The sequence below is a fragment of the Schistocerca gregaria genome, chromosome 8 (genome assembly GCF_023897955.1).
Source record: "Schistocerca gregaria isolate iqSchGreg1 chromosome 8, iqSchGreg1.2, whole genome shotgun sequence".
NCBI classification, from domain to species: domain Eukaryota; kingdom Metazoa; phylum Arthropoda; class Insecta; order Orthoptera; family Acrididae; genus Schistocerca; species Schistocerca gregaria.
In genome coordinates this window covers 90,838,461-90,910,549 of record NC_064927.1, presented here as the reverse complement: position 1 = coordinate 90,910,549, position 72,089 = coordinate 90,838,461, and positions in this window count along the sequence as shown.

The following is a 72,089-nucleotide window of genomic DNA, read 5'->3' as shown; positions in this document are numbered from 1 at the left end:
CCCTCTCTCCTCAGCAACTCTTAGATTCTCACTTTGTCTCGATTTTTTCTTCTTTTTTTCGTATTCCGCATTACAGAAGCCCTCAGTTTCTTTCTATCAACCTCCGCCACATTACAAGTGAACGCTTCACACAAAACGCTGTCAACCTTCCCTTTTACTCTATTTTCGCACCACTGCTTAAAATTTTCCTCATCTTACAGAATGCCAATTGTGGCGCTGATGTTCTCGATTAAGTGTTTGTAAAGCGTCTCTGACTGCTGTCTATTGTACTTCCTAAGACCTTAAAATCTTGACATTCGAAATTCTCTTCAACTCACATTAATGTTTTTCTCTACTTTTATTTTCATCCTACAATCTTCCCCAGTTTTTTCGATATTCTCTACTATTTATTGGAGCCGGTCTTTGTGGCCGAGCGGTTCAAGTCACTACAGTCTGGAACCACGCGACCGCTACGGTCGCAGGTTCGAATCCTGCCTCTGGCATATATGTGTGTGATGTCTTTAGGTTAGTTAGGTTGAAGTAGTTCTAATTTCTAGGGGACTGATGACCTCAGAAGTTAAGTCCCATAGTGCTCAGAGACAGATGAACCATTTATCATGGCAACTAAGTCATTTAGTAGAGATTCACATGCTTTAAAAGTAGTTGTCTACAGTTCTTATTTTCGAAAATTTGTGTAAAAAAGACAGAGTAAAAAATAATGTAGAATTTTAGTTTTTTGGCTGTAAAATTTATTGGTATACACAAGTTTTTGTGGAAACACAATTTCCAAGAGTAATTTTGCAAAAGAATGTTTTCTGATAATGTGGTTTTGCAATTGTAATCATGAACGTTTATATTAGTGTGGATAGGTCAAAGGACCTCTTCATTGTATCATAACTTCACAAATAGGCAACATTTGGAAAGAGATTCAGTTTTGATTTTCGATGGGAGAGCTGATCAGAATGAAAACCATAATCCCTCCATACGGCCCCGACTTGGCATCATCCGATTTTCATCTGTTTCTAAAACTACAAGAATACGTTCGAGACTCCACTTTGATAGTGAAGAAGTGATGGAAGCAGATGTGAGGTTGTGGCTCTGTCTGCTAAGTCAAACATTCTACGATAACAGTGTGAACAAACCTGACACTTGTTGGGAGAAATGTGGTCGCCAGGGTGATTACGTTGTGAAATAAATATGTAGACATGAAAACTAAAGATGTGTAAAGTTAATAAAGTTTGTTTTATTTAGAAATCGGAGGCACTACTTTTCAGCACGCTCTTGTACAGGGTGAGGCAGAAAGGACAGACGTTTTTAGAACAGGTAGTATTCAGGGTCAGGTAGTAGGAAAGGGGGGTCCGAAGTGGTTACGTGTTTCACAGCTCCTGCCATTTTGTTCAGTTGAGGCCATGGAGCTGTGGGCTGTGCAACGTCTTGTGTCTGCTTACGATAGTTTTGTGCATACTAACGAGTTTATCATTGGAGTTAAGCGTGAGTTCCGTCACCATTTCACTCTTGAGGGACTTGACAGCTTTCCCTTTCGTAACACCATTTTACACTGGGCTGAATCATTTCATTTACGAGGAACGGTGACGAATAGAAAACCACCAGGTGCTCCTCGCTCAGTACACACTGAAGGAAATGTTGAGAGTTCGGCAACCCATGCTGCCACAGTCCTTGTCGATCTGCTAGGAGACATTCTGCTGAACTGCGCCTCAGTAATCGTTCAGAAAGGCTTAGTTTGCATACTGATCTAGGATGTCATCCTTAAAAAAATGTTCAGATGTGTGTGAAATTTTATGGGACTTAACTACTAATGACATCAGTCCCTAAGTTTACACACTACTTAACCTAAATTATGCTAAGGATAAACACACACCCGTGCCCGAGGGAGGACTCGAACCTCCGCCGGGACCAGCCCATCCTTAAAATATGGCCATGCTGCAACGATTGAACCCAGAGATTATGTACAGTGACTAAATTTTGCTCAAGGAATGGAGGCCATACTAGAGCAAAACGACAATTTTGTTGTGTTTATGAGTGATAAAAGCGCATTTTTATTTGAACGTCATGGTAAATCAACAGAACTGTCCTTATTGGGCTAGTGAAAATACAAAACTAATGCACGAGAGACCATTACATAGTGCGAAGGTGACTGATGTGCTGTAATCTATACAGATGTAATTGGTCCATACTTTTCCTAAGACAATAACGGGAACACTGTAACTTTAACCTTGAAACATTATAGGCAGATGATCACTGAATTCTTCCTGCCTGAACTAGGAAACAAGACGTATTCCTATCCGGCGAGTTTGGTTTCAGCAGCACGGCGCCATGTCTCACACAGCAAGAATGTCAACGGAAGCTATGCGCACTGTTTTCCGAGATCGCGATGTTTCCCGGTTTGGTGACATTAGTAAGCCTCCCCAGACCTGTCCACGTGAGAATACTTCTTCTGGGGTTACCTCAAGTCTCGTGTATACGAACGTAAATCAAGTAGACTTGACGTGATGGCTGGGTGTTGTGTGATGTCCTTAGGTTAGTTAGGTTTAATTAGTTCTAAGTTCTAGGGGACTGATGACCATAGATGTTGGGTCCCATAGTGCTCAGAGCCACGTACACTTGAAGAGCTGGTGGATGCAATTCATGTGGATGTCGTTCAAATTGACAGAGCTATGTTGGAGACAGTGGAAGACAACTTCCGAAAGCAGCTTGAGAAGTGCATCGCTGAAAACAGCCGTCACCTGGCAGATGTTGAGTATCATTATGTAAATAAAATTTTCTTTAAGCACAAGAAACGATATATTGTTTTCTTTTAAACGTTGATCCTTTATGCACCTGGTATAATGTCATAGAAATGCTTTAGTTATGCCTCTGAAGTAACGTAAAGTTATAACAGACAAGAAAATGATTTCCATTTTACCGCACCCTTTTAAAATATAAATTTTTGTCAAGGGCTGTTTTTAATTCTTACGCATTCTAGGAGAGAGATTTACTGCCTGCATAGTTGTTGTTGTTATGGTCTTCGGTCCTGAGACTGGTTTGATGCAGCTCTCCATGCTACTCTATCCTGTGCAAGCTTCTTCATCTCCCAGCACCGTCTGCAACCTACATCCTTCTGAATGTGCTTAGTGTATTCATCTCTTGGTCTCCCTCTACGATTTGTACCCTCCACACTGCCCTCCAATACTAAATTGGTGATCCCTTGATGCCTCAGAACATGCCCTACCAACCGATCCCTTCTTCTTGTCAAGTTGTGTCACAAACTTCTCTTCTCCCCAACCCTATTCAACACTTCCTCATTAGTTATGTGATCTACAGCTTCTTTTCTCTTCTTGTCCAAACTAGTTATCGTCCACGTTTCACTTCCATACATGGATACACTCCATACAAATACTTCCTGACACTTAAATGTATACTCGATGCTAACAAATTTGTCTTCTTCCGAAACGCTTTCCTTGCCATTGCCAGTCTACATTTTATATCTTCTCTACTTCGACCATCATCAGTTAGTTTGCTTCCCAAAAGCACAACTCATTTACAACTTTAAGCGTCTCATTTCCTAATCTAATTCCCTCAGCATCACCTGACTTAAATCGACTACATTTCATTATCCTCGTTTTGCTTTTGTTGATGTTCATCTTATATCCTCCTTTCGAAACACTGTCCATTCCGTTTAATAGCTCTTCCAAGTCCTTTGCTGTCTGCGATAGAATTACAATGTCATCGGCGAACGTCAAAGTTTTTATTTCTTCTCCATGGATTTTAATTCCCACTCCGATTTTTCTTTTGTTTCCTTTACTGCAGAGTATGTGAGTTGTGTTTCAGTTACATGGTACCCTCGATTTGCAGTTTTCTTAATTCATTTTATAGTGTTGTACGTTCTACAATTATGTTTTGAGGATTCTGCCTTGGGCAAAAACACAGCTCGAAAGGTAATTCTCAAAATGTGAGGCACTTTTATTGAAGCGAAAGCAGACGCAAATAAGCGAGCATCCTGCAGAACATCACTTAATGAAAAGTGGCCGTTCTCAGGGAATGCGGGCCAGAGTGGCCGAGCGGTTCTAGGCGCTGCAGTTTGGAACCGTGCGACCGCTACGGTCGCAGGTTCGAATCCCGCCGCGGGCGTGGATGTGTATGATGTCCTTAGGTTAGTTAGGTTTAAGTAGTTCTAAGTTATAGTGGACTGATGACCTCACATGTTAAGTCCCATAGTGCTCAGAGCCATTTGAACCATTTGGACCTTAGGGAATGTTGGGTGAAGGCAGGGATCATTATCCGGGAACATACAACTCTCACAATTTAGGGGCACGAGGGTGGTTTAGGAAACGGCAGGAGTTGTCGCACAATCGCACCCGTGTTGGGAGAAGTGGTGCCACGCGCCGGCCAGCGACGAGGGACTCGTGCTGTGGAGAGCACGGCCGCGATGGCTGGCTGACCCGTCACCTACGGCAGTCGAACAGGATCTCAGATAGCGCCGCGCGCCCGTTGCGTCACACTGCGTTTATCTGTGTCCGGGGCTCCGCCGCCGCGTCTTCACGTTTCTTCTGCTTGCAAGCGCTCTGGCTGCTCTGCGCTCTCCAAGACGCACATCTGTTGGCGTAGCGTACGCAAACGCTGACGACAGAAAAAGAGTTAATTTCTGTGTCTGACTAATGCTTCCTTTCACACACGCACAAGTAAGAAGCAGCTGGTAAAGGAATGCACTACCAAAGTCTCTCTAGTCGAGTTTAGAACTTTCACTGTCATTATGAAGCCAGAACACGTGAGCAGATAAAGTGAATTACTTACGTATTTAGCTTTCACAGTTACTGAAGACCTGGAAAGTGTAGGGATGGACAAATTAATATGCGTACTAACCTTGTACGTATTTCGACCGTCCCTGGCATTAAAACAATCTGTACATTATTGGTGATCACTGAATAGGTATAGATCGTAACTTACTCAATTTCTTCGGGAATAAACTTCTCTAATTACGAACCGTGTTTTTTTAAGTAAGTGTAAGTAGGATGTTTAGGTTTTTTTATTGGTAACTACACGTAGCGCTCTGTATGAAAATCACTGGTTGTGCTGTGTGCAGTCTGTGGCTGGTTGGCATTGTTGGAATATCCGCTATTGCAGTGTTGGGCAGTTGGCGTAGCGTTGCGCAGTTGGAGGTGAGCCGCCAGCAGTGGTGGATAAGGGGAGATAAATGGCGGAGTTTTGATAGCGGATGATCTGGACGTGTGTCCATCAGAAACAGTACATTTGTAAGAATGGGTGTCATGAACTGGCTTTTGAACATTATTAAGGTAAAAAAATTTGCTTGTTCTCTATCAAAATCTTTCATTTGCTAACTATGCCTATCACTAGTTAGTGCCTTCAGTAGTTTGATACTTTTATTTAGCTGGCAGTAGTGCCGCTCGCTGTGTTGCAGTAGTTCGAGTAACCAAGATTTTTGTGAGGTAAGTGATTGATTAAAGGTATAGGTTATTGTTAGTCAGGGCCATTCTTTTGTAGGGATTTTTGAAAGTCAGATTGCGTTGCCCTAAAAGTATTGTGTGTCAGTTTAGTGTTGATCAGAATAGAGCGAAATGTCTGAGTACGTTCAGTTCTGCTCAGCTGTTTGAAAATCAAATAATGTAAGAGGTTTATCAGCACAGTAATTCATTAATTTTTCTAAGGGGACGTTTCATAAGTACCGTTTTGAAATTTAAACAAGTCGTTCTAAGATATCTCAATAATTTTATTTTTACATGAAAGCCTGTACCTTATTCTACTTTTCCACATAATTTCCGTCATTATTGAGGCACTTGTCATAACGTTATACCAGTTTTTGAGTATCCTCCTCACAGAAGTCTGTCGCCTGATTTCTTAACCACTGCATCACCTCTGTTTTGACTTCGTCATCGTCTTGAAGACGCTGACCGCCCAGGTGTTTCTTCAAGTGTAGGAACAGAGGGTAGTCGCTGGGCGCAAGATCGGGGCTGTACGGAGAATGATCTCGAGTTTCCCATCGAATAGATGTGATGAGATCTTTGGTCTGGTTCGTCACATGCCGATGGGCATTCTCTTGCAGCAAAACGATGCCCTTGCTCAACATGCCACGTCTTTTGACCTGAATTGAACGGCGCAGATTGTCGTGACTACCATCTGTTGCTACACTGAAGGAACACATGGGCAGTCAGCGTCTTCAAGACGATGACGAAGTCAAAACAGTTGGCATGCAGTGGCTAACAAGTCAGGCGACAGACTTCTATGCGGAGGGTATTCAAAAACTGGTATAACGTTATGACAAGTGCCTCAATAATGACGGAAATTATGTGGAAAAGTAGATTAAGGTACAGGCTTTCATTTAAAAGTAAAATTATTGAGATATCTTAGAACGACTTTTTTAAATTTCGAAACGGTACTTACTTAAAAACACCCCTCTTACTTGAAAATTACTGTAATATGGATGTGGGACCTCAGGTTACTTCTTCATATTCTTCTGGGAAGTAGTAGACCATCCATCTCTTTCGATCAAAGAGGAATGTGTTGCCAAAATTCACTCGGTCACACAATATAGCTTCTACCACTCGATATATGTGACAAAGCATATGTTACGGTAGTCTTCTTTCCTGCATTTTGCCCAGGTGAGCCGGCCTTTGTGACCGAGCGGTTCTAGGCGTTTCAGTATGGAACCGGGCGACCGCTACGGTCGCAGGTTCTAATCCTGCCTCGGACATGGATGTGAGTGATGTCCTTAGGTTAGTTAGTAGTTCTGAGTTCTAGGGGACTGATGACCACAGATGTTAAGTCCCATAGTGCTCAGAACCATTTTTTTGCCCAGGTGTAAGAACCATCTTCCATTATTTTTGTCGATTCTGTCTTCTGTTTTAAAAATATTCCCTTCTGTCCACAGATCATCATTTTTAACATGATCTAGTCTCGTGCAGTGTTCCACAGATCTTCGCAACCTCATTTTCTGGTCCCTGTACTCACTGAGTTGTTTAACACTAGCCCGCCACGTCTTTCTGTTATCCAACAAAACTGGCGCAGACATGTCTCTATAAAACTTCCTTCTTTTTTCTCATCCCGTTTTCCTTCGAGTTCTCCCGCATTTGACTGCTACTGATTCAAATTCTGATTCATAGCAAGCCGAACAGTTAGGTGGCAGCAAACGTACTTCTGGCGAGACACGTGCTCAGTAGGTGTATTATCTAGGAACGGAATAAAAATATTATTATCGACCCTCGATATACCGAAAAAATTATCGATATATCGCCGGAAAATATATCGACATGCCGGATAAAAAAAAGAAAGGAAAAAAAACACAATCCGCTGCACATTGTAAATATATTCCGTGCACCAACAAATTAGCTGCCCGCTTAGCAAGAACTGAAAGGAAAACGATGCGCGTTCACGCTTGGCGGTAATCACTTTGATAACATTGGTAACTGCATGTAAGTGGCACAATAGACGGTATTCGATGGGTCTATCGTTCGGTTTCGTCGCACATCGGTTTTGTCCGGAACACTTCATGTTGACTTCCCTGTTTTATTTTTTTCTCCATTTCTGCAAACGACAGCGACCTAGCGCCCGTAGTGTCAAAATTACGTGATGGAGTCAAACGTTGCAGTTTCTATTAATAGCCCCGAGCACCGATTACGTTACCACTTTTGTTCATCATTTTCAGCAACTGCTTTTGAAGAATGCCGATGTGAAGAAATAGCACAGTAATTGCGTCAAAAATTGTTTTTTAACACCACTGGTCAGCTATTTCCTCACATTGGCTATATTGTTATTCCATTCACCCCCCCTCCTCCCCATCCAACGGACTACTACTTCGTGCCATCTATATGTGCTTCATACAGTGAAAGAGAAGGACTGGACGTGATAAAAGCTCAAAAAGTAGTAAGACTCCTTCACACACTGAAAGAAAAATTATGATCTACTACAATAAAAGTACCGGCACTCGATATTGATATATCGGTGTGTGGTAAAATATATGTTGGACATGTACAGGGTGTTACAAACGGTACGGCCAAACTTTCAGGAAATATTCCTCACACACAAATAAAGAAAAGATGTTATGTGGACATGTGTCCGGAAACGCTTAATTTCCAAATTAGAGCTCATTTTAGTTACGTCATTCCAATGTGATCAAACTGTAAATTTTCGCAGTCAACATGTGTGGGCTGACGAGAATCCGCAACCAATTGTGCAATCACGTCTTCAACACAGATTTTCTGTGTACGTTTGGGCAGGCATTGTTCGTGATGTCTTGATTGGGCCCCATGTTCTTCCACCTACGCTCAATGGAGCACGTTATTATGATTTCATACTGGATACTCTACCTGTGCTGTTAGAACATGTGTCTTTACAAGTACGACACAACATGTGGTTCATGCACGATGGAGCTCCTGCACATTTCACTCGAAGTGTTCGTACGCTTCTCAACAACAGATTCGGTGACCGATGGATTGGTAGAGGCGGACCAATTCCATGGCCTCCACGCCCTCCTGACCTCAACCCTCTTGACTTTCATTTATGGGGACATTTGAAAGATCTTGTCTACACAACCCCGGTACCAAATGTAGAGACTCTTCGTGCTCGTATTGTGGACGGCTGTGATACAATACGCCGTTCTCCAGGGCTGCATCAGCGTATCAGGGATTCCATGTCTCCTCGCTAACGGAGGACATTTTGAACATTTCCTGTCACAGTGTTTGAAGTCACGCTGGCACGTTCTGCTGCTGTGTGTTTCCATTCCATGATTAATGTGATTTGAAGAGAAGTAATAAAATGAGCTCTAACATGGAAAGTAAGCGTTTCCGGACACGTGTCCACATAACATATATTATTTCCTTGTGTGTGAGGAATGTTTCCTGAAAGTTTGGCCTTACCTTTTTGTAACACCCTGTATATCGATCATTTTCGGAAAAACGTTGATATATGGTATTTTATCAACAGCCCTAGTCCTAGAAGTTACTGTTTTGCTCTTTTTTGCAGAGATTTTCATTAGTACCCGAAATAGATCTGTTGAAGATGACACACAGTTTTCTTAAGGTCATACTCAATTTTTGAATAAAACCCGATAATCAGCAAACAGTTCATACTTAAGCATGCTTGTTATCGTTTGTTTTATTTCCTGGTACTGCGATCTATTACAGTCCCTAGTAGTTACATAATATTCAAACACGCTGAATATGGAGACTGGCGAGCAGTGGTACGCTCGCCAGACATTGGTAGCCATGCCAGGTAGGGGAATTCTTATCTTGGAAGATGCTGTCCACTGAGCGCCACTTTTTCTGCGCTGTTGAATGAACGTGACCTCCAAATTTGGTTTCGTAGAAGATTAAAATACTTTTCTTTCAGGGCACCCAGTCACAACTACAATACTACCGCTCAAATCGCGAAAGAATCGCCATGATACTTCATCGTTTAAGAAGACCGTCTGGACCATGTGTGTTCCATAATGTTCTGTATACGGTACACATCTGTGGCTCTAAAGAATGTGAAAGTAGACTTAGGGCATCATACCATAAGCTATAGCCCGATCTTTACCTTTGCATATTTACAAGCAATTTAGCAATCCCATTTTGTATGTCTTGTGCAGTTGCTTAGTCACTAAAATCAATCGAGCCTATTCCTGGAGTGGTTTTGTGTTCCATCCTTGCTAAACCCAGTATGTGGCCGTTATTTTGACCCTCTTCTATCAAGGAATCTTAGAGGTATTCCTGCTTTTCCTTTCTGCGGCACCAGTGAGAATGTGAAACTGTAATTCCACCAACAACCTCGGGAATTTGATTAGCGGAGAGCAGGCGTCTTCTAGGACCATTTCTTTCTTCAAGAAACATTAACCACAATACTGAACGACAAGATAAAAATGATTAAGCACCGCCGTTCTTTTGAGTACCACCGTGGTTTCCACAAGTGGGATACGAATCGGTGTTTTATTCTGTCGGTTTCCGTCTGCGCGAAAGAACTGCAATGAAATACGAAACTCAAACAATATCATCTGCCTAGAGAATAAATATCAAAAAGCCTTGGATGGCTGAAGTAGTGAAATATCAAACTTTGCTTCACTGAAGCCGCAGATGAATGCTGGCTTGCCGTATTTTCCATACAAACACCATTGCACACAGAAGTATGTTATGATTACGGTTTAAAGCAACGTATAAAAGGGGAAAAAGAGCGTCAATGGAAAGAGGGGGGGCGGGGGTTGGAGTATTAACTTTTACGCAACATAACGAAAACCTGTCTAACACTTATTACACGTTGTGCAGTGTTGGGTGTAAGCATTTGATTAGCATGAGACTGTGCTTGCTTCCCCGTCTCCCCTTGCAGTCCCCTTTCAGTCCATTGTTGCACCTAATTCAGGCGCCTCTCGGCTCCTTTTCATTAAACCTTCACAACCCCCCCCCCCCTCCCCTTCATACGTCGGAGCGACCGATACAAAGAGCTCCACAAAATCTGTACACCAGGAATAGAGCAGCTGCGGCGCTATGGGCCACCCCTGCTGCTACACAACCGCAACCTATTTACAGTTACAGATTCCTTATCAAACAGAAGCTCATATTCTCATTTACGTACAGTGAAGTACAGAAGTAGAGAAAATTCAGTGCCCATGGTCCCGCCGTGGTGCCTCCGTCGGAACCAACACTTTCGTGTACGTTTTATTAGTAGCCCTCCACTTTTTTGTGTGAATTCGCCTTCAGTGCAGACGAGCGAATCGTTTAAAGGCCGCGTATAGGGCGGGCTGGAGCCCTCAGTGTGTTGCCATAGTTACATCGGTTCGCAGGAGAAAAGCGTTTGGGTAAACCCATTATGCCGGCCGATGTGGCCGAGCGGTTCTGGGCGCTTCAGTCCGGAACCGCACTGCTGCTACGGTCGCAGGTTCTAATCCTACCTCGGTCATGGACGTGTGTGGTGCCCTTAGGTTAGCTAGGTTTAAGTACTTCTAGGGAACCGATGACCTCAGCTGTTAAGTCCCATAGAGCTGTTCGAACCATTTTTAAACCCATTATTTCATAGAAGTCGCGCGGGACTAGTTTTGAGCTCTGTGATTCGACCAGTATCGTGCTTGTTAATCAGTTTGTACTGTTGCTATTTCAAAGTTACATTTTCCATTTTCGACTGAATAACGTTAATATTTGAAAAAAATAATGAACACTACTTCGTATAAGAAACATGGCTCTGAGCACTATGGGACTTAACATCTATGGTCATCAGTCCCCTAGAACTTAAAACTACTGAAACCTAACTAACCTAAGGACAGCACACAACACCCAGCCATCACGAGGCAGAGAAAATCCCTGACCCCGTATAAGGAACATGGTCAAGATTGTTTCGTAACGGAGCTTGTTCACCTAGTAAAGGCACCATACTCGAGTCCAAAAGCCGGAAAAAGTACGTTCACGGACTAATAGGAAAGGAACAGACTTATTACACTTGTCTCTGCGACAGGACACAATTTATATTTTTTCACCACAACCTGTCACTATATTTTACTTGGCTTATTATTAAAGAACATCTGCTCTTTACTGAGGAATTGTAACTGTATTTCTTTACACCATCAGCACAGAATGCTACGCCCAATAAAAGTCTTGTCTAAAAAGGACATATATTGCGTACAGTACCATACCCGTTATTGAACCAAAGTTTACAATTACGAACAAGTTACACTGGAACGATGACATAGATAATTTTGCGAGAAAGAGAACAAAAGAGTGTGATTTATTGGCAGAACACTTATAAAGTGGAACATTTCTACAAAACAGACTGCTTACATCAGACATGTCCGCCCTGATCTGGAGTACTGTGGTGTGGGATCTACATCAGATGGGGCTGACGGAGGTTCAAAAGGGTTCAGATGGCTCTGAGCACTGTGGGACTTAACATCGGAGGTCATAAGTCCCCTAGACTTGGAACTACTTAAACCTAACTAACCTAAGGACATCACACACATCCACGCCCGAGGCAGGATTCGAACCTGCGGCCGTAGCAAATTCCCAGTTCCGGACTGAAGTGCCTAGCACCACTCGGCCACAGCGGCCGGCACTGATGGAGGACATCCAAAAATTTCAAAGAACGGCAGCTCATTTTGTGTTATCACGAAATAAGTGAGAGAGTGCTACGGACATGATACCTGAAGCCGGGTGGCAATCATTTTAAAAAAGAAGTTTTTCTTTGCGGTAGGGTGTTCTTGTGAAATCTAAATAACCAACTTTCTCCTTCGACTGCGGAAATATTCTGTTGGCGTCCAACTACATGTTCATCGTGATACAGAAAAATCAGCCGTGGCGGAACACACCTTAGAAAATGGACACCGAATTATATTCGACGAAACATCTGTCTTTATGAGGAAGAAGCGATATGGGATAGCGTCATAAAAAAAGGTATTGAAATAAAAACGTCTGAAAACACCATCAACAAGGACGGTGGTTTGCAGCTCAGCACAGCCTGGGACCCGGTCATCGCGACGTTAAAACGGACGCGACGGACGTGGGTTGAAAACATAACCATACATGGCGTGGAAGAGAGCACTAGTGACGTCACAGCCAGCAGAGTGGGTATATGAAGGCCTTGCTTCAATAGTGGTACAAGTCTATTTTTGTTCATTGTGAGATACAGAGTCCTAAAGTTAAAAGAGCGCTGAAAACCCTGCAGTTGAGATACCAGTATAAATATTTGAATATTTCTGACATCTCAACTGGAGATTTTTCAGCGCTCTTTTAACTTTAGGACTCTGTATCTCAGAATGAACAAAGATGGACTTGTACCACTATTGAAACAAGGCCTTCATATAACGACGCGGACACGGAGACTGCCGTCATTCTTAGCACTTGACAATGACTGAGGAGAGCTCGTGGGATTTTAACCAACTGACGCAGCTGGAAGCCCGCCGCGAAACCATGCATCCATACATGAGGAATGAGATTTCGCATAGCATCAGATCTCGTTTCTGCAGCGAGCCGTTCGAATGCGGGACGCTAGAGTAATAGTTCCAAGGTGGTTAGATGAACTCTGTGCCGGGCGCATAATTGTGAATTGCAGAGGAACCATGTAGTTGTGATGAAAGTCATCGCGTATGTAATTTGAGAACAACTGCAGATGCCGGGACTGTGAAACATACATCACACTGTAAGTGCCAGGAACAGTATAGAGTACAGTTGTACAGCATGAATTGCTGGGAGGGACCGAAGGGCAGTTTTAGCCGCCTGACTGGAAAGATTTTCCGTAGCCTTTGCGCCTGCTCGCATGTTTCTCTCGCGCAGTATCATAACTGTTGGCGTAAGTGTATCTGCTAGGTGTGGGTGATGTAATGCGTGTGTGAGTAGTGTAGTGTAACGTCAAGTTTGTACAGCAGATGATGAGGGAAGGGGTAGGATAAAACTGTGTTGGCACGTAGGCTGCTCAGCTCACAGAGCACCAAGGAGCACGCCAAGCTTAACGTCCCCAAACGACGGTCGCATCACCATCACTTGCCAAGAGGTTCGAAACTAAATCCCGGACATCAGCGCATGGACTGGTCGTCAGAGGCTGTACGCCACCACCACTCCTGTACTGCTGTCCCCTCTGCCGTAAAGGCAAAGGGAAAAATGTCAACAGCGCGCCGTGTTCTCGGACGGTCACCCATCCACGAACTGGCCACGCCCGACATTGACTGAACTGCAACGGTATGACGGGAAACGGTGTATCCACGTAGCCACAGCCGTGTGTAAGGACAGTACCAAGAGGTAGCTTCGGGAGAGCGCAATGGAGCATACACGTGGTTAGTAACGATACAGACTGGTATACACTGGTCCAGTCGGCAGACTGAGAACACGTAAATTTCTGTCACTGATTGACAGTGACTTAAGAGATGTCCACTCAGAGGTCACGAAACTGACGTGAAGTGTGGGCTGCAGGTTTCAGCGTATGGAGCTGGTGCCCAATAGCATCTCAGATGTGTCCCATCAGGATCAGATCAGGCGAATTTACTGGCCAAGACATCAGCATCACGGTCTTCAAACCAATTTGGCATGATTCTGGGCTTCTGGGCTTCTGGCAAGGAGTCATCCTACTGGAAAATACACTCCTGGAAATGGAAAAAAGAACACAATGACACCGGTGTGTCAGATCCACCATACTTGCTCTGGACACTGCGAGAGGGCTGTACAAGCAATGATCACACGCACGGCACAGCGGACACACCAGGAACCGCGGTGTTGGCCGTCGAATGGCGCTAGCTGCGCAGCATTTGTGCACCGCCGCCGTCAGTGTCAGCCAGTTTGCCGTGGCATACGGAGCTCCATCGCAGTCTTTAACACTGGTAGCATGCCGCGACAGCGTGGTCGTGAACCGTATGTGCAGTTGACGGACTTTGAGCGAAGGCGTATAGTGGGCATGCGGGAGGCCGGGTGGACGTACCGCCGAATTGCTCAACACGTGGGGCGTGAGGTCTCCACAGTACATCGATGTTGTCGCCAGTGGTCGGCGGAAGGTGCACGTGCCCGTCGACCTGGGACCGGACCGCAGCGACGCACGGATGCACGCCAAGACGGTAGGATCCTACGTAGTGCCGTAGGGGACCGCACCGCCACTTCCCAGCAAATTAGGGACACTGTTGCACCTGGGGTATCGGCGAGGACCAATACTGCAATATTAATTGACGACGTTGTATTAGCGGCGGAGCATCTTGTTCAACGACGGGTCCTGAACGTTGCGTTCCGAAACTTGTGCCTGCACCATCATTGTACGCTAATGACAGGTCTGCCACAGATCGTGCCTTACAGAGCGAGCAAGCTCCCAACCTAAACGATCTATGGTGAGGTGTCCTCGTCCAGGACCCTTATTTCCTATTCGTGGTTTGAGCATCCTTCAATCACTTCTCGTATATTATGACCACCGTAGCGCATGAACAGCCGACCAGATTCGTCGTTTCCGTTAAGTTCGTTCGCAGCCCATAATAACCTGTCCTTTATACAACTCGCTTTTGTCAATCGATTTCCCGATTTGGCCTCCGCATCAGTCTCTGCTCCACTTTCCTACGACAGGCATTCAGTAAGTAATGCAACACGTTTTTCTTGGACAGTTGCAGTTGGAAAAATGCAGGATTTGTTGTGGAAAATCGTGGAATATTCCCATTTCAGCCGCTATAGTTTGATGAATTTCCGACATACGTAATCCCAAAATGGCGTCTGTAACGAAGGTGCGTTCCAAGCAGATAGCTGTTATTAGCTTTCTTTTGGCGAAGAGCCGGCCGGAGTGGCCGAGCGGTTCTAGGCGCTATAGTCCGCAACCGCGCTGCTGCTACGGTCGCAGGTTCGAATCCTGCCTCGGGCATGGACGTGAGTGATGTCCTTAGGTTAGTTAGGTTTAAGTAGTTCTAAGTTCTAGGGGACTGATGAACTCGGAAGTTAAGTCCCACAGTGCTCAGAGCCATTTAAACCTTTTTTCTTTTTCTTTTGGCGGAGAACCAGAGCATAGCAGATATTCATAGGCGCTTGCAGAAAATCTGCGGAGACCTGACAGTGAACAAAATTACTGTGAGTCGTTGGACGAACAGTCTGTCATCATAATAACATTGTTGCGCAAACGTATCTGGTCTCTCGCGTGCCGGCCGGTCGCACACAGTTGAGATTCCTGCAGTGCTGGAACGTTCAGAAACTGTCATTCGAGCTGATCGACGGTGCAAACGAACTTCTTTTTCTCCATAAAAACGCAGGGCTTCACACAAGTCTGCGCACCGAGATGACCTCACAATTACCTGGACTTTGGTGCAGCCCGGATCCCGCACCCCCCGACTTCCATCAGTTTCACCTAATGAAGGATGCACTGCGCGGGAAGCAGTACGCGAGTGATAGGGAAGTTACTGATGCAGCAAGTTGTTGGCTTTGGCGTCGACCAGTGGAATGGTAAAATACGGACATACAGACCCTCCCAGTAAGGTGGCGTAAGGCCGTCCGCTTTGAACGGAGATTACGTTGAAAAATAGGATCCTGTACCTAGAAGAATGAGGAAATAATGGTGTAGTGGAATCCTGAATAAATCTAACTCGGTTTCACAAAAAAAAAGTGTGTTGCGTTACTTACTGAACGCACAACGCACTTTCTTTGCCGCATGCTGCCCGCAACGCCACAAGATAGCATTCAGTTTCACTGTGCACGGTGATCTTTATATTTCACTTCGTTATGCAGTACTCACAGAACATAAAGTATAATATAAAATCAGCCAAATAAGGCTTCAAATGCAATAGATACGGTACAGTAAGGCGTCTCCAAAACCCTTACTTGCGCCACAGAAAGATATGTATGTCCTCCCTCGGACATGGGCGTGTGTGCTAGTTTAAGTTAGTTACAGTTAGCTTAAGTAGTGTGTAAGCTCAGAGGCCGATGACCTCAGCAGCTTGGTCCCTTAAGAGTTTACCACAAATTTTCGATGACAGGTCTTCGAATCACTACCAAAATTATGCACTGAATTTCTGTTGCACGATAAATCACACTGTTCTGCTTGTTTCGTCATTAGTTTTGCTTCACGTTTAGCTGCGTGAACTTCATCAAACACAAGGGAATGAGATGCCAGGAATAATTCATTGTAAACCTTTTCCAAAGGTGTTATTGAATTACGGTAACTAAATCATACCATGGGATTCGAATGAAACTTCATGTTCAGTGAGTGCTTCAATATTGGATGACAGATCGTACTTGTAAATTACTATCCAATGTTCTTCCGCAACGGATGTATTTTAAAAATGTACAGACTTCCCCTTTCAATTGATCTACAGTTTATTCAGTTCAGAAGACTACAGCTACTTCTAAAGCACTTTTGAAATACATCCTGCTTGCGCGCGACCCACTGTGGCGCTATTAAACCTGCTATCAAACGTTGTCCTCATGAATCTACATGCTCATCATGTACATTTTTGTGATATGAGAGCAAAATACTGTTACAAAATAAGTGTTGCAGGTAACCGTGATAGTTCGATGCATTTCGTTCACTCGATTGTCGTGTGTTTCATGTTTATTTACTCTTTTGTAATCGTGGAAATTTTTGTAGTGAACTCTGTTCATTGAAGTATCTGTTTTCTTGGAAGGATTATCATGGATAAAGTGACTAGAAATCCTCTGAAGGTTTTTAAGAAAAGGAGAAATGTTGGTAAGCCAAAGGTATGCGTAAACAATGAAGACGATAACCAAGCGTGTGAACCTATCCTCGCCGGTATACCTACCCACTGCAATGCAAATCAGAAAGAAACTACTTCGCATAGGAAGCTTGGTTTAGTTATTGAAAAGTGTGAATGTTTTATGGGCGAAGGTGATGTGAATGAAATATAAGATACTTCAGTTCTCAACAGAATTCTTGATAACTGTGAAAGATGTATGCAACGTAGCGAAGTTGGTCTGGAAAAAACTACGTAGGACTTGGCGGTGAAGTGGAACTGAAATGTAGTATGTGTTCATACATGACCACCTTTTGGAACAGTTTTGCCGTAAGTCCAAATGAAGAGAATGGTAACAACACCAATGAACACAGCATTAGATTTGTTCATGCCTTGCGTACCATTGGTAAGGGATCTACCACAGGTGCACTTTCCTGTGGCATGATGAATATTCCAAATCTTCCAACAAAGTTTACAAACTATAATAGATTTGTAGGCTCTAAAGTAGAATATGTTTGTATGGAATCTATGAAGAAAGCTGTGGAAGAAGCAGTGATAGAAAACAGTGGTAATAGGGACTTCACTATAGCATTCGATGGTACCTGGCATAAACAGGGATGATGATGATGATGTTGATGATGTCTGGTTTGTGGGGCGCTCAACTGCGCGTCACCAGCGCCCCTACAAAGTCCCAACCTTTACGCATCAAATTTTTTCACAATCCAATCTAGCCACTGTCACGGATGATGATGATGATGATGATGATGATGATGATGATGATGATGATGATGATGATGATGAAACGATGAGGACAACAGAAAAACTCAGTCCCCGGGCAGATAAAATCCCCATCCCGGCCGGGAATCCAATCCAGGTCCCCAAGATCCGGAAGCAGCAACGATAGACACTAGACCACGAGCTGCGGACATAAACGGGGACACACACCTGTTCATGGTGTAGAATCTGCCATCAGTACGTATACAGGGAGAGCTTTAGATGTAGCAGTAATGTGTAAATATTATAGACGTCCACAAAAATATAAAGTTACACATGAAAAAAATTCCACAGCTAACCATAATGGCAGTAGTGGAGGAATGGAAGTGGCTGGTGTTGCTAGTATATTTCAACGTTCTGTTGCGTGTGATGAAGTACAATATGTGAATTACTTTGGTGACGGTGGTTCTGAAAGTTTCAAACATATTCATGAATTGAAGCTCTATGCTGGCGATGTCGTAGTGCAGAAATTTGAGTGTATTGGACACGCACAGAAACAAATGGGATCAGTAATTCGGCGACTGAAAGCTATGTGCAAAAAAACAAAAACTCAGTGATGATGAAGGATTGGATGGGAAGCGAAGATTAACTAATAGTGTAACTGACAAAATATAGGACTATTATGGAATGGCTATTAGGCAAAACGTAGACAGTGTCGATGAAATGAAGAACGCCGTTTGGCTCTTTTTTTCTTTCATACTTCTCCAGCCAATGGGAGTCCCTATCATTACTTGTGGCCCAAAGATGAAAAGAATTACTGTATGTACAACAAAGGATTGCTAACTGGTGAAGTGTACACTCATAAACATAGACTGGAGGTGATAAAACCTTTTTTTGAGAGACTTAGCAGGACCCGAACTGTTGAAAAAAGTGTGCTCATGGATAAACTCAAAACATCTACATCTACATGACTACTCTGCAATTCACTTTTATGTGCTTGGCAGAGGGTTCATCGAACCACAATCATACTATCTCTCTACCATTCCACTCCCTAACAGCGCGCGGGAAAGACGAACACCTAAACCTTTCTGTTCGAGATCTGATTTATCTTATTTTATTTTGATGATCATTCCTACCTATGTAGGTTGAGCCCAACAAAATATTTTCGCATTCGGAAGAGAAAGTTGGTGAATGAAATTTCGTAAAAAGATCTCGCCGCGACGAAAAACGTCTTTGCTGTAATGACTTCCATCCCATTTCGCGTATCATATCTGCCACACTCTCTCCCCTATTACGTGATAATACAAAACGAGCTGCCCTTTTTTTGCACCCTCTCGATGTCCTCCGTCAATCCCACCTGGTGAGGATCCCACACCGCGCAACAATATTCTAAGAGAGGACGAACGAGTGTAGTGTAAGCTGTCTCTTTAGTGGACTTGTTGCATCTTCTAAGTGTCCTGCCAATGAAATGCAACCTTTGGCTCGCCTTCCCCACAATATTTTCTATGTGGTCTTTCAAACTGAATATTGTTCGTAATTTTTTCACCCAGGTAGTTAGTTGAATTGACAGCCTTGAGAATTGTACTATTTATCGAGTAATCGAATTCCAACGGATTTCTTTTGGAACTCATGTGGATCACCTCACACTTTTCGTTATTTAGCGTCAACTGCCACCTGCCATACCATACAGCAATCTTTTCTAAATCGCTTTACAACTGATACTGGTCTTCGGATGACCTTACTAGACCGTAAATTACAGCATCATCTGCGAACAACCTAAGAGAACTGCTCAGATTGTCACCCAGGTCATTTATATAGATCAGGAACAGCAGAGGTCCCAGGACGCTTTCCTGGGGAACACCTGATAACACTTCAGTTTTACTCGATGATTTCCCGTCTGTTACTACGAACTGAGACCTTCCTGACAGGAAATCACGAATTCAGTCGCACAACTGAGACGATACCCCATAGGCCCGCAGCTTGATTAGAAGTCGTTTGTGAGGAATGGTGTCAAAAGCTTTCCGGAAATCTAGAAATACGGAATCAACTTGAGATTCCCTGTCGATAGCGGCCATTACTTCGTGCGAATAAAGAGTTAGCTGCGTTGTTTTCTGAAACCATGCTGATTACGTATCAACAGATCGTTCCCCTCGAGGGGATTCATAATGTTTGAATACAGTATATGCTCCAAACCCCTACTGCAAACCGACGTCAATTACACTCCTGGAAATTGAAATAAGAACACCGTGAATTCATTGTCCCAGGAAGGGGAAACTTTGTTGACACATTCCTGGGGTCAGATACATCACATGATCACTCTGACAGAACCACAGGCACATAGACACAGGCAACAGAGCATGCACAATGTCGGCACTAGTACAGTGTATATCCACCTTTCGCAGCAATGCAGGCTGCTATTCTCCCATGGAGACGATCGTAGAGATACTGGATGTAGTCCTGTGGAACGGCTTGCCATGCCATTTCCACCTGGCGCCTCAGTTGGACCAGCGTTCGTGCTGGACGCGCAGACCGCGTGAGACGACGCTTCATCCAGTCCCAAACATGCTCAATGGGGCACAGATCCGGAGATCTTGCTGGCCAGGGTAGTTGACTAAACCTTCTAGAGCACGTTGGGTGGCACGGGATACATGCGGACGTGCATTGTCCTGTTGGAACAGCAAGTTCCCTTGCCGGTCTAGGAATGGTAGAACGATGGGTTCGATGACGGTTTGGATGTACCGTGCACGATTCAGTGTCCCCTCGACGATCACCAGAGGTGTACGGCCAGTGTAGGAGATCGTTCCCCACACCATGATGCCGGGTGTTGGCCCTGTGTGCCTCGGTCGTATGCAGTCCTGATTGTGGCGCTCACCTGCACGGCGCCAAACACGCATACGACCATCATTGGCACCAAGGCAGAAGCGACTCTCATCGCTGAAGACGACACGTCTCCATTCGTCCCTCCATTCACGCCTGTCGCGACACCACTGGAAGCGGGCTGCACGATGTTGGGGCTTGAGCGGAAGACGGCCTAACGGTGTGCGGGACCGTAGCCCAGCTTCATGGAGACGGTTGCGAATGGTCCTCGCCGATACCCCAGGAGCAACAGTGTCCCTAATTTGCTGGGAAGTGGCGGTGCGGTCCCCTACGGCACTGCGTAGGATCCTACGGTCTTGGCGTGCATCCGTGCGTCGCTGTGGTCCGGTCCCAGGTCGACGGGCACGTGCGCCTTCCGCCGACCACTGGCGACAACATCGATGTACTGTGGAGACCTCACGCCCCACGTGTTGAGCAATTCGGCGGTCCGTCCACCCGGCCTCCCGCATGCCCACTATACGCCCTCGCTCAAAGTCCGTCAACTGCACATACGGTTCACGTCCACGCTGTCGCGGCATGCTACCAGTGTTAAAGACTGCGATGGAGCTCCGTATGCCACGGCAAACTGGCTGACACTGACGGCGGCGGTGCACAAATGCTGCGCAGCTAGCGCCATTCGATGGCCAACACCGCGGTTCCTGGTGTGTCCGCTGTGCCGTGCGTGTGATCATTGCTTGTACAGCCCTCTCGCAGTGTCCGGAGCAATTATGGTGGGTCTGACACACCGGTGTCAATGTCTTCTTTTTTCCATTTCCGGGAGTGTATATAGGTCTGTAGTCAGATGGATTACTCCTACTACCCTTCTTAAACACTGGTGCGACCTGCGCAATTTTCCAATCTGTAGGTACAGATCTATCGGTGAGAGAGCGGTTGTATATGAGCGGCACAGTCGTCGGTAACAGTACTGCGCAGCGAAGGTATTGACTGCGTCTTGCCGCTTGTGTACTTTACATACGGCCAGAATTTCTTCGGATTTTCTACCAAATTTCGAGACAATGTTTCGTTGTGGAACCCATTAAAGGCATCTCGTATTGAAGTCCGTGCCAAATTTCGCGTGTCTGTAAATTTTAGCCGATCTTCGGGATTTCGCTTTCTTCTGAACTTCGCATGTTTTTTCCGATGCGGACCTGTTTTTTGTGTACCACGGGGGATCCGTTCCATCTCTTACCAATTTATGAGGTATGAATCTCTCAATTGTTGTTGCTACTATAACTTCGAATTTGAGCCACATCGCGTCTACATTTGCATAGTAAGTTCGGAAGGAATGTAGATTGTCTCTTAAGAAGGCTTCTAATGACACTTTATCCGCTTTTTTAAATAAAATAATTTTGCGTTTGTTTCTGGTAGATTTGGAAGAAACGGTATTGAGCCTGGCTACAACTACCTTGTGATCACTAATCCCTGTATCAGTCATGATGCTCTCTATCAGCTCTGGTTTGTTTGTGGCTAAGAGGTCAAGTGTGTTTTCGCAAATATTTACAATTCGCGTGGGTTCGTGGACTAACAGCTCGAAATAATTTTCGGAGAAAGCATTTAGGACAATCTAGGAAGAGGTTTTCTGCCTACCACCGGTTTTGAACAAGTATTTTTACCAACATATCGAGGGAAGGTTTGAAGTCTCCACCAACTATTACCGCATGAGTGGGGTATTTATTTGTTACGAGACTCAAATTTTCTCTGAACTGTTCCGCAACTATATCATCGGAGTCTGGGGGTCGGTAGAAGGAGCCAATTATTAACTTAGTTCGGCTGTTAAGTATAACCTCCACCCATACCAATTCGCACTGAGTATCTACTTCTACTTCACTATAAGATAAACCACTACTGACAGACACAAACACTCCACCACCAATTCTGCCTAATCTATCTTTCCTGAACACCGTCTGAGACTTCGTAAAAATTTCTGCTGAACTTATTTTAGGCTTTAGCCGGTTTTCTGTACCTATAACGATTTCAGCTTCTGTGCTTTATATTAGCGCTTGAAGCTCAGGGACTTTCCCAGCACAACTACAACAATTTACAACTACAATTCCGACTGTACCTTGATCCAAGCACGTCCTATATTTGCCATGCACCCTTTGAGATTGCAGCCCACCTCGTACTTTACCGAGGCCTTCTAACCTAAAAAACCGCCCTGTCCACGCCACACAGCCTCCGCTACCCGTGTAGCCGCCAGCTGAGTGTAGTGAACTCCTGACCTATTCAGCGGAACCCGAAACCCCACCACCCTATGGCGCAAGTCTAGGAATCTGCAGCCAACACGGTCGCAAAACCGTCTGAGCCTCTGATTCAGACCCTCCACCCGGTTCTGCACCAAAGGTCCGCAGTCGGTTCTGTCGACGATGCTGCAGGTGGTGAGCTCTGCCTTCATCTCATAAGCAATACCGGCAGCCTTCACCGTGTCAAATAGCCGCTGGGATCCAGAGACAATTTCCTCAGATCCAAAGCGACACACGTCATTAGTGCCGACATGTGCCACCACCTGCAGCTGGCTGCACCCTGTGCTCTTCATGGCAAACGGAAGGACCCTTTACACATCAGGAGTGACTCCTACCGGAATGCACACGGAGTGAACACTGGATTTCTTCCCCTCCTTAGCCGCCGTATCCCTAAGGGGCCCCATTATGCGCCTAACATTGGAGCTCCCAACTACCAGTAAGCCCACCCTCTGCGATTGCCCGGACCTTGAAGGCTGAGAATGATCCTCTGAAACAGGGCAGGCAGCTGCATCTGGCTCAGCCAGAGACAGTGCCTGAAACCGGTTTGTCAGACGCACCGCGGAGGCTTTCTGATCAGCCTCCGGGAACGCCTTCCGCTGCCTGCCACGCCTTGGAACGACCTCCCAATCAACCACAGGCGAGGGCTCAGCCCCACTGCGGGCAACCACAACGACAGACCGATCTGGGGGCAGACGGGACGAGGTTGACATCCCCGTGATACCCAAGTCCGGCTCCCCACAGTGGTGCCCATTGGCAACAGCCTCAAGCTGCGCGACCGAAGTCAGCTGTGAGCGATGCTAACTCGGCCCTCATCAGAACACGCAATGTAAGTAAGAATCTACTAAGTAAACACTAAAGCGCGATGCTACAACTCTCAAATATTATAATACGTCCGAAATGTATGAATTAAGCAATGGAACTCCAATGAATGTGTAAATAGTGTTATATGTCCAGGAACCCCCAGGAGTGTGTTTGGTTCAAATGGTTCTGAGCACTATGGGACTTAACACCTTAGGTCATCAGTCCCCTAGAACTTAGAACTACTTAAACCTATCTAACCTAAGGACATCACACACATCCATGCCCGAGGCAGGATTCGAACCTGCGACCGTAGCAGTCTCGCAGTTCCGGACTGCAGCGCCTAGAACCGCAAGACCACCGCAGCAGGCAGAGTGTGTTTTTTGGAGTAGAAACACTTCATGTCGGTGTGTATGATGCTCTTGCAACTTTGGTTGATGGCAACATTGTAAGCGTGCTGAAGCAATCTGTCGCAAGAACACCATTCATCAAAGATGTAGGCAGGAGATCAATAGTAGGCGCTGGATCAAGCATTCCTATCAGTAGAGAGGGCAAAGACAGACTAGCAAGCAACACGCTGCCAACACACTCTCGACTGCAAGTATTTAGATTGCCGCCGCTGACTGGAGGTCAGTCACACTGCCTCGGTCACTAGCTCAGTCTCTGGTAGTCGCAGTCTCAGGCACCAGCGCACTTGCATGGCGGGACTTGTACTTCACCAGCAGTGAAGCTAACATGGACTGTTGTGAAGAGCTTGGACCACATCACATGCACTCTTAAAGTTAAGTAGCTTCCTGTTTATGTAAATAAAGAACCGTGTTAGTATATGTGTGTAGCTGTGCTGTAGGAAGAGGGTACCGGTCACCAAAAAACATCCTCTTCCTTGAGTCCTAATGTACAAGACTCAACAGTAAGGTGCAAACAATTTCGAAATGTGGGAATGAAGATATGTTTCAACATGGTACGAACGATGACTGTTTTAGATGAGGAACATTTTTAGGCTGCTGACAGGGCTGTAAATAGCCTAGTAGTACAAGCCAGTGTAAACAGCAGGAGGACAAACAGGAATCTGGACGTGGAGTTGGCAGGAGAGAAAGATAATCCATCCTTGCATCTGGAATGTACTAAAAAAGTAATCCAAACTTTGTCACTCGATTCCCAAAAGCTTTTTTCATACAAATTACTTGTTTTCTCATGATCTACCAAACCAATTTGCTTCAAATTATCGGGAAATGTTACACACCTTTTTTTCCGAAATCATGTATATTGTTGAACATATAAATCAAAAATGACACGAAAAAGTCGTGAATTTCATTACAATAGGAAAAAATTAAACTGTAACAGCCGGCCGCGGTGGTCTAGCGGTTCTAGGCGCGCACCGGAACCGCGCGACTGCTACGGTCGCAGGTTCGAATCCTGCCTCGGGCATAGATGTGTGTGATGTCCTTAGGTTAGCTACGTTTAATTAGTTCTAAGTTCTAGGCGAGTAATGACCTCAGAAGTTAAGTCGCATAGTGCTCAGAGCCATTTGAACCATTTGAAACTCTAACAACTGGATTCAAATTTTTAAAAATCCTTGTGTTAAATTGTAACCAATACTCCAATAAAATGCAAAAATCTCAACTTCCTTGCTCAGATAAATTCTGAGAACACATGTAATTTATAAGTGCTATTTTAACATTGGAAAGATACGGCTTTTCGGAGCCCATTAACGATTGTCGCGTTTGCGCGCACTTAAAAGGAAGCTACCGTAAAACTCATTCTTGAGCACAGAGGTGCTTAACCTCAGCCCGCATCTCGTGGTCGTGCGGTAGCGTTTTTGCTTCCCGCGCCCGGGTTCCCGGATTCGATTCCCGGCGGGGTCAGGGACTTTCTCTGCCTCGTGATGGCTGGGTGTTGTGTGTTCTCCTTAGGTTAGTTAGGTTTAAGTAGTTCTAAGTTCTAGGGGACTGATGACCATAGATGTTAAGTCCCATAGTGCTCAGAGCCATTTGAACCATTTTGCTTAACCTCACGTTGTCACAGCTCTGGTGTATTATTTGTTTTCGAGTCGATCGAGATGCAGCAATACCAAGGAATTAGAATTACAAGCAACTTTAGGAAGCTACAGAAAGAAAATACTGTGGGGAAGACGTACCAAAGGCTGTATATTATTGGCAGGATAGTTAGAAGACGCAACAAATCTATTAAAGAGAATGCCTACACTATGCTTGTCCGTGATTTTTCTGGATTCTAGCTGCGCAGCGCGGGGTGTTTGTTGGTGGAGGACATCGAAAAACTCAAAGGACGGCTTCTTTTGTATTAGCGCGAAATATGGGAGAGAGAGTCGCAGGTGTGATCAGCGGGTCGGGGTGGCTGTGATGAAAAGACAGGCTTTACAGTTGTGGCCATATCGATGGACTGAGTTCCAGTCACCAATGTCCATGTGGGGTGTTGTTGTGTGCCACCCACTTAGGGGCAATGACTATCATAACAAATTAAGAGCCCGCACACAAAAATGTGGGTGTTAATTTTTCCCATGTGGTGTTCAACAGTGGTATGACGGAGAAAAAGCCTGAAGGTGGTTCTATAAAACCACTGCCAAGGTTAAAGCCATCCTCTGATGGTACGAAGAAACGGACCTGAACTAGTAGCGAGGTTCGTGAGTCCAGAGAAAGGCATGCTGCCGTGCATACGTCACAGCACGTGACACTGCAGGTCTTACGAGCACCAGAAGCCGTCTCCGGTGGGGAGCAGGTAACTGTTTCAGACGAGCGTAATAAACCTTGTCTGGTTGTTTAAATGCATGTGAGTTCTCCATAGCATGCGCCAAAGTGAAGACCTTCCCGTCGGCCCTGGACAGAGCCGAGCATTCGCAAAAGGTGGCGGACAAGCCGACCAGTGTGACGCCACAAGTTCGTTGCGGGGCCGTATTTCTCGTTGGCCCCAACTACGAAGTGATGACGTCACACCATGGAATTCCACGTTCCACTATACTGCGGAACGAAAACTTAAGAATATGGCTTGTCCTACTTTTTCCTTGTGGAAAGGAAAGTGGCCAATGAGATGCGAGATAGTTTTGAGGCCACAACCATACCTTAGTCGCTATATTGCACCGAGCTAAGCTACGTATTTGGTGGGTTTCCTTTATCATAGAGTACGTGGTATGAATATAAGCTGTTTAAAAGCATCTGAAAATTGATGATCTCTCAAAAACAAGTCTCTCTCTAGTTACGATTTGTTATAATAAAATTACAGGAAAGTACATATCGGTAGATAAAGACTTCCTGTAGTTGGTGCTTTTAAAGTTGTAACTTGTGCGCTACAAAAGTATGGCATTTAGATGCTATGGCACAATGTTGATCTATAAGAAGCGCGTCTTTTTTGTACAATTTGCATAATAAATATCAAATACTGACAGTTGTAGATACAGTCTTTAGAAATGTATGCTATCTTTCAAGCTTCAGTTGAAATGTTAAAGGCGTAGTGTAGTTGATAGCACTGTGAACTGTGAGCTGTGCAGAGTAGCGTAGCAGATTCGTCTTCACCTCTTTACAAATTTGTTTCGGATGCTTTGTTTTGTAAGGTTTTGAGGACAGAAAAACAACCGCGTAAGCTGTAAATACTTTTGGTTTAATGTTTGCAACCTTATCACAGAAATACACACATTTACACAGGTTAAAATGTGACAATGTTACGACAGTTGTCAAACGAATGCATCTCGTCCTCAGAAAGTGAAATAATCCTAAACACAACAATGGTAAATTTTGACTAGAAGTCTCTACGAAATTATCCTTAAGACTACGTCATGATGTTGGCCAGTACTAGGATAAATCATCCGATTCCAGTTCAAAATTCGGTACTATTTAGGATGGCAATCAAGTCTACGGAAGATGTTTAGTTTTGTGACAAGCTAAGCAAAAGATTACTCGAGGTCGCTCGAGTTAACAGTAGACGAAAGCTGGTGAACCAACAAGTTTATGCCTCTGCTCACGGTATTTACCTTAGCTGCGATAAGCTGTCACCTGCATGGCTGCTCTCGTCCTCTGAAATTTCTCTAAAAACTAATTAAGCCTTGCGGATTTTTGCAGCAGAAACTCTATGTTTCTCGTTATGCAGGAAAACATGTACTCAACCCTAGTCTTGGAATATGCCGATATGCACACGCATGGCTGGAGCAGCGTGCATATTAAAATGTCCTCTCAGTCCTCGCAAGAACAATTAACTAACTGGCTGGTTCGTTTCTCAACAATTAGAGCTCAATGACGCTACAGCTAATATCTAGCTGAATGTCAGCTGCAGTGAACACAGTATTCACACAAATTTCTCCTGTGCACAGTACAGAGCACTATGCACCCCATTCTGTACTTGAAGGCAGTTCAGGGAAGAGTCGCTGAAAATTTCGTTCTTGTCTTTGTCATAGCCGAATTCTCTCCCCACCTGGGTTCTTTCGTTCCCCATGTCACGGCCTTTTACAACCAATAGGAGCGTTCCTCTTATTTTCTGGAAACTCTCTCTACCAATCGAAAAGGCCCTACCATTAAACTACATAGAAATCTCGGCACTTTACTCCTTCCTAGTTGGTTTCTGCCAATCGGACGTTTTGTGCCTGCTCCAGATGCCTAAAAGTTACATGCGTACATCACATGTGTACCACTCATTGTTCACATGATCGACTGCATCACTGGTTTTGTTAGTATCCACATGGAATTCCGAAATGCAGTTTTCTAAAGCTTCTTTCTGTCCTGTTTCTGGTGGCACGTAACTTGTTCTCCAGCATACGTCACCTGTCCGATCACTGACTCCTGCTGCAGGATGCCGCCTAAGAGGTTTTTGTGATGCCTTCTGTGGTGCGCCCTCTGTGTCTGCCAGCGCCCGCTTCCACACAAAACGTTTCCTCTCGCTGCTTTTTTCATCTTCTGCTCATTGACTTGCATTATATAGGAGTGGTGTGTTAACACAGTCGATTGAGTGTCATCCCTTTTGCATTACATAGTTACTGGCAAATCTGCTCATTTCCGGTCGTCCGAGGTGGCCGAGCGGCTCTAGGCGCTACAGTCTGCAATCGCGTGACCGCTACGGTTCTAAGTTCTAAGGGACTGATGACCTCAGATGTTAAGTCCCATAGTGCTCAGAGCCATTTGAACCATTTTTTTGCTCATTGACGCCGATGTAAGTTAGGTTCAAATGGTTCAAATGGCTCTGAGCACTATGGGACTCAACATCTTTGGTCATAAGTCCCCTAGAACTTAGAACTACTTAAACCTAACTAACCTAAGGACATCACACACAACCATGCCCGAGGCAGGATTCGAACCTGCGACCGCAGCAGTCGCGCGGTTCCTGACTGAGCGCCTAGAACCGCTAGACCACCACGGCCGGCAGTAAGTTAGGTGTCATATTCGCCTTCCCATTACAATGTATAAAACTTTTATGTAAGGTGTGAAGTTGACCTTCATTTATTCTGCCACTTTATAGTTTTCTCACTCATTTAACAGAAGTATTATCTCAAAAGTCGATGTTATTTATTATAAATAATGTATTTTCTGCAATTCTTGTTGCAAAAGCAAAATTCCCCAGTGGCCAGGAATATTAACGTGACTGGTAGTCTTTAACAGAAAATAAAAACAAGTTACACACTGCAAGGTTTTGGTATAATGAAACTTTCTGTAAAATACTCGTACATATACCTATCAGTGGCTGGCTCTGAGCACTATGGGACTTAACATCTATGGTCATCAGTCCCCTAGAACTTAGAACTACTTAAACCTAACTAACCTAAGGACATCACACAACACCCAATCATCACGAGGCAGAGAAAATCCCTGACCCCGCCGTGAATCAAACCCGGGAACCCGGGCGTGGGAAGCGAGAACGCTACCACACGACCACGAGATGTGGACTCCTATCAGTGGTTTCTTGGACTGGGTTATGATTGTGTCTTACTGATTCATATATTTTTCGATGAAAAGATCTCCTCTTCCATTTGAATGAATTGGCAAAGCGAAGCTCTATTTTGAAAACTGTCTGATAAAATACGTTACTTCAGAGTGTTGACAGTCAATGCAATATCCAAAATATGTGTGTTATGCATATTCAAACTAACTTTAGATACTATACACGTTACCTGTATTGAATTTAAAACTGAAAATGGGATGAGAATTCAATGGAGACAACGAATTACTTCTACTAGAATGTATCTCCTGGCATTACATAGCATTATGCAGTGTTCCTGTAAAAGCAATTCGCTGTTGAAGCCATCAACGAGTCCAATATCTTCTTCGTGATTTTCTCCGCTCGTCTTCGATTATCACTAACAGAGTTAATGTGGATACTTTACTTGCGTCCATTTTCGAGGCAAATAAAACCGAAAACTACAGCTGAAGAGTGCTGGGAGCGCAAATCACGTTAACCACTCGTACCACGTTCCAACGGTGCTCTCTCTCCTGAGGTCATATGTCCCGTCACTGTCAGTGTCAACGTTAGCTGCCTCGTCCCGTGTGAGGAGTCGTCGTGGAGATGTGCATGTGGATATAGATTTGGACATATTTTTAGACACGTTTCTTTCCATGGTGCAAAAATCCGACGCGTCTGATGCTGCCCTTCACATCCCTAAATGTTCTGGAAAGTTAGAAATACGGGCCTCGCAACGAACAGGTGACGTCACGCTAGTCCGCTTGTTCGCCACACTTCGCCAACGCTCGGCTCCGTGCAGGTATCACAGGAAACCAGTCTTAACTTTGTCATTATCGAGAGCTTACACGCATTTAAACACGCAGCCAAGAAGTATAAAAACTCCTGCTGCAGATGGCTGCTGGCGTGTAAGACCTGCAGTAGTCAGGTGCGCCAGCAGCGCTCAGCGACTAAGTCCCGTTGAAGGTCACACAGAGATGCCTCATACAGAGTACATCACGCCGTGCGAAACATAGATACTATTTTTTTTTAAAAAAAAAGGTAAGGGAAATAAGGACAGGACAGGAACTTTATTAATTTCTATAATAGTGTGTCAAATCACCTACAATATGAACATTGCTACAATTGCCTGCATCTTTAGCCCAGACACACAGAGATTCATATTCACCAACTTCACGGTGATTATTAGTCCTTAGAACAAGAGGCCTTTTAGAGGTAAAATAAGAAGCGTGCCACGACCTGTCTTTCTCGTGGGCTTTTTATGATAGAGGCATTATTGCCTATCGTACATATCATATAGCTGAAGTGTGTAACATATATATGGGAGCTTCTTATTTTATCTCTACAATGCCTCTTGTTCTAAGGACTAAAATCACCGTAAAGTTGGTGAATATGAATGTAGTGTCACCGCCAGACACAACACTTGCTAGTTGGTAGCCTTTAAATCGGCCGCGGTCCGTTAGTATACGTTGGACCCGCGTGTCGCCACTATCAGTGATTGCAGACCGAGCGCCGCCACACGGCAGGTCTAGTCTAGAGACACTCCCTAGCACTCGTCCCAGTCGTACAGCCGACTTTGCTAGCGATGGTTCACTGTCTACATACGCTCTCATTTGCAGAGACGACCGTTTAGCATAGCCTTCAGCTACGTCATTTGCTACGACCTAGCAAGGCGCCATATTCAGTTACTATGTCTTCTGAACAGATAATATTGTGACTCATGTACAGTCAAGAGCGACGTTCATTCTTAATGGATTAAAGTTAAGTATCAAACTAATTACGTCCGCTTTCTGAATTCTAATTCCTTGGCATGTTCCAGATCTCACGTCAGTATATTCCTTCCCTCCTCAGGCCAGCCTGCGTGAGCTAAAACGCGTGCATTTCGGCTTCCTCTAGTAAAACGGTGTTGGCTCTTCTGCCAACACAACAATGAATATGTATGTGTCTGGGCTAAAGGTGCAAGCAATTGTAGCAATGTTCATATTGTAGGTGACTTGACACAATATTACAGAAATTAATAAAGTGCCTGTCCTGTCCTTATTTCCTTTCTTAAAATAAAAAAAAGGTACAATCTCTGTTTCGCACTACGTGACTCCGCGCCAGCAGCGCTCAAGTCCCGTTCAAGGTCACATAGAGATGCCTCATACGGAGTACAGGGTCTCGGATTCCGCATTCTGACATCACACGACTCGTCAAGTTCTCACTGCACGTCCGCTTTCGCGTCCCGTGTGAGGAGGCTTGAGCCGTGGTGTGAGCGGCCAGAGCAGGTGAGCTGGGAGTACAGCAGCAGAGTCGCCGTGGGCCTACAGCCAGAGGCGACCCCCCGCCGTACTGCCTCGTTAGCTGTTTGGGTGGCTGGGCGAGGAACGGCAGCACCGGCCGACCGCTCGTACAACACGGCAGAGAAACAACGCGCAGGCCGGCGTCTCTGTTGCAGCAACCATTATCCGCCGAGGCAGGTGTTAATCCTGTGGCGAGCGCCGGCGCTGCGGGCGGCTTTGTCTCTGTCCGCGTGACCGCGCTGTTTACTTGTGCAGGCGCGCCAGCAGCTGCCGCTACCTCCCTGCCCGCCTGTCTTTGTTCTGCCTGGATGGAGAGCACTGCTTTCAGAGTACAGGCTACATCTTTAGCGTGCCTGCACTTTCCTGTCTTGTCCGTTATCCGCCATATTCCTGCTACCCAAAAATTTTCGATCGCCCTGTACGTGAGTAAGAATGATTGTACATTTCATTTTATGTGATTATTGAACCTCTCTCACATCGGGCCAGGGTTTCATGCATTCAGTACCATTTTTAAAACTTTAAATGACGGTCCTAATGTGAGGAATAGAATTAAGATGATTTGAGTTGCTATACTGACAATGTGAGTAAATAGCAGTAAATATAAACTAATGAACTAGTCCTGACACTACTTCTACTGCTGCTGCTGCTACCACCAGTAATGGTAATAGTTGCTGTTTCCAGACGAAGCTACAACTGTCTTTGATTGCTAGGTGAGGTAGCATGCGGGAACCGTAACGTATGAAATACACTGAAGGCCCAAAGAATCTGGCACACCTGTCTAAGATCGTGTAGTGCCCCAGCGATCGCGGAGAACTGCCGCGACACGACGTGACATGGACTAGACTACTGTCTGAAGTAATGCTGGAGGCAACCGACACGATGAACCCTCAAGGACTGTCCATAAATCCGTAAGACTACGAAGGTGTGGAGGTCTCTTCTGAACAGTACGTTGCAAGACATCACAGATATGCTCAATAACGTTCATATCTGGGGAGTTTGGTGGCCAACGAAAGTGTTTAAACTGGGAAGAGTGTTCCAGGAGCCATTCTGTAGCAATTCTGGACGTGTGGGGTGTCGCATTGTTCTGCTCGAATTGCCCAAGTCTTTCGCAATGCACAATGGACATGAATGGACGCAGGTGATCAGACTGGATGCTTATGTACGTCTCACCTGTCAGAGTCGTATCTAGACGTCTCAGCGATCCCGTATCACTCCAACTGCACACGCCCTACAACCATTACAGAGCCTCCACCAGTCTGAACAGTTCCTTGCTGACATGCAGGGTCCATGGATTCATGAGGTTGTCTCCATACCCGTACACGTCCATCCGCTCGATACAATTTGAAACGAGACTCGTCCGACCAGGCAACATGTTCCCAGTCATCAACAGTCCAATGACGATGTTGACAGGCCCAGGCGAGGCGTAAAGCTTTGTGTCATGTAGTCATCAAGGATACACGAGTCGGCCTTCGGCTCCGAAAGCCGATATCGATGATGTTTCGTGGAGTGTTTCGCACGCTGACACTGTGTTGGTGGCACAGCATTGAAATATGCAACAACTTTCGGAAGGATTGCACTTCTGTCGCGATGAACGATTCTCTTCAGTCGTCGTTGGTTCCGTTCTTGCAACAATGTCGGAGATTTGATGTTTGATGCCTGATACTCACGGTACACTCGTGAAATGGTCGTATGGGAAAATTGTTGCAGCAGTAATGGATCTAACAACTGCGCCAGATACTTCACATCTTCTGTTATTATAGGTTATATGTCTTGAGATGACTGCAATGTGTCTTGTATAGACGTTGGCGACCGCACTGCTGTATTCTGCCTGTTTGCATATATCTCTATTCTAATACTCATGCCTATCCCAGTTTCTTTGCCTCTTCAGTGTATTAGTTCACTTTATTATTTTTATATATGAAAGATTTATTTTAATATGACAAGCGTCTTTGCCACAGGAGTACTGAATTATTGGCGGCAGGAATCATCGCTGGTAGGGCAGCCCGTTGGTACTGGGGTAATGGCTATTCGTCATGTTTTAATGTCCCTGCTAATACATATCGGTAAAACAATTATCACACTGAGTAATTAGGGCCCCTCGCGATCGAATGGGCACATAAAAATCTAATTTAAAAATCATTTTGTTGGTAATACCAAACAAACCGCCACTTCCTGTTGCCACGGGAGTCGCATGAAAGACTTGATGAACTATATTTGTGTGGACCACTTCCAAGCACACTTCTGAAAAATGAAGTTGCATATATCTGCTGAAATACCAGAGAAAATGCAGAGGATGACATGGCGGACGGTCGAAACCTCTTGGGCCTTCAGGACCTGGATTAAAAGCTGGTAAATATTTTATGTTATGGTCCAATGACACCAGACAGTTACTTCTAGGCACTCTTGCTAGCGACAGCGTCCCTGAACTGCCTCAAATACACGCTGACGGAAATAGAAACCCGGCCACCAAGAAGGCCCTGTGGCGTCCATTTTAATTTCGCACCAGTCGTTTAACAATGGTGCTAGTGGTGCCACCATGAGGATGCAAGCCAGGTTTGCTTTAGATAGACGCTGTGACAGTCGTGAGGGTTAGTTAGCTTTGAGACTGGACGTACCGAGTTGATGTCAGTCATTAATGTCTTTAGAACGACAGAGTCACCATTATCAACAACTCACCGAGTTTGAACGAGGTGGTATAATAAGGTTACGAGAAGCTAGATGCTCCTTCTGCGATATTGCAGAAAGACTTGGCAGGAATGTAGCCGCTGAGAATGATTGCTTGCAGCGGCGGTCAAGAGAATGTACGGTCGCGAGACGACGGGGCTTGCGACGGTCACGTGACACCACAGAGAGGGAAGACCGTCTTATTTCCTCTGTTGCCGTGACGCATCGTACTGCGTCTGCAGCAGCAGTTTGAACAGCAGTTGGCACCGCAGTGACACAACGAACCGTTACAAATCGGATACTTCAAGAACAGCTCTGAACCAGACGCCCTGTAGCGTGCGTTCCACTGACCGCAAACCACCGAATGCCGGACATTTGCCACACTTGCCCCTTCGCCAGGTAGCTTGAGTAGCGATCCCTCAGGTAAGGGACGCCCTTCTTCGTACTACTTCTGTCCGCTTCCAAACCACCGTCTCCACATCTTACTCGATACAACCAGTACGGAAGGGACCTTCTTCTTCGACATCTTGGGGAAATTCAGAGCTTCTTTTCCGAAAACGAAATATTCATAACTTTTGGGAAACGAAAGCAATACCGACGATTATGTCAGTATGTAATAAGTTCTACCATGTATAAATATAGAGCCCTCTGTCTGTACGGTACCTTCCTTTCACGCTTACCGATCGCGATAGAATCAGTCCATTGGCAGGGGAGCGACGAGAAAGGAACGTTGTAAAGAGAATGCGAGTATAGGCTAATCATTTCTTCTTCATCACAGCATTTGTGCCTACATTAATTACTACAACTACATGCCCAAAAGACGATAAGGAAAGGAGAAGTGGGAATATGAATGTTTGAGAAGAAGAACGACATACCCCATATTAATTTACTCTCTAAAATCTGATATGCCTTGCGGCGAAACATCAGTTAATAAAGTGTAGCGGGACAATGTTCAAAACATGACTGAAAATGCGTTCAATAAATAGAGATAAGAACATCTATGAATGACATGTCATCTAAAGTCGACGTACAATTTTACAATGTTAGAAATAAGGAAATGAAGTGATACAGAATGCTATGCTTGTAACGTACGTTGTTGTTCTACATTGTTTAGCTCTGGTATTTACAGGGTCACAGAGAAAGCATCCTAGGTTTTGGAGGGAAAAGCCGTAATTGTAATGATCTGCACTACAACAGAAACAAGAAGCACAACTTATGGAAAAATAATGTAATGTGTGTTTCAGCTCACAAGCGACATTGAAGCAGATAGTTCCTGTTACTTAGTATGGGCAGAGGTTATATTCGACAATCGGAATAAATTAATCACTGGCTCCTTTTACCGACCCCCGGTCTCAGATGAAACAGTTGCTGAACAGTTCAAAGAAAACTTGAGTCTCATCACAAATAGGTACGCTACTCATACAATTACAGTTGGCAGTAGGTTCAATCTACCATCCGTTTGTTGACAAAAATATATTTTCAGACCCTATTGTAGATAAAAAACAGCTTCCGTAAATGTTCTAAATGCTTTTTTAAAATTATTTTGAATAATTAGTTGACGAGGCCATTAAAATTGTAAATAGTTACGAAAACAAACCGCCGGCCGCGGTGGTCTCGCGGTTCTAGGCGCGTAGTCCGGAACCGTGCGGCTGCTACGGTCGCAGGTTCGAATCCTGCCTCGGGCATGTATGTGTGTGATGTCCTTAGGTTAGTTAGGTTTAAGTAGGTCTAAGTTCTAGGGGACTCATGACCGCAGCAGTTGCGTCCCATAGTGCTCAGAGCCATTTGAACCATTTTTTTTTTTTTTTTTTTTTTTTGAAAACACACCTGACCTCTTAGCCACAAATAACCCTGAGCATCAGGACGCATACAGGGGTTAGTGAACACACAGTCAAGCGAGGCTCAATTCCGTAACAAGGAAATTCACCAAAACTAAACGCGAAATACATGTGTTTATAAAAGCAGCTAAAAATTCGCTTGACGTCTCTCTAAGAGACAGTCTTCAATGTAAGTGAAGACCATATGTGGCTTCAGTTCAAAGAAATTGTATCAACAACACTCGAGGGATTCATACCAAATAAATTAGTAAGAGACGTAACTGATCCCCCATGGTAGACAAAACACGACAGAAAGCTGTTGCAAGAGCACCTAAAAAGGCACGTACTTTTAGACGAACGCAAAGTCTCCAAGATTGGCGAAGTTTTACTGAGGCTCGAAATTTGGTGTGGATTTCAATGTGCCGGCCGCGGTGGTCTCGCGGTTCTAGGCGCGCAGTCCGGAACCGTGCGACTGCTACGGTCGCAGGTTCGAATCCTGCCTCGGGCATGGATGTGTGTGATGTCCTTAGGTTAGTTAGGTTTAAGTAGTTCTAAGTTCTAGGGGACTAATGACCACAGCAGTTGAGTCCCATAGTGCTCAGAGCCATTTGAACCATTTTTGATTTCAATGTGAGATGCATTTAACAGTTTCCACAAGTCTCTCTAGAAATGTGGCGGAAAATCCAAAGAGATTGTGGTCCTGTGTTAAGTAAACCAGCGGAAAGGCTCGGTAAGTACCTTTACTGCGCGACAGGAATGAGGAGGAGGAGGGGGAGACCAGGGGCCCATCCGTTCGGAGCACGGAAAGTCGTGGCACATGTCCTGCGTGGCATGTCCGCACACCAAACCACCACCATTTGCGACTTCAGTGGTGTGAAGGGAGAGTTCATTGGAAGGCGGAGTGGAGGTGTCGTATTTTCTGGTGAAAGCCGGTTCTGCCTCGGTGGCAGTGACGGCCGCCTGTTAGCTAGGGGGGGGGGGGAGGCAGTTGAGAGCGTACAACCAAACTTTCTACGTGCCAGACACACCACATCTACACCATGAGTTAGCGTCAGGGGTGCGGTATTGTGTGATAACAGGAGCACGCTTGTGGTTATCCGAAGCACTTTGACTGCGTAATTATACGTCAGTCTGGATTCGACCTATTCTGGTGTCATTAAAAAAAAAAAAAGTTCAAATAGGACTTAACATCTGAAGTCATCAGTCCCCTAGAACTTAGAACTACTTAAACCTAACTGCTGTTGATGAACAGCATTTCAGAGCGTGTTTTCCAGCAGGAAAGTACTCACCTACATACCGCTGTTGCAACCCAATATGCTCTACAGAATGTGGCTTGCTGCCTTCACCTGCTCGATCACAAGATCAGTCGCGAATCGACTACATATGGGACGTCATCGGAGGACAACTCCAGCACCACCTACAATTAACACTAAGCATCCCTGTATTGACCGGCCAAGTGCAAGAGACTTAGAACTCATCGCACAAACTGACATCCGGTACTTGTACAAGACAATGCATGCATGTTTGCATGCTTGTGTTCAACATTCTGGAGGTTTCATCCGTTGTTAAAATAACAGCACTTGACATTCGCAATGAATTTTCTCGCCTGTAGTCTTGCAACGTTAATCGCTTGAATGTGTTATCTATACATTTCGTTACTCTATGTTAGTGCCTTTTACTATTCGGACCTTTTCCCCGTCAGTGCATATTGATAACGTATACACTAACATGCAACTGGCAATGTCCAATTTCGTCCATAATCTATCATTCCTTTTGTCATTTGATGCGACTTATGTCAAAGATTGTTATGAAGTAAAGTGTAATAATTAGCATCCTCGTGGCCATCATACTTAGTCCAGCGCTTGTTTATTATAACGCCAAGTCCAGCTAAATATAGTGTGTGTGTGTGTGTGTGTGTGTGTGTGTGTGTGTGTGTGTGTGTGTGTGTAAACTCGCTAAAATATACTTACTGGATATTCTGGTCCGAGCTGCCGTAGTCGGCGGTTATGTGTGCGTGACGTGCGTTTGCTTGGATGAATGGTCTATGTTTCTCCTTCGTTTTCTGACGAATGCTGTGGACTAAACCTTGTGTGCAATTGTATTTTAATTGTGTCTTTCTGCAACTTAACGTTTCGTCTTTACTGTAAGTATCAATCTTTCTTCCCCTACATTGCTGAAATTCCAACCTCGAGTTTCTATTGTTTGATATTACCAACTTGAGTTTCCCACAGACACCACCATGTCATGTTATGTAAGCGTCCACAAACATAATGATCTTTCTGTTTCGTACACATTTTGTTAACATACACTTAAATTTCCGCCAGTACCATGACCTTTGTGTCTAGATGCACATGGTTCACGTGATTATGGCCACGCGACCGGAATTAACACGTATTGAACGCAGACTGGTAGTTGGCGCTAGACACATGGGAGATTCCATTCTAGGCATCGTTAGAAAATTCAATATTCCAACATTCACAGTGCAGAGTGTGCCGAGAATACCAAATATTCGGCTTCACGTCACACCACTGACGACGGAGTGGCCGACGGCCTTCACTTAACGACCGAGAGCAGCGGCGTTTGCGTAGAGTTGTCAGTCAACAGTGCGTCAAACATGGGGCGTACGACGAATATGTCGGTTAGGACAGTGTGGCGAGGCGTTATTGGCTATAGCAGCACACGACTGACGCGAGTTCCTTTGCTAACATCACGACATCGCCTGCAGCGCCTGTCCTGGGCTCGTGATCGTATTGATTGGATCCTAGACGAATAGAAAACCCTGGTCTTATCACGTGAGATCGTGTTTCACTTGGTGAGAGCTAATGGTAGGATATGAGTTTGGTGCGGACCCACAAAGCCATGGACCCAAGTTGCCAAGATGGCGCTGTGCAAGCTGGTGGTGGCTCCGTAATGGTTGTTGGCTGGTTACATATGGAGTGGATAGGTCCTCTGGTCCAACTCAATCGGTCATGGTTATGTTCGGCTTCTTGGAGACCACTTGTAGCCATTAACGGACTTCATGTTCCCGAAAAGCGATGGAATTTTTATGGATGAGAGTACACCATGTACCAGGCCACAGTTGTTCGAAGGTCATTGTGGACAATTCGAGCGAATGATTTGGCCTTCTATCAAATATTTATGGGACATAATCAAGACGTCAGTTTGTGTACAAAATCCCGCATTGGCAACACTTTCGCAGTTATGGGCGGCTGTAGCGGCAGCGCGGCTCAAGGATTTGAGTCCACGCCACGTCGAGATGCTGCACTGTGCTGGGAAAAAGGAGATCCGACACGATACACAAGGTATTGCGTCAGTTTTGTGGTGTCGGCGTATACAGACACTGCCGTGGTGTAAGTCACATTGAATTAAAACAGCGGTTAGCTGCGTATCACGCCGACACAAACCGCCGGCTTAAGGTAGCTGAGTGGTGGGAGCGCTGTCCAGCAGAGGGTGGCGCTTACGCTCTCCCCACTGAGTGGCCCTCGTCTGCGGACGTGACTCCGCACCGCCTCCGGGGATTAGTCCGGGTGGGGAGAGAGCCCCGTATTTATCACGCTAAGTGCCGCACATTTTTCCTGCTGCATAATTTCTTACGTCGCGTCCCTGCGTAGCTCGGCGCAGGGGACATTCAGCAGGAAACCGCAGCACACGTATAGTAGTACATCCCCTGTGTGCTCTCTAGATGGCGTACACAAGCGGTGCGGTTAGGTTCTGTTAGGGGTGGATTCACAGTTTGTTACACTCTCTCGTCCCTCCCCCATCAAACATGAGTGCTATCACTACCAGTTTTAATATGTCACACATAAATACTGTTTTCTTCTTCTTGCGTAGAATCCAGCCGTCTGTGGAAAACAATAATACAGAACAGTCGTTCTTTAGAATGAGATTCTTCTTCCTGTCTTTCCATTGCTTTTTCATTCCCTCACTTTCTACTCTTTATTTTATTCCTAGATAGAGATTCTTTCACCATTCCACTTTTTGTGGTTCCGTTCCTCAGTTGGTAAAAACGTAACCCTTATAAAATCTCTTTATTGTCTGTTCGACTGTTAGAAAGCCGCCTCCTCTGAAAGACGTGTCAAGTTGAAACTTATATCTGTTTTACTTAATTTTATCCATTGTTTACCAGTGTTTCGTCCGCGACTGTTTTACTTTCGTAAAATAAAGAACAAACCGCCTTCAGTCACAAGTTGCATTTATTTATTGCACTATGCATTTCGAGCCCTGGAGGCTCATCTTCAGGTGCTTTTTAGTGACTTTATTTCATGTGTTTTAGTTGTTTGCCTGTTGATATTACATTTTTGGTTACAACATGGTATATTGTAAATATAAGTTTGACAGCGTTAATAATATGAAAGTAACTTACAGTTAACATTGCATACTGTCTGCTTCCGTTGTCCAGTAGGTATACACAATACACATCTTTAATTTTACGGTACATACTGGTATATATAGATATTCACACACTTTTTTGCACATTGTGTTAGCAGAACGTAAACATGCCAAAGATTCTCATTCATACAGATATTCTACTTCTAAATATAATCGATTTTTAGTACACAGGTAGTATTAAAATAATTATTTGGTACCATGTTGTAGGTTGTCAACTGTTTGTACTATTATAGATTTGATTCCTTAGGAAAAAATAAACTTTTGAAGGTGTAGAAAAAACTGTTCTAGAACAGTTAGAAATAATGCTACACAAAGAAAAATATCCTCAAAACTTGTTGAATGAACAAACAGAGTTTAACAGCCACAATTTTTTCTACACCTTCAAAAGTTTATTTTTTCCTAAGAAATCAAATCTATAATAGTACAAACAGTTGACAGCCTACAACATGGTACCAAATAATTATTTTAATACTACCTGTGTACTAAAAATCGATTATATTTAGAAGTAGAATATCTGTATGAATGAGAATCTTTGGCATGTTTACGTTCTGCTAACACAATGTGCAAAAAAGTGTGTGAATATCTATATATACCAGTATGTACCGTAAAATTAAAGATGTGTATTGTGTATACCTACTGGACAACGGAAGCAGACAGTATACAATGTTAACTGTAAGTTACTTTCATATTATTAACGCTGTCAAACTTATATTTACAATATACCATGTTGTAACCAAAAATGTAATATCAACAGGCAAACAACTAAAACACATGAAATAAAGTCACTAAAAAGCACCTGAAGATGAGCCTCCAGGGCTCGAAATGCATAGTGCAATAAATAAATGCAACTTGTGACTGAAGGCGGTTTGTTCTTTATATCTGTTACTGAGGTCTATCGCCTCTTTGCAGTGTAGAAAATTCAGTCAGTGCAATCAAAAGATACGGCCATTTCTGTCACATATCTTGATACCTGCAAACTCACTCATCTAAACCAGTAGTGTACTTCCCGTTGGCGTAGAATCGTGATATTTGGCAAGAAGCTAGATTTCACAGTATAAGTAAAGGAAAAAAAAGCCAAAAATTGTTCATCTGTACTTATATCACACGAAAAAAATATTTTTTTTTTCTCATTTGTTTCCTAACTGTCTGTCTGTCTGTCCGTCCTCCTGTCAAGACACCTTTTTCTCAGGGCAGGGTATCTTGCCTTCATCGATATCGACAACAGACCAAAATTGTCGAGATTCTTGATTCCAGGGATTCTAACATTCTGCGTGGTGTCTGTTTGTTCTAAGTCGTGTCTCCCTACCACTTTCGCTCAACGACGCTCTGAGCGTGTTTTTTTAGGGCATTGACTAGTTTGAGCCTGGGACCTGTTGCTGGTAAGGAGACGTCAGACCACACATGACATGTACAGTTCAGAAGAGTTCAGTGAGACTAGCGATGATACAATCAAATCCTTTTATGATTTCACCGTCAGCTCCACTGCTCTCCCTGTAAAAGAATATTAATACTAACTAAATTTAGTGAAAGGGTTTCAAGGCTTTCCTATTTTTAGTTAGCTGGTAAAATAACGTCGAAAAAGCAGTTAAGTTTACCACTGGAAATTTTATTCTACTCACAAAACATTGTTTATAAATTGCACTATTGATAAAAGGAAATATTTTAATACAGGATGATAAAAACCGACTGCGTTCAACAAAAATGTGAACGAATATTCCCTGAATGGGTTTCCAGGTTCTACAATGGATCAAAGGATGACCTATGCCACATCACATCTATAATCTAGGTTTAAAATAAGTTTCATAAAAGAGAAAACTATCAAAAATGGTCTACAGTGACCCTCAATTATCTTTACTTACTCATTAAACTTGTCGTAAATTACAGTGGCTGATGTGGCTTCTCAATAATTATGTGACAGAAAAATCATCGCGTTTCAGATTTTTAACTTCTAATAGCAAATGTGAGTACCACGAAGTTTAATTGACGATCGGCACTAGTATTACGCAAAAATGGGATGTAACAGGCGAGACTTCTGCAGTTCTGAGTGAAGCCTTATGACTCTTATGCAGCATCGCGTGCGTTCATTACCTTGTCGGTGGTTAGTCAGCTTCAGGGGGTGGCGGGCGGCGCAGCTCCATACACCTCTCCGTCTCGGAAGTAACTCTACTCCAACCTCTCCTTACTACAGTTTACCGAATCTGGTTTAAGAAAAATGTATCTGGCTGTGTTTTCAACTGACCAATCAGCGTCTAAATGTTAACCTTAAGCTCCGCCTACAAAAATTCTATCTATTCAGTGAGAAACGTTATACTTTTCATTGTGGGGCAATGTCTCACGCTAAAACTTTCAGCTGTTCTTCTGCAGGGCTCTATCATTTAACATGGGCTGGGAGCTGGTCTTGGCGGTCGGCCGGTGATGTGGGTGTCCGTCCGTTATCTTAGGGGCTTCTAGCTTAACACGGTTCTGTTCTCGGCTTCTGTTCTCGTTTCTCCCCTCGGAACTGCGTCTGTTTCACGGTGCGAAAGTATGACATGAATTTAGGCGTTCTCGTGTTAGTCTATGGTATTCTATTTGCTCCCTCGTTGATCGTATTTACTTTGGTTAATTTAATGTCAGGATTTATTCGGAGCTATGTGACATACTGCCGGATTTGCTATCATGTCAAGGTTTTCATGCAAGGTGTTGGATTTGCCTGACACCTTACAGGATGGACGGTCTATTTGCTATATACGTAACTTAAGTTTGTGCGAAAGCGTCGGTGTGTTAGCTCTGCTAGCACTTCCTCAAAAAAAATGGTTCAAATGGCTCTGAGACTTAACATCTGTGGTCACCAGTCCCCTAGAACATAGAACTACTTAAACCTAAATAACCTAAGGACAGCACACACATCCATGCCCGAGGCAGGACTCGAACCTGCGACCGTAGCAGTCGCGCGGTTCCGGACTGAGCGCCTAGAACCGCTAGACCACCGCGGCCGGCCTGCTAGCACTTCTCCGTTTCCTTTTTTTTTGTTTTTTTCCCCTCAAAACCTTTCACGTTCATAATATTGATTTTGAATTTTTGTCTATTTAGAATGTTCTCATCAGTTATGTTCGCCTCATCTAAATATTTTTCGGTATCTCTGATCCATTGATTTTTCTTCTTGTTATTGAAATAGCGAAGAATCCCTTTACTTAATCTGTTGTCATCCATTCATTTCGAGCATCTTTACCAGATTGCGTCTGAGAGTTCGAGGTTTCCGATAGAGTTTTTTTCTTGCTTGTCAATTTGTACTTGCCCTTCACCTCAGTGGCAGATCCCTGAATTTGTGAAGGATTCACTTTGCTGCATAGATAGATTGCGGTTTTATTACTGTTTCATAGGGTCTCATTTTCTCATTAATACAAGTTTACTTGGAATGTTGATACGTCATTCCCGTCTTCTGGATTCTTGGGTTGATTTCTGATTTTGTCTGTGGACTGGTTGTTTCCAGCACTCTCTGTGCGGAACTTAATATTCGTGCCAATACCTGACACGCTAGCTCCCGTGGCGCAGGGGCTCCCACTAAATCTGTGCGATTCGTGCAACGGTACTAAGAGGTTACGAGAAGTCTAATGTGCAATTAATAGAGGCCAGAACGCTAAGTTGTAGTTGCAGAATCATACCAACATCAATTACTAATGCATTGAGTAACTATTAAATATACGATTTGATCCAGCAAATAATCGTAATAATAATAGTAATAATAATAATAATAATAATAACAATAATAATAATAATAATAATAGTAATAGTAATAGTAATAGTAATAGTCGTTAGCCAGTTTGATGACTCGACGACGTGGCCTCCTTGAGTCGGCATGTAACATAAGGTCCCTGCAAGTTCTTCCATTTCGCCGATCTTAAGCTCCCCATTTCCAATTCAGTCGGGCTGTCTTCTTCTTCTTCTTTTGAAGTGTCTGTCCCATCTGTCCAGTTGTCTTCCCCTTCGTCTTTTTTCGTAAAATGACCTCCAGTGTAGCACTTGTTTCGACCACCTGCCTCTTTTCTTTTAGCTACATGACCAGTCCACTGACATTTCGAGGTATTCATTCTTCCCATTATGTTGTCGGCCGGATATCAACTGCCTTCTTTCTGTCTTCCTTTGTGTAGTTCAGCACTGATCATTCCATTACTCTTTGGGCTACTATTAGTTCCCTGGCAATGAACTCATTTAATCTCCATGTGTCACAGCCATAAGTTATTACTGGCAGTTTACGTTGGTCAAGAACTATTTTCATCATCTCGGTCCACATCTTGGACTTCAGAACTGAGGCGTATCTTCCATAACATTGGCACCCTAGTTAAATACGTCGAAATATTTCTGGTTTTAAATGGCCTATCATATTTAGCAGTTGATCCAGAAAGACATTTTCTGTGACCCTCTAAAGGTGCATAATTTCAAAAGCTATATTTCCCTTCAATGTAATCAGTCATCCAGTAAAACGATTTATTAATTAAAAATAAACACAACAATCGAGTAGCCACAAGTGGCCTACATGCTTAAAAATGATTTTGTCTTGCTTGATCTTTCGCGCAAGAGAACGTAAGTGACGTTATTGTGCGATCCACGAACGGTGGCGCGTAGCGCATGTCGAGGCACGCCCGAGTATTGCTTTGTTGACAACTGGAAGCTACAGATGCGGTATGCACATGCGCGTGGCTTCCACTTGAAGAAGGGGTATATCCTGCGAATTAAGTCTCTCGCTTCCTAATGCAGAACGTATCGCTCCACCATCATCAGCTGTGACAACTCGCAGCAAATGCAACAAAAATTCGCTAAACAACTCGCTACGACAGATAACCTTCACTGCTCGCATTAGTTATGGCATTCAGAGCAGAGCGTTCAGAACACTACTGGACGCTCATTCGCTGTCGGCTAATGCGTGACATAGGTACGCAGAACAAGCTTAAACTCCACCGCCGTCGTTCGTGTCCTCATCTTTAGGACAGAACCAAACTTGGAAGAAAGAGAGTACGACATACTGCAACTTTACTCTGTTTCCACTAGGCTGGGAAGTACGTGGGGCGTTCAATAAGTAATGCAAAACATTTTTTTTCTTCGGCCAATCCCGATTGAAAACATAGGGAATTTGTTGTGGGACATCTTGGAATATTTCCACTTGGGCCATTACAGTTTCATGAATTTCCGGTAGGAGTCTCACAATACGTAGTCTTCGAAATTGTGTCAGTAGCAGAGGTGCTTTCCAAGCAGAGAGCTGTCATTGAGTTTCTTTTGTCGGCAAAGCAGAGCATCGTAGATACTCATAGCCGCTTGCAGAATATCTGCTGAGAACTGGCAGTGAACAAAAGCACGGTGAACCGTTGGGCGAGGCGCCTGTCATTGTCGCGAGAAAGTTGCTCAAACCTGTCCGATCTCCCGCATGTCGACATGCCACACAATCCTTCACTTCTGCAGTGTTGGAACGTGCGGACACACTCATTCGAGGTGATAGACGGATCGCAGTTAAACACCTCGCTGCACAACTCGACGTTTCCATTGGTAGTGCTGACTGAGTCGTCCACCCGCTGGGGTGCACGCCTCCTAACGGAAGACTTCCATCTGTTTGGCCTAGTGAAGGACGCACTGCGCGAGAAGCAGTAGGCGCGTGATGGGGATGTCACGACAGCGACCAGCAGTGGCACCACGCGGCCCTCCCAGTGGGGTGGCTTTGGCCGTCGCATTGAACACAGTTTATGTTGAAAAATGCAGTTTTATTGCCAAACGACGGGAGAGTAGTATGCTTCATTGAAATCCTCAATAAAAGCTATCTGCGTTCAGAGACAAAGTATTACATTACTTATTGAACGGCGTCGTATTTCATCTCGGCCGTAATCTTCTGTTTCCTGGTTTCTTCGTTCACAAATTTCATTGCAAGGCCGCCGGCTCTACCTTAGTCGGGACCCCCAGGTGTTTATCTTTCCCGGAGGCAGACCGTAACTCCCTCTCTTCATAGAGCTGCCAAAGGGGGCCTGCGTCCCACCCTCACGGTCAGCTCGCACAGGAGGGCCTCGTAAAAAGTTACCATTTATTCCAAGCTAACAGAAACATAGAATTTCTGCATAGTTCCCAGGAATTTATGTACCTTACTAAATTTTAAAAGTTAAACGAAAAAAGAAATGGAAACAAAGTGAATGACTTAGACCTTCATTTCAGGACAAAATAAACAACTTCATATCAAAATTACCATCGAAAAAGATTAATTGGAAGCTTATTTAAACCTACACTCCAAGGACAAACAGAATCGATGAACATGACGCACATGTTCATAGAAACAAATGAATACAACACCAACAAAATTGTATGATTCATCCAAGAGAAAACGCTTCACAAATTGAGGAAGTTAGTGACCCTTCTACAAGCAGCTATTCGGCTTGGCGTTGATTGGTAACTGTTGTTAGATGTCCTCCTGTGGCATATCGTGCCAAATTCTGTCCAACTGGTGCGTTAGATCGTCAAAATCCCTACCCGGTTCAAGGGCCTTGCTGGCAAAATTGGAAAATTGGGGTTTGGCAAGCACGAAGACAAGCAGTAAACGCTCTCGGCGTGTGTGGACGGGCATTATCTTGTTGAAATGTAAGCCCAAGATGGCTTACCACGAAGGACAACAAAACGGCACTAGAACATGTTTTACGTACGGCTGTGCCACGGATTACAACTAAAGAGGTCCGGTTGTTCTTGTTCTGGTCTTCAGTCCTGAGACTGGTTTGATGCAGCTCTCCATGCTGCTCTATCCTGTGCAAGCTTCTTCATTTCCCAGTACTTACTGCAGCCTACATCATTCTGAATCTGCTTAGTGTATTCATCTCTTAGTCTACCTCTACGATTTTTACCTTCCACGCTGCCCTCCAATGCTAAATTTGTGATCCCTTGATGCCTTGACCATGTCCTAACAACCGGTCCCTTCTTCTTGTGAAGTTGTGCCACAAACTCCTCTTCTCCCCAATTCTATTCAGTTATGTGATCTACTCATCTAATTTTCAGCATTCTTCTGTAGCACCACATTTCGAAAGCTTCTATTGTCTTCTTGTCCAAACTATTTATCGTCCATGTTTCACTTCCATACAAATACTTTCAGATATGACTTTCTGACACTTAAATCTTTACTCAATGTTAACAAATTTCTCTTCTTCAGAAACTCTTTCCTTGCCATTTCCAGTCTACATTTTATATCCTCTCTACTTCGACCATCGTCAGTTTTTTGCTGTCTCTGACAGAATTATAATGTCATCGGCGAACCTCAGAGTTTTTATTTCTTCTCCATGGATTTTAATACCTACTCCTAATGTTTCTTTTGTTTCCTTTACTCCTTGCTCAATATACAGATTGAATAACATCGGGGAGAGGCTACAACTCTGTCTCACTCCCTTCCCAACCACTGCTTCCCTTTCATGCGCCTCCACTCTTATAACTGACATCTGGTTTCTGAACAAATTGTAAATAGTCTTTCGCTCCCTGTATTTTACCACTGCCACCTTTAGAATCTGGAAGAGAGTATTCCAGTCAACATTGTCAAAAGCTTTCTCTAAGTCTACAAATGCTAGAAACGTAGATTTGACTTTCCTTAACCTTTCTTCTAAGAAAAGTCGTAAGGTGAGTATTGCCTCACGTGTTCCAATATTTCTACGGAATCCAATCTGATCTTCCCCGAGGTCGGCTTCTACCAGTTTTTCCATTCGTCTGTAAATAAGTCGTGTTAGTATTTTGCAGCTGTGACTTATTTATACTGATAGTTCGGTAATATTCGCATCTGTCAACACCTGAGGGTATTTCACCTGTTTCATACATCTTGCTCACCAGATGGTAGAGTTTTGTCAGGACTGGTTCTCTCAAGGCCGTCAGTAGTTCCTACGGAATGTTGTCTACTCCCGGGGCCTTGTTTCGAATCAGGTCTTTCAGTGCTCTGTCAAATTCTTCACGCAGTATCGTATCTCCCATTTCATCTTCATCTACCTCCTCTTCCATTTCCACAATATTGTCCTCAAGTACACCGCCCATGTATAGACCCTGTATATACTCCTTCCACCTGTATACTTTCCCTTCTTTGCTTAGAACTGGGTTTCCGTCTGAGCTCTTGATATTCATACAAGTGGTTCTCTGGATAAGCCTCTACATCCTTACATTTGTCCTCTAGCCATCCCTGATTAGCCATTTTGCTCTTCCTGTCGCTCTCATTTTTGACACGTTTGTATTCCTTTTTGCCTGTTTCATTTACAGCGTTATTATATTTCCTCCTTTCATCAATTAAATTCAGTATTTCTTCTGGTACCCAAGGATTTCTACTAGCTCTCGTCTTTTTACCTACTTGATCCTGTGCTGCCTTCACTACTGCATCCCTCAGAGCTACCCATTCTTCTACTGTATTTCTTTCCCCCATTCCTGTCAATTGTTCTCTTATGCTCTCCGTGAAACTACGTACAACCTCTGGTTTAGTCATTTTATCCAGGTCCCATCTCCTTAAATTCCCACCTTTTTACAGTTTCTTGAGTTTCTTGAGTTTTATTCTACAGTTCGTAACCAATAGATTGTGGTCAGAGTCCACATCTGCCCCTGGAATGTTTACAATTTAAAACCTGGTTACTAAATCTCTGTCTTACCATTATATAATCTATCTGATACCTTCTAGTATCTACAGGATTCTTCCATGTATACATCCTTCTTTTATGATTCTGGAACCAAGTGTTACCTGTGATTAAGTTATGCTCTGTGGAAAATTGTACCACACGGCTTCGTCTTTCATTTCTTACCCCCAGTCCATATTCACCTACTATGTTTCCTTCTCTCCCTTTTCCTACTCTCGAATTCCAATCCATGACTATTAAATTTTCTTCTCCCTTCACTACCTGAATAATTTATTGTAGCTCATCATACTTTTCATCAATTACTTTGTCATTTGCAGAGCTAGTTGGCATATAAACTTGTACTATTGTAGTAGGCGTGGGCTTCATGTCTGTCTTGGCCACAATAATGCGTTCACTATGCTGTTTGTAGTAGCATACCCGCACTCCTATTTTCCTATTCGTTATTAAATCTACTCATGCATTACCCCTATTTAATTTTGTATTGATAACCCCGTATTCACGTGACCAAAAGTCTTGTTCCTCCTGCCACCGGACTTCACTAATGCCCACTATATCTAACTTTAACCTATCCATTTCCCTTTTTAAATTTTCTAAGATACTTCCCCGATTAAGGGATCTGACATTCCACGCTCCGATCAGTAGAACGCCAGTTTTCTTTCTCCTGATAACGACGTCCTCTTGAGTAGTCCCCGCCAGGAGATCCGAATGGGGGACTATTTTACCTTTGGAATATTTTACCCAAGAATCACTATGAAAAAAAAATAACACCCCACACCATCGCTTCTGGTTATCGGGCTTTATGGCATGCAGTTGGTATCCCACCACTGTCTGGGGCGTCTCCAGAGACATCTTCGACTTGGGAATCTCATTGACTGGAGTAAAATTGTCTTCAGTGATGAGTACCGCTTGGAAGCCTGCCCGGTTAGCCGTGCGGTCCATCGCACTGCTTTCCGGGCGGGAAGACGTGCCAGTCCACAGCACGAATCCTCCCGGGGTATTAGTGCCGAGGTCCGTAGTGCCGGCCAGTCTGTGGATTGTTTTCATGGCGGTTTTCCATTTGCCTCGGCGATTGCGGGCTGGTTCCTCTTATTCCGCCTTAGTTACACTATATCCGCTATTGCTGCGCAAACACTGTCTCCACGTTCACGTACACCATAATTAATCTACCACGCAAACATTGGGGTTACACTCGTCTGGTGTCCGAAATATATCGTAAGACGTGCGCTGTTTCCTGCAGTATCGATTTACCACCAGAAGGAGGTTCTTACGCATTGGTAATTCATCGTTTTATAGCTTTATAACTTTACGTATTTTCTTTAATGTATGAAGCCCTCTAATTAAAGCTTTGTATACGACTTGTAGGTCTGAAGCTGACCACAGTAGTGGTTGAAACCGGTCACCGTAATAAATAAATTGTGATCGAGACAAAAAAAAAAAAAAAACAATACAATACCGCTTGGAACTGAGCCCCAGTGACAAGCAAAGGGGTGTGTGGAGACGCCCCAGACAGCGGCGGGATACCGAGCTGGCTGTCGCACGCCATACGGCGCGGCAGCTGCGACTGATGGTGTGGGATGCCGTTTCAGTTTATAGCAGGACGCCTTTGGATTAAACCGCGTCACCCTTACGACACAGCGGTACGCCAACGTTATTCTAGGCCCTGTTTTGTTGCCGTTGGTGGCTAGTCATCCTGAGGTTACATCTCAGCAAAATAATGCCTGACCGCACACGGCGAGACTGTCTATTACTTGGCTTCGTGCTTCCGAAATCCTAACTCGGCCAGCAAATTCGCCGGATCTGTCCCCAGCTGAAGACGCTTCGAACAAGGCCCTCCAACCAGCTCGGGACTGTGACTAGCTAACGCACCACCAGGAAACGATTTGGCACGATGTCCCTCAGGATGATATCCAACATCTCTGTCACCCAATGCCAAACCGAATAACTGCTGGCATACGGGCCGCAGGTGGACCATAGTATAGCTGACTTGTCCAATTCTTGGGAGGAACGGGTCTCAGTGGACTGATGTCTCGCAGTTTTAAATTTGTGGAGTTTCTTATTTTTTTAAAGGATCTGCGAGTACCTACAGTGTTTCTCATATCTCCTGTTTTGGACGTCGAGACTTATCGGTGTGTATCCCTGATATTTTTCCAAAGAATTCGATTTGGGTAACAGGTAATTCTATGTTTACCAAAGATCGCATGATGATCCAAAGAGACATGACAGTTGTTTTAGATTCCTTTCCGTTTCGTTTCTACTTTTATTTGTTGTTGTTTTTTTTTTTCAGCCTTGTGGAATGCTCTCGTCCGCTCGGTTACGATTTTTTTTCCCAAAACGCAGTTACAGAGACAGGGAAGAGTCCATCACCTTGTTGGACTCACATTATGATTTAAAACGGTGCCGGCATTTCACCAAGAAATGTAACTTCTGATGTAGCTTTCGTGAGAGATTGTTTAATAATATTAAGTAACTTACTTTCAACTTCAAATTCTTGTAGTATACACACCAGCAAGCCGATAGAGTCGTAATTTTTTTTTAGGGTTGGCAAAGGTGGTGATACAGTTTTCATTTATCATATAGAACCTTATTATTGAATTGAAGATTTGTTCCAAACATGATCTCTCTTTGCGGAAACCTGTTTGATATTCTCCTGTATCTTAACGGACCTGATTCTGCAGCCCTGTTAGAATTTCGAAATCTACTCAGTGGAGCAAGATTACTCTGTATTTACTGGCAGCTGTTCTACCTCCTCCTTTGTGGAGGGAATGGGTTAGAGCAAATTTCCATCCTTCTGGTATTTATTTTACATCCCAGATCCTTAGAATCATATTTGATCAGCTTTTTGTTAAATTTTTTCACGTTTCTATCAGCTGCTATCTTCTCCAGATTCTTTATGACTTTTTAGATTTTTCATAATTTCTTTCATTTCTTCGAAAGTGAGAAATGAAGAAATTATATTTTGCATTTCAGATGATACAAAATTCAGTAATTCCCTCTTTTCTTCGCAGGTGGGCAGTGTTTCAAAGTAATCAGCCAGCAGTTCACAGATTTCTGTGTTGTTCAATGTTCGTTCTCTATTTTCTCTCTGCAAGCATAAACTTGGACACTGCTATTTCCCTAGTTCTTTCCTAGATATTCTGTAAAACGTATGTTTTTCTGGCATCCTTAATATTTTAGCAGTTGGCGTATGTTATGTTAAGTTTTCTTGGGTTTTATTGCTGCCTCATTTTTGCATGTTAGCATTCTATCGGCGAGGGCTTCATCACAATATGCGTTTCACCATCTGTCTTTCAGACATCTCCTTGGAGGGCCCACTTCTGTAATTCTCCTGGAAATAGTGTCTTTATTGTCAGTTTCTTCTAGTTGTTGTCTGAATATATTGGAGTCTCTTTGAAGTTTTACTTTGTCTCTCTTGTACATTATTTGCTTTTTCTATGTGTGTTTGCAGGAGGGATAACTCGGACTTCCTTAGATAATGATGCGTTTCGATATGTATCATCTTGTTGAGTTTGGCATTCATAATTGCCTTTTAGTGTGGCTGGATATTGCGACATGATGTTTTCGAAATAGTCCACGTTCAGGATTTCACGATACCAAACTCTCTTGCTTTTGGAAAATTTTTTGAATTGTTTCGATGTTAATTTAATTCTAAAGGCCGTGCAGATTCCTCTTAGCTTTACGCCATTTTAACTTTTTTAAGTGCGTTTAATAGCCATGTCAATATGTGTAAATGATTTTTCTTTCCAAATGTTAGTATTAAGTACTGAAACAGCAGTTTTATATTTTCGTTCGGGCTCTATTTATTTCATCTTCGGATTTCTCGCAAAATGTCTCTACTTTTGGGAAATTTTCTTTGTTGTCTTCGTTAACTGGGTTGTGATAAGTGGTTGCTCTTTGAAACTTGTTTGTACGTATAGACGTTGAAGATGATAGCCTTTCTGATAGCGGGTAACTTAATGAAGAAGAAGGTATTTACTTAGAACGAAACAAAGATGGTTCAGATGGCGCTGAGCACTATGGGACTTAACATCTATGGCCATCAGTCTCCTAGAACTTAGAACTACTTAAACTTAACTAACCTAAGGACATCACACAACACCCAGTCATCACGAGGCAGAGAAAATCCCTGACCCCGCCGGGAATCGAACCCGGGAACCCGGGCGCGGGAAGCGAGAACGCTACCGCACGACCACGAGATGCGGACTAGAACGAAACAAATAAAATGATTAGGTGCGTTAATTAGTGTTACTTCTTCGTATCATTGTTTAGTATATCGCTTTAGCCTAGCGTCTATGAAATTTCAACTGTGAGAAATACGACATCTGAAAAGGACCCGCTCGAAATTTTTGTTATACACGTGTCATTCATGTAACTTAAGAACTGTAATCTCTGACGACTAGAAGAACGCGATATGAAATGGTGGCGTTCGCTGAAGGGTTATCAGTGTAGCTCTTGTAACTACCTTTGTGTACACAGGGCCGGCCGCGGTGGTCTCGAGGTTCTAGGCGCGCAGTCCGGAACCGTGAGACTGCTACGGTCGCAGTTTCGAATCCTGCCTCGGGCATGGATGTGTGTGATGTCCTTAGGTTAGTTAGGTTTAAGTAGTTCTAAGTTCTAGGGGACTGATGACCACAGCAGTTGAGTCCCATAGTGCTCAGAGTCATTTGTGTACACAGGTTTGCAGGGTATGTGGCAGGAAAACGCTGTTCGAGAGGTCAGCTTTTTGTTAGTCTTTCCTGTTATGTTTTCGGCTTATTCAGTTGTCTATGGTTTATCGATCTTGCCTGTGGACCCTCAAATCGCATGTGATTTGTTGTTGACAGCAGGAATGCTCTCCGTAGGCGGAATCTATCCACGTGGACTTTAAGAGCTAGGAACTCCCCTGTGCTACACGCTGTTAGCATTTTTTGCAGAATTCTTTGCTATTTTACTGGTACTATTTTGTTTTCATCCTAATTTACTATCCGACAGTTAATTAGGAATTTTGGCAATTGATTTACTTAGAAATATGAACGTTTGTGCTAAAATGTTTGTTTCGGGGAAGGGTGACTTGATTATCATGAGCGCTCCCCCGCCCTTTCCACAGATCCGCGCCCTGGCACACGAGCAAATAAGAACAGTGCTATTGGCATGTCAACGTGAGACGCAAATCATTTCGATTGCGACTTTAGAGAAATGTGTATTTCCATCAAATGTTGGAACATAAAATATTAATTTCACAAGTTACTGTTGTGACCACGCGAAACAATTTTCGGCTGGCCACAACTATGGGTGCTTTGATTGCTCTCGAAGAAGGCTCACTTAACTAGAACATACGAAACGTTAAATTTTTCTTTTGTGTGGCTTAGTGTCCGTAGTTGCTTTGCAATTCAACAGGGTATTGAGTTGTGTCGTTGGAACTGCAAAAATGTGTCTCTAATTTATTTACATTTTCACAATGTTCACTGGAATACTCTCTTTCAAATTCTAAAGATGGCAGGGGTAAAATACAGGGAGCGAAAGGCTATTTACAATTTGTACAGAAACGAGATGGCACTTACAAGAGTCGAGGGACATGAAAGGGAAGCAGTGGTTGGGAAGGGAGTGAGACAGGGTTGTAGCGTCTCCCCTGTGTTATTCAATCTCTATATTGATCAGGTAGTAAAGAGAGCAAAAGAAAAATTCGGAGTAGGAATTAAAATCCATGGAGAAGAAATAAAAACGTTGAGGTTCGCCGATGACATTGTGATTCTGTCAGAGACAGCAAAGGACTTGGAAGATCAGTTGAACAGAATGGACAGTGTCTTAGAAGGAGGATATAAGATAAACATCAACAAAAGCAAAACGACGAATATGGAATGTAGTCGAATTAAGGCGGGTGATGCTGAGGGAATTACATTAGGAAATGAAACACTTAAAGTAGTAAAGGAGTTATACTATTTGGGGAGCAAAATAACTGATGATGGTCGAAGTGGAGAGGATATGAAATGGAGACTGGCAATGGAAAGAAAAGCGTTTCTGAAGAAGAGAATTTTGTTAACATCGAGTATAGATTTAAGTGTCAGGAAGTCATTTCAGAAAGTATTTGTATGGAGTGTAGCCATGTATGGAAGTGAAACATGGACGATAAATAGTTTGGACAAGAAGAGAATAGAAGCTTTCGAAACGTGGTGTTATAGAAGAATGCTGAAGATTAGATGGGTAGATCACATAACTAATGAGGAGGTACTGAATAGAATTGGGGAGAAGAGGAGTTTGTGGCACAAATTGACAAGAAGAAGGGACCGGTTGTTAGGACATGGTCAAGGCATCAAGGGATCACAAATTTAGTATTTGAGGGCAGCGTGGAGGGTAAAAATCGTAGAGGGAGGCCAAGAGATGAATACACTAAGCAGATTGAGAAGGATGTAGGTTGCAGTAAGTAATGGGATATGAAATAGCTTGTACAGGATACGGTAACATGGAGAGCTGCATCAAACGAGTCTCAGGACTGAAGACCACAACAACACAACAATTTGATTTGCTTTCAGGTCGAGAAATCAAACGAAAATCACCGTAAGTACAAGTCAACATATTCTTAACGAACTGTTTTCCGATCTGTGCGAGGGTAAACGATTTCGCGGACAGAGTCGTACAATCAGTGAGGCCGGCTCATGGACGATAGCGTTGTCTATGGCGAAGTTTCGGCGCCAGGAAAACTGTACTGAGCTGCAGGGGGTTGACGACTGGGGTAGGAACTGGCAGCCGACAGTGGACATACGCAGGTGTGATGTACTGCGCACATGAACAAACGCAAAGACGCGCTGAATATTTCGTGCAGAAAGAACGCGTTATGAAGGCTGTGACTGTTAAGGCAAATAAAACAGTGTTCTGCCTCAGTCACTTGTTTATTTTGCGATTACGCGTTTCGATGGTTCAAACCATCATCTTCAAATGGAGAATTGTTTATTTACATAGTTTGTGTTGATGAAGAGTACAAACGGCTTTCCGCAGTGGCAGACCAATGGTAGTATAGGTTATGGTGCGTCTTTTGCTGGTAATAAAAATTTCCTTTTCACAGCCCTAAAATTTTCTAAATAAACAATTTTTATTGTTGCAAAATACAAACATAACCTACACTGCTCTTGGTCTGCTGCACTGAAAAGACGTCTGTACTCTTTACCAACATCAGCTATGTAAATAAACAGTTTTACACGTCAAGATTATGGTGTGAACCATTGAGGCGCTTAGTGACAATGTAAACGAGTGAATGACGTGGAAAACTGTTTTATTTGAAACACTCACTACAGTTAGATTAACTAATGGCAATAGCCGCTCGGGATTAACCGAGCGGTCGAGGCGCTGCAGTCATGGATTGTGCGGCTGGTCCCGGTGGAGGTTTGAGTCCTCCCTCGGGCATGGGTGTGTGTGTTTGTCCTTTAGGTTAAGTAGTGTGTAAGCTTAGGGACTGATGATCGTAGCAGTTAAGTCCCATAAGATTTCACACACATCAAAATAAAAAAAAATTAAAAAATTAAACTATTGGCAATAAATAACTGGAAACAAAACGACTTGAAATATGTAGTAATTAGAGGAGATGTTAAGAGGAATTGTTCGTTTCATCGCGGGTACATTTGGTAAACCCTAGAGCCTCGCGGGACACTCATCTAACTCCAGTTGCAGGCGCTAAACGAGGGGCGTTGTACAGCAATCAGAGGTTTACCGATGAAATTCCGAGAGGGTGCATTCCAACAAGATTCAAGCAACACATTTCGTCATCACCAAACTTTTAGCGAACACACCATGATTCCATCCGCCTCTCACGTAGAGAACACCTAATGACTGTGCAAACTTGCAAATTCCAGCTTGTATGAAAGCTGACGGACAACTACTATTTCCGAGCGTCATTCACCAATGGGACAGAAATAGGGAAAAATTAAGATTGTAGTAGTAACAAGGGTAACTAACGATGACATTCAATAGAGTTTTCTAAGAAGGAGAGGCCGCGACGGTCAAATTACGCATTTGGTTCAAACTTTGTACGCTCTTAGGAATCCATTAGGACAACATGATATGTAAGTCGTACGGCGAACTACATAGACGATTTCGACAAAATTATAAAAGTTTTAAGCTTCAGTTATGTACCGCAGCGTTGCGACTCAGAGCACGAGATGGTGGCGGCCATATGATCAGCCTTCAGCCTGCGTAACAGGTTGATCGCTGGTTCGAGTCCCGCTCTTGCTCCTTTTTTAATTCTATTTTTTTTTGCAACACTTCCAGTGTTATTTCATACACACTATATTTGAAAGGTAATATGATACAAACATACGTGTATTTGAACCAACTTTTATTGAATTTCGAACGTCATTTGGTTGTTTGCTAATTTTTATTATCAGAACGAGTATTATATTTATAACTATCAACAAGGAAACCACCAAACTCATAAAGTTTTCCTGAAAATGTATGTCTGTCATGTTTTCCGAAATCTCTTATACCTGCAATCAGGTAAGCTACCGAGGACTGCTTTGCACCTGGGCGCTTCGATCTGCAGACACAGATTTCAAGGAGGAGGGACGGGCTTGGAAAGCCCAAGTCAAACATCGATAAATAAAGATGTAAATAATACAATGAGTTACAATATGCCAGAATATGAGAGTATGAACGATTAATCGTCGGATGTGCTTTCGACATTACGTATTCCAGAATGATATTTTTCATACAGCTACGGAAAACATAAGTTAAAATATCTAATACACCAAGGGAACGTATTTTTTGCGCATGCACAAAAAATCCTCCGAGTTTCGAAAGAAAAACAAACCACAGTGAAATGTTGAAAAATTTCTCTTTTTTTCAACGTCTAACGCAACATTTTCGTAAATATTGGTGCCGAAATTTGGCGATCTACGGCTGAACGTATTTTCATGAGAAGCAATTTCTCGTTCGTTGTCAGTCAAATATCAACGAAATTGAAGTTTTCAACTTGCCTATAAAAATAAAAGTCGTATAATATATTACTTTTGAAATGTAATATTTACGAAATAATATGACTAGTATTGAAAGAAATATAATTTAAAGAAAACGTGACTAGGAGTCGATTCCGCGATGCAACGGTTACGGGCCTTTAACCACATGGCCAACCCGTCCTCAGAGTTGCAACGCACCGGTAAATTGCTGACTTGTTTTGTAATTTTCTCTAAATCAGCCTGCCGCTGCCGCCGAGCGGTTCTAGGCGTTTGAGCCTGGAACCGCGGTCCTGCTGCAGTCGCAGGTTCGAATCCTTTCTTGGGCATGGATGTGTGTGATGTCCTTAGGTTAGTTAGGTTTAAGTATTTCTAAGTCTAGGGGACTGATGACCTCGGATATTAAGTCCCATAGTACTTAGAACCATTTGAACCAATTTCTCTAAATCGCGTAAGTAGTATGCCTTACTGCTTGCACCTTATGTTACCCTAATGGGCTACTAAATGTGGACAGAGTTTGAAATAAAGAAATGGTGGCCTCCCCTTAAAATTTAGAAGCAAATACAAAGAAACTGGTGTCTTTGTGTTGTAACGTCCCCTTAGAAAAATTGTACATGACTGTGCTTAAAATGACACACAATATTTTTAGCGCAACGGAATCTGACTTTCAATAATCCCTACAAAAGAATGGCACTGATTAACATTAAACTATACCTTTCAAAAATCACTTACCTCACAAAAATCTTCGTTACTCAAACTACTGCAATACAGCGAGCGCCACTACTGCCAGCTAAATAAAAGATTCAAACTACTGAAGGCACTAACTACTGATAGGCATAGTTAGCAAATAAAAGATTTTGATAGAGAAAAAACAATGTATTTACCTTAATATTGTTCAAAAGTCATATATATCAGTTCATGACATCCAGTCTTACAAATTTACTGTCTCTGTCCAGATCATCCGCTCTTACAACTCCGCCATCTCTCTCCCCACATCCACCACTGCTGGCAGCTCACCTCCAACTGCGCAACGCTACGCGCGGTTAACATCCAGCTGCCCAACACTACAATAGCCAACAACAATGCAAACCAGCGACAGACTGCACACAGCACAGCCAGTGATTTCCATACAGAGCGCTACGTGACGTTACCAATATAAAAACCTAAACAGTCTACTTACATGAGCAGTGGCCAATACAGGTTTGAAAATTTTTTTCATAATTACAATAACAAAGAAAACAAATGCACACACTTATTGATATAATGTTGGTCAAAAGCTAAAATTTTCTCAGAATCCATAAAGACAGTCCTGATCGTTCATCACAGTAAAATTGTAGTGTTTTTCTCAAAGTCAGAGCAGTAAAAGAAAATGCACACGGAAGTAGTAGATTTCCATGCAGTATTGAAGAAATAGTGTTGTTCTTCCAACGGAAAGACAGTGCTGACTCAAGCACATGCAGACAGGTAATGATCCACAACAGAGCAAAGCCACCACAGAGTCAGTCGAAGTTTTGAAGAATATTGGTAGGTAGATTGTCACAGAAAGACCCACTATCATCCTGGTAGAGATCACGATATTGGTGGGCCATCAAAGATGCAGACTCACTGTAGTCCTTGTAGAGACGGCCAGCAGCCATCTGTTGCGACTGCGCAGGTGCACAATCACCATCGAAGAGTATTGTGGACAGTACAGCAAGTCCATAAACCACCACTTGTGCACTCACAAAGTTTTTTTCTAACTGTCCTTAGAACAGCTATGCTGTTAACCAGTCCCTTGCTGAATTATTAACACATGTCCAAACACTAACAGTCCAAACTGCTCACATACTGTGCGTATATCAAGACCTACAGAAACGTGTGCAGTGAAATGATATTTAATTTTTTGAAGAACTGGTGTCTGTACAATTATAAATTTACAACATAAGAATACAATTACAAAGGTACAAAATACATTATTAAAGAACATAACAATACAGATAACATTTGTAGTAATAGGGGCTTTACAAAAGAATAGAAATAAACATATACATCAGTGTTACAAATTTACTGTCTCTGTCCAGATCATTCGCTCTCACAACTCCGCCATCTCTCTCTCCACATCCACCACTGCTGGTGGCTCACCTCCAACTGCGCAACGCTACGCGCTGTTAACTGCCAACTGCCCAACACTACAATAGCCAACAACAATGCAAACCAGCCACAGACTGCACACGGCACAGCCAGTGATTTTCATACAGAGCGCTACGTGGCGTTACCAATATAAAAACCTAAACAGCCTACTTACAGCGTAACCGATTCGGGGCTTGCGGCTGGTAAGGCTGAGTCACATTTCCGTGTGTGTGTTGGTGAGCGAAAGTGTGCTATTGGCGGCTGTGTGATATCGCCAGGGAGGGGTCTTATCGCGGCCGGAAGCTGGTGTCAGGGGAACGCCAGATAACGTCCAGGAGGAGATGCCCAGCTGCAGACGACGTCCAGGGGCAAGCTCTTTAGCGATGCGGCTCAGATTATCTCAACAGTTCCTGCTGGCCAGCGTCTTGAGGATATTGGGTGTGGATATGTAAACCTTCCCGTCTCCTCTCTATACCTCTTTTGTTACTAATAACCTTCCCTTTTACAACAATCTATGTAACTTTTTCTTAGGATTTCTATCTCTTGCTTAATAATAAGAAATGAAATCTTCCCTTTGAAATTGATTCTCTATCTCTGTCTTCGCATACAAATTTAATTGCTGCTTATTAAAAGTGATTTTCTGATTATTTCGACGAAACATAGTATGTGTCGTCGTCGTGGCCCTCAGTCGTTATCTGCAATAACCCAAAACTGTTCCTTACCTTTTTACTGTTACTGGATCGCCATCTGACTGCTACATCCAGCTGCGACATGAATATACTTACTCTGTTTTACTATACTCTATTAGCTTTTGGTGGGCGTTCATAATAAGTGGCTGCATTTATTACCAAAGCTGACGTTATCCTTCAATTAATTTGACCTACTTGATCCTCTGCTGCCTTCACTACTTCATCCCTCAGAGCTACCCATTCTTCTCCTACTGTATTTCTTTCCCCTATTCCTGTCAATTGTTCCCTTATGCTCTCTCTGAAACTCTGTACTACCTCTGGTTCTTTCAGTTTATCCAGGTCCCATCTCCATAAATTCCCACCTTTTTGCAGTTCCTTCAGTTTTAATCTACAGGTCATAAGCAGTAGATTGTGGTCAGAGTCCACATCTGCCCCTGGAAATGTCTTAAGATTATATAATCTATCTGATACCTTCTTGTATCTCCAGGATTCTTCCATGTGTACATCGTTCTTTAATGATTCTTGAACCAAGTGTTAGCTATGATTAAGTTATGTTCTGTGCAAAATTCTACCAGACGGCTTTCCCTTTAATTTCTTAACCCCAATCCATATTCACCTACTACGTTTCCTTCTCTCCCTTTTCCTACTCTCGAATTGCAGTCACCCATGACTATTAAATTTTCGTCACCCTTCACTATCTGAATAATTTATTTCATCATACATTTCTTCAATTTCTTCGTCATCTGCAGAGCTAGTTGGCATATAAACTTGTATTACTGTAGTAGGCATGGGCTTTGTGTCTATCTTAGCCACAATAATGCGTTCACTATGCTGTTTGTAGTAGCCTACCCGCACTCCTATTTTTTTTATTCATTATCAAACCTACGCCTGCATTACCTCTATTCGATTTTGTATTTAGAACCCAATATTCATCGGACCAAAAGCCTTGTTTCTCCTGCCACCGAACTTCACTAGTTCCCACTATATATAACTTTAACCTATCCATTTCCCTTTTTAAATTTTCTAACGTACCTGCCCGATTAAGAAATCTGACATTCCACGCTCCGATCCGTAGAACGCCAGTTTTCTTTCTCCTGATAACGACATCCTCTTGAGTAGCTCCCGCCCGAAGATCCGAATGGGAGACTATTTTACCTCCGGAATATTTTACCCAAGAGGATGACATCATCATTTAACCATACAGCAAGGCCGTTTTGGTTAGTGTTACAAGGGCAGATCAGTCAATCATCCAGACTGTTGCCCCTGCAACTATTGAAAAGGCTGCTGCCCCTCTTCATGAACCACACGTTTGTCTGGCCTCTCAACAGATACCCCTCCGTTGTGGTTGCACCTACGGTACGGCCATCTGTATCGCTGACGCACACAAGCCTGCCCACCAATGGCAAGGTCCATGGTTCATAAGGGGGAGGGCGGGAGGGGGGGGGGGGGGGAGTGTGTGAGCGATAGGAAGCGAGAACGATTTGCACCGCCTGTTCCCATGTATTTGAGGTGCGAAGCTTGGTCATCTGTCGTTCAAAAGTGCTTACGAAGCGTTGTGCTTTTCCGTTGGTCACTTTTTAGATGACGAATACCATTCAATTCACAAAACTGTTCAAAATCACGTGAAGTCAACTGTGGTCCGTTGTCTGCCAGAAGAATCTGGCAAACCTTCTATGCAGCATGTGGAGAACGACGCTTGAATGGTGCTACGTGATGTGGTAGAAGCCATAGGCACCGAAAATGGGTACTTGCCAGAGGAGGCTACCACTGTGAGCTAGCGAGTGTACAAAAATGGCCCTGCACAGTCTATGTGCACTCGTTTTCATCTCGACTGAGTATTAGGTGAAGCTGGGAATGTCTGTGACGGAGGGGATTGGTTTTTCTCGCGTGCGCGACAGTGTGACGTATACGTTCAATGTGGGCGTGCATGCCTTGCCAAGTACAGTGCCGTCATGCTAACAGTTCGGTGCGAACAACTCCCCAATGTCCTTGATGGAACAATCGCAACACATCCTTTTGCAACACATTGGGAATAAGCACACGTGATTGTCCGCTGTCGTTTTGATCTAGAGCTACACCCTGTTGAACTGAGAAAGTTATGCCGACGTGTAAAATATCGGCACACAACTTTATAAACTTTTTTCTGAATTCTATGCAAATACTTGTAATTTAAATGCTTTCTTTTAATATGTAATGACATTTCTTCACTGTATGTGTACATTTAGGTCGAAGTCTGTTGACGTTTCATTGTATTTGTCTGTGGTTTGCTGTGAAACTTGTAAGATCTGGGAAAAAGCCAAAGGAATTGTTATTTGCGTCGACCAGCAACGATAATAGCAGTGCTTGTGCGTTGTAAAATCTTTGAGTAGGGAGCTGTTGCGCAGAGCGCGCGGCGAGAGCGACAGACGGGTTCCAGCGCTTGTAGTTAAATGGTTCCGAGCACTATGGGACTTAACTTCTGAGGTCATCAGTCCCCTAGAACTTGGAACTACTTAAACCTAACTAACCTAAGGACACCACACACATCCATGGCCGAGGCAGGATTCTAACCTGCTACCGTAGCGGTAACGCGGTTCCAGACTGTAGCGCCTAGAAGCGCAAGGCCAGTCCGGCAGGCGCGCTTGTAGTGTGCGGAAGTATGGTGTTAACGCTCCCGCAGTAGAGAATACCATTTTCGGCGGCATCATGTACGCGCACCGGCCGGATGTCTCGTAGCAGGGGTACGGACAGTGGACAGGCGCAAGAGGCTGTATTAATTACCATTGCCCGTTCCTATAATTAGCCATGACTTGACAGTATGCTACCGTCTTCAACAACAGCAGCACTTCCAGCAACACAGATTCCTCGTCGGCTCCGGGTTTCCTCGTATGCACAGCACTGAAGTAAGACTGTTCATTGGTAGAAAGTATTATCGGCTAACCCAGCAGCACAACTGAATGTGATTTGATTGGTAAGATTTATTTAAATAATAATCAATTAAACGCAGGGCGATTGTGTCCTCATTGCTCCCAGACATTGTTACCAAGCAGGATTCTTGTTCCCTTTCTTCCTAATAGGGTAACTGAGTGTCATAAGAAACAAACTGAATAGTTACAGCGAGTTTATTAATGAATACTTTCTCTTTTAAGAATTTTAGCCTCAGTCTACTTTCAATTAACTGTTGTACAACAGAGGCTTCGGTATATGACTAAAGTAAAGCAATTTCATTTTTCAAGTTTGAGAATCAATCACTGGAAAAAAATCCAAATCTAAAGACATGCACAAATTAAGAGTGCGGAAGTTCTATTTATTTTACATATAGCTTGGAGCACATGGCAGTTTGGTTTGGTATGTATTCTAGTATATAATTCTGTTCAAAGTAAGAAAAAAAGGCTCAGTTGTTCAGACAATAATATGAAATCCAATTTGCAAAATAAGTAACGACAAAGTAAAAAGTGCTCGCTTCTTTTTCTAAATTTCTTTGATGATGTTATGCTGAGGTCACTGAAAGTCATTGTGCACGTAAAGAAGTTCAGTACTAACATACAGTTTAACTGCAAATTTTCATATCATTACTCGATTACCTTTTTCAAAATTTAATGCCAAACGTAACGTAAGAGTGACATCTCAGTTTTTTTATCATTACATATTCACTTAAAATTAGTGAAAAAAAACTGGCAACCTTTAGTTGGCACGTCAGTGTTTAATAATACATGTTTTTTCCCCATCATCTTGTACAGGATTTTGAATGTAAATTGCCCTAGTGGGCTGGCGACCGTTACTTCCTTTTCGTTCATTAGTGTAGCTTTTGGATTCATGATCAGTGGTACCCCTTTCTATCCAGCGATGTTCGTGAGTGAATGCACAAAATAACTTTCATTTTCCATAATTATAGCCCTGTTCCGCTTAATTACTAGTATTTTTAGTAGACATTCCATCAGAAGGGTCAGTTCTACACTTTCCTCCTACTTATCGGTTATCACTTCTTCGGGAAAGATAGCCTTATACAATTAGAAAAAATCCATTAGGCTTACACGCGATCCACTGTCATATTTTACACTCCTGGAAATGGAAAAAAGAACACATTGACACCGGTGTGTCAGACCCACCATACTTGCTCCGGACACTGCGAGAGGGCTGTACAAGCAATGATCACACGCACGGCACAGCGGACACACCAGGAACCGCGGTGTTGGCCGTCGAATGGCGCTAGCTGCGCAGCATTTGTGCACCGCCGCCGTCAGTGTCAGCCAGTTTGCCGTGGCATACGGAGCTCCATCGCACTCTTTAACACTGGTAGCATGCCGCGACAGCGTGGACGTGAACCGTATGTGCAGTTCACGGACTTTGAGCGAGGGCGTATAGTGGGCATGCGGGAGGCCGGGTGGACGTACCGCCGAATTGCTCAACACGTGGGGCGTGAGGTCTCCACAGTACATCGATGTTGTCGCCAGTGGTCGGTGGAAGGTGCACGTGCCCGTCGACCTGGGACCGGACCGCAGCGACGCAGGGATGCACGCCAAGACCGTAGGATCCTACGCAGTGCCGTAGGGGACCGTACCGCCACTTCCCAGCAAATTAGGGACACTGTTGCTCCTGGGGTATCGGCGAGGACCATTCGCAACCGTCTCCATGAAGCTGGGCTACGGTCCCGCACACCGTTAGGCCGTCTTCCGCTCACGCCCCAACATCGTGCAGCCCGCCTCCAGTGGTGTCGCGACAGGCGTGAATGGAGGGACGAATGGAGACGTGTCGTCTTCAGCGATGAGAGTCGCTTCTGCCTTGGTGCCAATGATGGTCGTATGCGTGTTTGGCGCCGTGCAGGTGAGCGCCACAATCAGGACGGCATACGACCGAGGCACACAGGGCCAACACCCGGCATCATGGTGTGGGGAGCGATCTCCTACACTGGCCGTACACCTCTGGTGATCGTCGAGGGGACACTGAATAGTGCACGGTACATCCAAACCGTCATCGAACCCATCGTTCTACCATTCCCAGACGGGCAAGGGAACTTGCTGTTCCAACAGGACAATGGACGTCCGCATGTATCCCATGCCACCCAACGTGCTCTAGAAGGTGTAACTCAACTACCCTGGCCAGCAAGATCTCCGGATCTGTCCCCCACTGAGCATGTTTGGGACTGGATGAAGCGTCGTCTCACGCGGTCTGCACGTCCAGCACGAACGCTGGTCCAACTGAGGCGCCAGGTGGAAATGGCATGGCAAGCCGTTCCACAGGACTACATCCAGCATCTCTACGATCGTCTCGATGGGAGAATAGCAGCCTGCATTGCTGCAAAAGGTGGATATACACTGTACTAGTGCTGACATTGTGCATGCTCTGTTGCCTGTGTCTATGTGCCTGTGGTTCTGTCAGTGTGATCATGTGATGTATCTGACCCCAGGAATGTGTCAATAAAGTTTCCCCTTCCTGGGACAATGAATTCACGGTGTTCTTATTTCTATTTCCAGGAGTGTGTATCTCAAGCAGGTTAGGCCGATTAGTAAGAGTGAACGAGTGCGAAGGCAATGCAACAAAATCCTTAGATCTGGGTCTGCTTCCATGGTCTGTACAATTTTTCTGTAGTGGAAGAGAAAATATTCCAGCAATTCAGAGTCCTGCCCATCGATTTGGCAACAAGGTGCGGCAGATGCATCAAAATAAGAGTCTGGGGCAATCGGAAGGCGAGATAGAGCGTCTGCATTGCTATCCCTTGTCATAGGTCTGTACACAATTTCATGCTGATACTGCGAAAGCAACAAAACCCATTGTTGCAAGTTTTGAGCAGTGTGTTTAGGAACCGGCTTTGACGGATGAAACAAAAGACTGCAAAGGCTTCTAATCTGTCAATAAATAGTACTTGTGACCATACAAATAATGATGGAATTTGGTCACACCATGCACAGCAGTGAGAGCCTGTTTGTCAATTTGAGAATAATTGCACTGACTTTGAGTTAACGACTTCGAGGCAAATGCAGAAGGTCTGTCTTGTGCACCAATTCTCTGCGAAAGCACAGCGCCGATTCCGTAGGAAGAACTGTCGACTAGCAAAACTACTGGCTCGCCAGGGTCAAAATCCACTAAACATCTGTCATCAAGCAAAGCAGTTTTGAGTTTCTGAAATGCGTCTTGACAGTCTTCCACGCAAAAAGTACATTTCTGCGACGCAAGCGATGCAATGTAGCCGCGATCAGAGCGACATTCGGCATGAACGGAATGTAGTGTGTCATCTTGTGTAGTACTGACTGCAGTTGGAACAGGCAGGTCAAGGATTGCAAGCGAATGAGATTGGAGGAGGTGCACACTCTATTTATCACGTGACTTAAGCGCTGTACTTCAGTTTTAAAAAGTCGCACTTTTCGAGACGACAGTTTAATGCCGCTTCTGACAACACTCGAAAAAGAGTACGCAAATCGGCAATCTGTTCCTCTGGTGTACAGCGGGGACGACAATATCGTCAACGTAGTTTGATCAAAATGGCACTTTTGCAGTCAGCTGTTCCAAGTTACGTTCCAAATTGGCGGGTGCGGAAGCACTGCCGAAGACAAACGCAAATACTTTAACAGTCCTAAATGTGTATTTAAAACCAACACATTCTTTGATTCCTCATCCAATGGAATTTGCAAGTAGGCCTCACTCGTACTATCTTAGGAAAGTAGCGTCCTACTCCAAGCCTGTCCTTGAGTTGCTCAGGGCGAATGACGGATAAGTGTCAACTACTGTCTGTGGGCTGACTGTAAAGCTGAAGTCAACACAAATGCGAATGCGACCAGAAGGCCTAGGCAACAAAGCGAGAGGATTTTCCAATGGACTAGCTTGGATGGTAGCAATTACACCATTATCTTGCAACTGCACTGCCTACTTTTTCTCGTAAAGCAATTGGAACGGGTCGGGTCCGGAAAAACACACGCCATGCAATGTTTTTCAGTGTAACACGCGCTACAAAGTTATTAGCTTTTCCCATTCCTTCAGAAAATAGTTCAGGAAATTCTCTTAGCAAGCCAGCTAGTCTGTCTTTTAGTGCAAAAGCCGACACTGAAAGTACATTGTGTTGGATGCTACGTCTAAACAAATCAAAGGCATGTATGTAAACCGAATATGTTCTCACTGATTCTTGATTTCAACACAGTAAAGTTCACTGTCCTAGTGTGTGATTTGTAAGTGGTAGGCAAACTGCACGGTCCAAGCACTGGAATTTCCTGTCCATTGTAAGCAGTGCGGTGCTTGCTAGATTTAGAAAGGCGCGGTGAGCCTAAATGCTCGTACGTGGCATGATTAAGCAAAGTTACTGAGGCACCTGTGTCTATCAAAGTTCACACGACGGCCAACAATTCGTAACAAAACGAATAGTTTGTTAGAACGCCGTTGCACAGCACTAGGGGGAGAAGGAGTCAAAACCTTAGTCTTACTTTTGTCAGAACCTGTTGCAGGTTTTGAAAACACAGCGTTCACTGCGTGTGCACGACCCCTTTTTTTGTGGAAGCAGGGAAATGCGATTTTTGTGCCGTTGCTAAGAAACTGCTTGGATATCGCCTTTTTTCTTCCCTTACGTTACCACGTTGCGTCACGTAATGGGCAGTCGTGTTTTTTCTGGCGAGCAAAACATCAAGGGCAAGACGTCAGTAAATCCAAAGGCCTGTTTCCATGTTTACGTGGCGGTCCGCTCGGCTTGTACACTCTCGTTGTTGCGGCTGCTTGGGACGGTCGCGAACAGGGGGCGAGTCGACCCGACAAATCGGGTCGTGGTCAAATTTACCAGTAGTTATGGCACACGAATCATACTGCTCTAAGATTGCAATACTCGGGGAGGTGATGGACGAGAATTCTTTAAGATTCGTTCCCGTATTCTGCTAACTGCGACATTGAATGCTTTTGCTAATAATTAAATCACAGTAAGAGTTGCCACAACTACGCTTAAGGCGGTCGCTATGGCCGAGCGGTTCTAGGTGCTTCAGTCCGGAACCGCGCTGCTGCTACGGGCGCAGGTTCGAATGCTGCGTCGGGCATGGATGTGTGTGTTGTCCTTAGGTTATGTTATGTTATGTTTTGTTAACCGGGGACCCAGAAACGACGGAGAGGCTCCGTCCCCGCCGCAGCCGCAGTGTTCCGCAACCCCACGACGACTACCGCAGCCCACTTCACCCCTCCACCGCCCCACACTGAACCCACTCTTATTGTGCTGTTCGGCCCCCGGTGGACCCCCCAGGGAACGTCTCACACCAAACTAGTGTAACCCCAATGTTTTCGTAGTAGAGTAATGGTGGTGTACGCGTACGTGAAGAACTTGTTAGCGCAGCTATCCCCGACATAGTATAGCTGAGCGGAATGAGGGGAACCAGCCCGCGTTTTCTGAGGCAGATGGAAAACCGCCTAAAAACCATCCACAGACTAGCCGGCTCACCGGATTTTGACACAAATCCGTCGGGTGGATTCGTGCCGGGAACCGGCGCTCCTTCCCGCCCGGAAAGCCGTGCGTTAGACCTGTCCTTAGGTTGGTTAGATTTAAGTAGTTCTAAATGCAGGGGGCTGATGAGCTCAGATGTTAAGTCTCATAGTGCTTAGATCCATTTGAACCAACTACTCTTAAATTAACACTTCCTAGTCATGCTTGTTAATTCTGTGTACCACTGGCGGTACGTATATTCCGGCTTTTTCTGCAAGCGAAAGAACTGATATCTAGCTGTAGCTACTTGGAATTGCTAGTCATAATACTGAATTAATGCAGCTATTACTTGGTCACAGCTGAGTTCGTCGGGAGACGCAGTTGGGAATAGTTCTTGTATTAACCTGAACACTAGAGACCCCGCAATCGAATGCCGTGTTTCTTGACTTCCGCAAGGTGTTTGATAGAGTTCCCCACAGTCGTTTAATGAACAAAGTAAGAGCATATGGGCTATCAGATCAATTGTGTTGTCGGATTCAAGAGTTCCTACATAATAGAAGGCAGCATGTCATTCTCAATGGAGAGAAGTCTTCCTTAGTAAGAGTGATTTCAGGTGTGCCGCAGGCGAGTGTCGTAGGACCGTTGCTATTCACAATATATATCAATGACCTTGTGGATAACATCGGAAGTTCACTGAGGCTTTTTGCGGATGACGCAATTGAATCTCAATGTAGACAAGTGTAATGTGCTGCGAATACATAGAAAGAAAGATCCTTTATCATTTAGCTACAATATAGCAGGTCAGCAACTCGAAGCAGTTAATTCCATTAATTATCTGGGAGAAGGCATAAGGAGTGATTTAAAATGGAATTACCATATAAAATTAATCATCGGTAAAGCAGGTGCCAGACAGATTCATTGAAAGAATCCTAACGAAATGCAGTCCCAAAACAAAGGAAGTAGGTTACAGTACACTTGTTCGCCCACTGCTTGAATATTGCTCACCGTTGTGGGATCCATACCAGATAGGGTTGATAGAAGAGATAGAGAAGATCCAACGGAGAGCAGCCTGCTTCGTCACAGGATCATTTAGTAATCGTGAAATCGTTACGGAGATGATAGATAAACTCCAGTGGAGGACTCTGCAGGAGAGACGCTCTGTAGCTCGGTACGGGCTTTTGTTGATGTTTCGAGAACATACCTTCACCGAGGAGTCGAGCAGTATATTGCTACCTCTTACGTATATCTCTCGAAGAGACCATACGGATAAATTCAGAGAGATTAGAGGCCACACAGAGGCATATGGGCAATCCTCTGACAAATTTCTTCGAGATGAATTTCATCACTTAACTGCGTTCATCAACGGTTCCACGTCGTGACAGGTTTGGCATAGTGATTGGAAATCGTTGTATACTACTACATACACAACAGTAAGGAGAGGTGAGCAGAGAGTGGTGCTGCGCCTGTCATCGTAAGAAAACTATACATGAGCAGAAATTATTTGCTAACAAGTAAATACAATAAACAGAAGCGTTGCTGAAGTAGTAGCTTTCTCCAAGCTTACTAAAAGTCTTTGCAGGTGAACGTCCAACAATGAAGTCCAGCTAATACAGTAGTACCAGTAATAGCACCATAGAGAGAAGCTCTCTTAACAAATGCTAGTCAGGCCGCGACGAGGATGCGTCTCGATGGCGATTGCAATGCTAATGAGCCGGGCCTCATTGCGAAAGGGCCGAGAGTTTGCTGCTGACCGTCCTGTACCACAGCAGCAGAAGATGCTCGTGGTACACAGCTGCCGGCCGCGGTGGTCTCGCGGTTCTAGGCGCGCAGTCCGGAACCGTGCGGCTGCTACGGTCGCAGGTTCGAATCCTGCCTCGGGCATGGATGTGTGTGATGTCCTTAGGTTAGTTAGGTTTAAGTAGTTCTAAGTTCTAGGGGACTGATGACCACAGCAGTTGAGTCCCATAGTGCTCAGAGCCATTTGAACCATTTTTTTGGTACACAGCTGCTACAGGCGTGGCGCAGCGGGCCTGCGCCATTGGCTCCGTTAGCGGCGTCTGACGGAACCTGCGTTGCCGTTACCAACTGTGGGACACCATCGTGGTGCCATCTATCTGGCTAGGCGCAAATTGAGGCGTATAGCACGTGTGACGTGACACGACACTACAGCGCGACACGCACGGATCGCGCGGGTGCAGCGCATATTGGGACGCGTACACCATACTTCGCACGAGCCGACTGGCAACGCTCTGCGCTCACGGAACCGATGCGCGCGCAACCTCTTGTTTTTCTCAAACGATTTTACAGAAACTATTCTCTGAAAATATTTGATTTTTGCCTTACTTGTAGCGTTATGTCAGCTTCGTGACGAAGTGCCCATCAACTCGCTAATGACCATTCTTATTGTGATATACACATTTTAGTAAGGCACTACGCAAAACTCAAAAAGTTTGCAACGAAAATTAGGGGTCAGTACGATTTTGCGTTTGGTGCGTATTATACCATATGTTGCTGCGTATGAAATTTAGCTAACACGTTGAATTTTTGTTTAGACTTGGGAGAAGGTCTCTGTGTCTCCGATCTCGAGAAAATGGATCCCATGTAGCGCGCTCACTTCCGATCTCACGCCCGCGTGACTGAAACACTCGCAACATCTCTCATATTTCCTAAACC